Source organism: Vicia villosa, linkage group LG4, assembly GCF_029867415.1.
Source record: "Vicia villosa cultivar HV-30 ecotype Madison, WI linkage group LG4, Vvil1.0, whole genome shotgun sequence".
Taxonomy (NCBI): domain Eukaryota; kingdom Viridiplantae; phylum Streptophyta; class Magnoliopsida; order Fabales; family Fabaceae; genus Vicia; species Vicia villosa.
In genome coordinates this window covers 187,928,767-188,000,855 of record NC_081183.1, presented here as the reverse complement: position 1 = coordinate 188,000,855, position 72,089 = coordinate 187,928,767, and the positions used below count along the sequence as shown (strand labels likewise).

General features: G+C 32.6%; 4 protein-coding genes across 6 annotated transcripts; 1 reads left to right on the top strand and 3 right to left on the bottom strand.

Annotated features, from left to right (window-relative positions):
* The first annotated feature begins 19,070 nt into the window (after positions 1-19,070).
* On the top strand, positions 19,071-23,154 carry LOC131596426 (uncharacterized protein At4g14342). Its single transcript, XM_058869072.1, has 4 exons — positions 19,071-19,230; positions 19,345-19,430; positions 19,533-19,656; positions 22,821-23,154. Exons 1-4 carry the CDS (start codon positions 19,225-19,227, stop codon positions 22,866-22,868), a joined length of 264 nt encoding a protein of 87 aa, XP_058725055.1. The 5' UTR covers positions 19,071-19,224; the 3' UTR covers positions 22,869-23,154.
* A 9,738-nt stretch (positions 23,155-32,892) lies between these two features.
* On the bottom strand, positions 32,893-39,233 carry LOC131596425 (uncharacterized). 2 transcript variants are annotated; one of them, XM_058869070.1, is made up of 8 exons: positions 39,046-39,231; positions 38,889-38,945; positions 38,709-38,803; positions 38,396-38,528; positions 37,713-38,139; positions 35,036-35,381; positions 33,353-33,430; positions 32,893-33,174 (listed from the first exon to the last, which is right to left on the bottom strand). In XM_058869070.1, the coding sequence occupies exons 5-8, from the start codon at positions 38,132-38,134 to the stop codon at positions 33,124-33,126; spliced, it is 897 nt and encodes a 298-aa protein (XP_058725053.1). In that variant the 5' UTR covers positions 38,135-38,139; positions 38,396-38,528; positions 38,709-38,803; positions 38,889-38,945; positions 39,046-39,231; the 3' UTR covers positions 32,893-33,123. The 2 variants fall into 2 exon arrangements, with proteins under 2 accessions (XP_058725053.1, XP_058725054.1); XM_058869071.1 differs by lacking the exon at positions 38,396-38,528 and having other exon boundaries at positions 39,046-39,233.
* A 3,767-nt stretch (positions 39,234-43,000) lies between these two features.
* On the bottom strand, positions 43,001-50,840 carry LOC131596423 (DNA ligase 1-like). 2 transcript variants are annotated; one of them, XM_058869068.1, is made up of 9 exons: positions 50,462-50,840; positions 50,050-50,165; positions 49,844-49,972; positions 49,397-49,627; positions 49,215-49,309; positions 48,738-48,825; positions 48,395-48,526; positions 43,477-45,924; positions 43,001-43,360 (listed from the first exon to the last, which is right to left on the bottom strand). In XM_058869068.1, the coding sequence occupies exons 4-8, from the start codon at positions 49,493-49,495 to the stop codon at positions 45,733-45,735; spliced, it is 606 nt and encodes a 201-aa protein (XP_058725051.1). In that variant the 5' UTR covers positions 49,496-49,627; positions 49,844-49,972; positions 50,050-50,165; positions 50,462-50,840; the 3' UTR covers positions 43,001-43,360; positions 43,477-45,732. The 2 variants fall into 2 exon arrangements, with proteins under 2 accessions (XP_058725051.1, XP_058725052.1); XM_058869069.1 differs by having other exon boundaries at positions 50,050-50,143.
* Positions 50,841-56,362: 5,522 nt separating this feature from the next.
* Positions 56,363-60,163, bottom strand: LOC131596422 (vacuolar-processing enzyme). The gene is made up of 9 exons (XM_058869067.1): positions 59,921-60,163; positions 59,262-59,426; positions 58,889-59,045; positions 58,421-58,506; positions 58,014-58,213; positions 57,755-57,803; positions 57,466-57,678; positions 57,105-57,311; positions 56,363-56,934 (listed from the first exon to the last, which is right to left on the bottom strand). The coding sequence occupies exons 1-9, from the start codon at positions 60,125-60,127 to the stop codon at positions 56,752-56,754; spliced, it is 1,467 nt and encodes a 488-aa protein (XP_058725050.1). The 5' UTR covers positions 60,128-60,163; the 3' UTR covers positions 56,363-56,751.
* Positions 60,164-72,089: the final 11,926 nt, after the last annotated feature.

Sequence of the window (72,089 nt, the reverse complement as noted above, 5' to 3'; positions counted from 1 at the left end):
GAGAGAATGTTAATGCATTAATGTGACTATTAATTTCTCTCTCTTGATGAATTCAATGGTTGATATTTGTTTCTCTCATCTCTCATTTAAAAATGCTCTCACTTGATATGCTCATATATATATATATATATATATATATATATATATATATATATATATATATATATATATATATATATATATATATATATATATATATATATATATATATATATATATATATATATATATATATATATATATATATATATATATATATATATATATATATATATATATATATATATATATATATATATATATATATATATATATATATATATATATATATATATATATATATATATATATATAGGGAGCATATCAAGTGAGAGTATTTTAAAATGAGAGATGAGAGTAATAAATATTAATTAACCATTGGATTCATCAAGAGAGAGAATGTTAATGCATTAATGTGGCAATTAATTTATCTCTCTTGATGAATCCAATGGTTAATATTTATTCCTCTCATCTCTCATTATAAAATGCTCTCACTTGATATCCTCCATATATATATATATATATATATATATATATATATATATATATATATATATATATATATATATATATATATATATATATATATATATATATATATATATATATATATATATATATATATATATATATATATATATATATATATATATAGGGAGCGTATCCGGTGAGAACTGATATTTTTATGAGAAATGAGAACTATTGATATCAGCCATCAGATATAATTAACGTTTAAGATTTATTGATTCCATATTAAGAGCACCTTACTGAATTTTTATCAATTATGATCAATATTTAAAAATTCCATAAATAAATTATCTTTTCAAAAGAATATTTTTATTTCTTTAATTATTAGAGTATTATCAAAATAAGAGAATTTTTCGGAATTATAACACTTAATATTTAAATGTTATCACAATATTTTTTATTTTCACTAAAATTCTAACTCCATTTTAATTTGATCTATAATTTATTTTGAATGAAGTAAATTATTTTATTTATAATATATTATTTTATTCTTCATAATTGATTTTGAATTGTTCATTATTTAACTTTGAATAATACTATGAATATAAAATTTAATTTATACTTAAGAATTCATAAACTTTTATTCTTCACATAATTATAAATATAACTTGTTATTAATTTGTCACTTTTAACTAAAAAACTTAAGAATGTAAATTTATTACTGATATTTTGATTTGGATGATTTAGTTATTTTTAAATTAATTTTTTTTTTGCATGCTATACTATTTTAACCATTTTAAATATTTTTTTAAAAATCTATTATTTATATTTGTATTTGATTAAAAATGTTGAAGAAATATTTTGTTTTTGCAAGTTATTATTGCGGCTATTTTAAATTAAAACACATTATTGATTTACCAGATATATTTTAATTTGATTAAAAGTTTTAAGAATGTAAAATTATTAAATATATATAGATTTGGTTGAATTATTAACTTGCAAGTTTGGTAATTTTTCTTTTAATAAAATTTCAACGATCATCACCATTTAAAATAAATTATACTTGTGTTAAAATTTTAATAATTAAAGCAAGTAAAAACAATTGGAAATAATATATTTTTAAGAAAAATTTAAATACTGAGCATACTAGATAAAAAGACAATAATATACTATTTGTATGGAATTAATAAATCTTAAAAGTGATAAATATGATTAAAATATTATTTATTCAATCATAAGATTAAATTATATTTATCACCGATGTTCTAATCTTATTTGATCAAATATTAGCACATTAGTATAAAAAAATTGTGATAACATTAAAATATTAAGTGTAATAATTCTGAAAAGGACTCTCTTATTTTGATAATATTCTAATAATTAAAGAAGTAGAAATATTCTTTTGAAAAGATAATTTATTTATGGAATTTTTAAATATTGATCATAATTGATAAAAATTCAGTAAGGTGTTCTTAATATGGAATCAATAAATCTTAAACGTTAATTATATCTGATGGCTGATATCAATAGTTCTCATTTCTCATAAAAATATCAGTTCTCACCGGATACGCTCCCTATATATATATATGGGGACGTATCAAATGAGAACTTTGACTATTATGAGAACTGAGAACTTTTAATAATAACCCTACGATTTAAAATCAATGCTTCAGATTTCACTTAAATTTTAAGAGACAATAATTAATAGTTAGATTCTGGTTTAAATACATATCACATAAATGCATATCTGAGGATTGATTTTAAATCGTATGATTATTATTAAAACTTCTCATTCTCATAATAGCCAAAGTTCTCATTTGATACGTCCCATATATATATATATATATATATATATATATATATATATATATATATATATATATATATATATATATATATATATATATATATATATATATATATATATATATATATATATATATATATATATAGGGGACGACTCAAGTGAGAACACTTGGTTATTATGAGAAATGAGAACAATGAATCACGACCATTAAATTTTGATTTTGTTGATTTTAATGAACTGAATTGGTTTCTCTTTCTAGGATCCTTAATATTTATTTTAAATCAAAATCAATCCAGTTCATTAAAATCAACAAAATCAAAATTTAATGGTCGTGATTCATTGTTCTCATTTCTTATAATAACCAAGTGTTCTCACTTGAGTCGTCCCCATATATATATATATATATATATATATATATATATATATATATATATATATATATATATATATATATATATATATATATATATATATATATATATATATATATATATATATATATATCTATATATATATATAGCGAGAATGAGTAAGTTATATGAGAATGTGAGAATGAATCTGAACCATTAGATTTTAAAATAAATGGTGGAGATTATGTGTTATTCTTTTTTTCTCTCATCCTCCATCATTTATTTTAAAATCTAATGGTTTAGATTTATTCTCACATTCTCATAGTATACGTCATCTATAATTATTTATTATGTAAAACATGGTTACATGGTTATATGAACAATCGGATGGGAAAATATTACCTATGAACACTTTACAAAAGTCTCAATATTTATCTATGGGGCTTAAGCTGACTGGTCCAATTCTAGCTAAAAGAATGGGATATCTTAAGTCATTCATATCTTTTCTTAAGGACATTTGGTGTAGTTTCTTTTTTGTTTTCAGAATATGGAGATGCATTTTCGAACGCACCATATTTCGTTTTGTTATAAGTATTTTTGGAAATGCATCTCCGAATTTACTAAATTCACACAAAAAAATTGCGAAAAATGTGTTTTCGAAGATGCATTCCTGAAATACCTCAATATTTGGTGTTGCAATTTTTCGGAGATGCATTTACGAAATAACCCTTAAAAAATTAAAATCAATATGAATCAATTGTATTAACTATATAATTAATTGTATTAATCAAGATATATAATTAAATATATATCATTTTAATCAATATATAATAATAATTTGTAAATAACGATGATCAACATATTAAATATTTAAATCAACACATATAAATTAAAAATTATAATGTTAATAGGAGGATTTTTTAATATATAATTTCATTAATTAACCACATTAATCTAGTATTTTTTATTGATTCAAAGGTTCTTTATTGCACCCTTAATACAAGAGAGTTCAACTTTATTCGAAACACACCAAATATATAATGTTGTAATTATTTAAAAAATAAATACTTTTATAGTTTAAAAAAATTTGTGACAAATAAATTATTATTTTTTTAATCATTTCAAAAATATTATTTTAACTAATATTTAATTAAAATCAAAATTTTATTTAATCTCTTTAATATTCTTTAATGCCAAATTAAAAAACCAAAATTTTATTGATGTATACTTGTTGGATATGTGCCATGGAATAAATTTCTCTTTATTATTATTTATTAATAATAACTCACTTTAATTATATTATAAATTTTATTATAATTAAATATTTTTTTAAAATAAAATTAAAAGAAATTTAAGATATTAATTAATTCGGATATGCGTATCTGAAAATTTCTTAAAATAAAATATTAAAATATTTCGAATATACATATTTAAAACACTTAAAACTAAAAATTGAATACATTCGAATTTGTATATTTAAAAAATATTTTTGAATTTTCATAAAGCATTTTTCACTACTATGTTGGAATGTACTAAGAGATTCCCCAAAAGAATACACTAGAGTTTGTTTGGTCGTCAACATTGAAAAATTTGTCCAGCCAGCTTGCTATCCACGCCAACATGGTTGCGTCAATGTAGAACTGTTTCTAAGGAATGTTAATAATAAATTTGAGACGTTTAAAGTAAATAATATATATCAGAATAAGAAACATATAAATTAAATACTTTTTAACAAAGATAAATTTAATATATTATTATTTAATATATAGAAAATAAAAGTATATATATTTATAAAAAAGTGTATATATATTTAATATATTTATAAAACAATTTTTAATTAAAGGGTCCATTTATTCGAGATAAAAAAGTGATTCAAAATAAAATAATTTGAAGATCATATTTTAAAATTTAAAATTTTCTTTATTTAGATATTTATGTGAAATTAATTTGTATTCTTGCAATAATAGAAATAGTTTTTAATCTTTTATAGGAAGTCGTATTATATATCAAAATCCAGCAAAAGTAAATTTTTATTTAACAAAAAACATTTTTATATTTTGATTATTTTAAGAGTATAAACAAAGATAATCAACTTTTAAAATAAAAATTGGCTTTTGAGCAGTGATTATTTTGTCAAATAAGCTGCAGCAAATTGATTTTAAAAAGGGACTAGAAAACCAGAGGTCTAATTTTATTCACTTTAAAATTTAAATACATCAAAATATAGACAAATTTTCCAAAAGCAAAGTCTCTATTGAGACAGCAAGGCTGCCGGCCCCACATACAACCCATCGAGGTCAGCCACTTTTTTTGAATAAAAAGAAGTTTTGTAACATGCAAACTCAAAAGAGAAAAGGGGTGATCCACTGACAGTGTAAAAATATTTTACACTGTCAACCAATCACCACCCATATATTTAATTAAATCATTTTTTATTAAAAAAAAACTTAATGACATGGCACATTTATGATTTTCTATTGGATGACAGTGTAAAATTATTTTACACTGTCAGTGCACTACCTTTTAACTCAACTCAAAATAATAATAATAATAATAATAATAATAATAATAATAATAATAATAATAATAATAATAATAATAATAATAATAATAATAATAATAATAATAAATAGTCTTTTTGGAAAAAAATCTAAATATTCTACTTTTCCATTTATTTATTCAAATATTATATTTTTCCATTTATTTCTGAGTATTTATTTTTAGAACATTAAAAAACAAAAAAATATCAATTATAAAACTGTCAACTGTTTCGTTGTCTTTTTTCTTCTTTATTTTCATATTATATATATAAAAAAATATTTGTACATAAATATTTGTGTTACCAAATCAAAAAGAGAATAATTATTTAGCGTTATATTTATAAATAGTGTCGCCTATGGCGAGGTCTTTAGACCGTTGTAGAAGAGACGACGATATTTTGAGTATATATTTGTGGCACTTATCGATTCTATTCTTATGATTTTTGTAATAAAATTCTAACTTTTGTGTAAATATGTGCATACTTGTGTTTTTGATTCATTTTTATACCAATTAATAGTTTTTCATTCATTTTATAGGTATTCATGCATCTTTGGAGCATTGAGTAATAAAGACCAAAGACTAAGCTTCAAGAATGCAAATTCTACCAATTCATCAAAGAATAAGGCTCAAAATAAGGATGACCAAAATCATCATTTTGGTTTCCATTCATTCATTATTGGATAGAGCATTGAATAAGCTTTCCAACGCTTCGAACCGGGCGCAATTCGGAGTTACGGTTCTCAACTTATGGCGAAAACAAGATTTCACTTTTGCTGTCATCCGCTAAGCGGATGGGGTCCGCTGAGCGGAGCTCCAGCGGAGCAAATCAGAGGCTGGATGCAATTTTGAGTCCGCTGAGCGAAGGGGGTCTGCTGAGCGGACCTGCGCAGAATTTTCTTTATATTTCTTCATTTGAGACATTTTAGGGTTACGGTTTTGGGAAAGTTTTAGTCCCAACTCCATCATTTTCATTCTTAGATCAAAATTAGCTTAGAAAACAACTCCGGAGGTTGCACACGGATGATCGGGGGTGGATTGAGCGTCGAACGGAGCTGACAAACCGGGAGATTTTCGGTTCATTTCTCTTCTTTTTTGTGTATTTCTCTTTGGTTGAGTTTTGTTTGTATATTTACTTGAATCTTATGTATATTTACCGATTATAATGTTATGTTTAACTTGCTTTACAAATCTGTGTTGATATTATCCTGGATTTTTGCTCTATGCTGGGGATTTGGGGTGCTTTAGAGATAAACTTCTTGAATCCTTATCTAGGATGATAATCTGTTGGTTCTGAACTCTAGAGATAGATTTAGAGCTAGCATTCACTGTGGGTATCTGTACGTAATGCTTTCGTGTTTGAGCGGCGCGCGAGAGATCGCCGACGCGAGAACACAGATGTTCTCGTGACTTCGCGTTAGAGATAACCTTAGTTGTGAGATGATCTCGTTTGTGCTCCAGAGATGGGCGCTTATGTGAGAGATACGTGATAACATAGATGAGTATCGTAGGTTGAGTATAACGGGTTGGTAAGTGTATGTTTGTGAAGAGTGAATATATTTACATTCCTGATAAGTTATTTCTCTTCTAAAAATGTGTTTATTCTTTTCTTGTCTATATCTTTATTTACTTTTTGCTCATTCAAACCCAAGCTCGAAACCGTAGAAACTGTTGAATGGCATCTCTCCATCTCTGTGGACGATAATTCCTGGATCAATATTTCCAAATCTTTTTTTTTGTTGCTTGCCCTATACTGCATTCAACATTGGAGAAAAAGATCATAAAGAAAAAAACTAAAAAGAAAGCTTGGTGGATGACAGTTCATGGTTCATCAGAACAAAGGGGCAGATGATGAAGTCAAATGTGTTGACCGATGAACACTAGAGGAATGGTGAATTATATTGGCCGAAAATGGAACACAATTTATAAAAAATTTGGTTCTTTAAAATAATTATTTTAGTTTTGATAAACACACATAGATAAGGCAGCAGGATTATAGAAAGGAGATGAAGATGAAGAAAGACGTGCAACGTAAATATAACATAAACAAATCAAGAGAGAAAGGACAAAGACAATACATAAAATATTTATACATATTTGACATAACCACTTGACTTACTACTGCCCACAAGAGTTTCATCTTGAATGTTCCATTAAAATCACACTTGAGCTTTTAACAATATTTTTCTATGAATCTTCAACAAAAATAAGATAGAGCTTTTACATTGGTTAAGTTCAAAAACTAACAAATAGAGCTTTTACACAATTTTAGCTCAAAAATCTTTAAACAAAGCTTTTACACCGGTCAAGCTCAAGAGATACTAGCAAGTTTTTGTCAGGTTTAACTTGTAACCTTTAAGTCATTTATAAAATAATTCCATAAGAGAATCACACTCTTGAATGGATAAATTTAATCACAACATTGATTGCAACACAACTCTCACAAGGACTTTTCATTTTTATGGCAATTATTGTGAAAAATAAATTTTTATAACAAATAGAGTAGAATAAACATTAGAGAGATTTTTATACAAAAATTCATGCACAATAAAATGAGGTAAAATCTCTTTATATATATATATATATATATATATATATATATATATATATATATATATATATATATATATATATATATATATATATAAAATCGGCTCAAAAAAGGAAATGATTCATGGGCCAATTAATTGATTTATTATATTAGCCCTAACTGGAAATCGATTAAAAGCTTTCAAAATACGGCAACCTTAACCCAAAAAAGAAAATCCTAAAACGACTACATGGATCAATCTATTAAAAGCTTTCCTATTCGATTAAGGGGGTTTTCATCTTGCTATAATCAATTGGACCAAGTCCTTAATCGATTAGGCAATGTGTAAGCTTTCCTAAATGATTATAGAACACTTCTTAATCAATTACATACAAGCCTTGATATGTTTTTAAGTTTTATGAAGTCTGAGAGGGCTTGAAAATGATTTTGTGTTTGTGTGTGATTACCTCAGTATTTTAAGACTTAACCTTGATCTTTTTCATTTTAAATGGCCACTTTAAAACGTTAAGCGCATGAATATGTGAATTTTCACATTATATCCCTTTCATACTTCAAGACCATCTATTTCATTCAACAACTTGATTAACACTTCAACTACATTATTGATTTGAGTGAGTGATGGAAATTAATTCTTGATCAGGTGTTATCATAAAAAACTTTATCCGACAATTGATATCAACTCCCCTAGTCACTGAGTTCTCACATTTTAAAGTTGTTTGACTTATGGAGTTGCAATCTTTAAAGTTGTTTTTTCAAATGTCATCATCAAAACCAACTGACGGTTATACCTGCAAGCACATAGATCCATAAAGTCAATTCATGTCTTCTTGGTTGAATTGCTTTATCTCACTTGGACAAGAAATAAAAAAAGGTCAAGAAATACAAAGAAAAAAACTATAAAGATGAAGTGGTTGTTGCAGGTTGTTGGTACCACTATTTTCACCTTTGTGCAGGGGCGGCTGCATGGCCCAGCTAACCCGGGTATGCGCTCGGACTCAACCCCTATTTTCTCTGTACCCCCAACCTAATAACTGATTTTTAGACAAAACCATAGACAAAATTAGTAAAAATAAGGTGTGAAAATTAAAACGGATGACTATTTATATATTATGTCACATGTAACTTGCAGTTAAACTTTTTGTCTAGACTGCCTAAAATTTCTAGCTTCGCCACTGCCTTCGTGGTGCGATGAAGGAAAATTAATGATTGAAAGCTAAACGACTTGTTGAGATCTTTGATAAGTATGAAACAATTTTAATTACATTATATTCTAGAAGAAAGTTCGTAATAATTGGACAAGATTTAAAAGGAGAGCCTGAAAGAGATAATAATTATAAGAAGTATATGATAAAGAATTAACACCCTATTAAAAAAAATACGCCATATAATATTAGATATCTCATTTGATAATTACAAAAGTACTATCTAATTGTAAGAGCATATGTTCGAACTTAGATCTGAATCCTTTTTTCAACAATTTCTTCATATTTATGGTCCTCCTACAATCTCCACCGTTCATTTTTATTGAAAACAATATTTTTATTTTTACTATTTAATCAAAATTCATTAACCATTATATTAGAGCCATCGTAGATAGTAGAATGCATTAATAAAGAGAGGATCCATGCTCTTTGAACTCATAACACTTTCTTTATAAAGATAAAATATTAACCACTAAACTATTATATTAAAAAAATTACACTACTCCCTACTCCCTCTTGTTTGTATATATATATATATATATATATATATATATATATATATATATATGACCGGAGGTAGTATTTACCAACCATCCCAAAAGAGAAGGTTCTGGAAATCGTCTACACGTAAAATATCTTAGTACACGCGTTGGCGCAGTATTCGTCCTATTATAACTTCCATTCCTTGGTCCCCACTCCAACGCATAATTTCCATTAGTAACTTGATTAATGCTTAATTAGTCAATCCCTAGCGTGATTACTGCTAACACTAATATTGCATTCTCCTCGAGTAGCTTCTGCCCAATAAAAGAGAACTTTCAAAATTGTTACTAATTCATTTTATTTTTACCTTTCAAAACTGTCGATTAAACTCTTAAAGTAATACATTTTTTAATAATTATTTTTATTTTATATTCCCAAAAAATCATGTCAAATATTCTCAATGGAACCGCAAATATATAAACAGCTCATGTGTGCGCGAGAGAAGTATACGCGCGACTTGGCGCGTGATCCCAATATTGCAAAAACGATACATGTGATATCTGAATCTGTTGAGGAGACACAACAGAACTTCATCCAGCTGGCATCTACCCTATCGCCAGTCTGTAATTCGGGCAGCTACCCGACCTGCCCGTAACTTCCCTCTCTCCTTCTATATAAACCTTCCCTTTCCCATCACACTTCTTCATTTCAGTTTTCAAGTCCTTCAAATCAAAACCCTAGAGAAAGAAAAATCAAAACCTTAACAAAACCACCAATGGCTTCCACCAAAATCACCGTTCTCGCAACATTGGCGACACTCGGCGCCATCATTTCCGCCGCCGCCGCTGCCGAGGCTCCAGCTCCCAGTCCCGCATCACCAGCAACCGCGATTTCACCATCGATCGTTGCAGGTGTTGTTGCCGCTGTTGTTGCTTTTGCTTTTGGATCTGCTCACCGGATCTGAGCGTATTATACTATATTGCGGATGAATTTACTTTTACTGGTGTGGTTTTTTAGTAGAGTATGAGATTTGACTAGACTAGTAGTATATAAAACTCTCTATCTCTCGTTTTTTCTTTCGTGTAGAGATTACAGATGTTGATTTCTGGATCTTGTTGCTTATTTTTTTTCTATATGATTTGAGGAGTATTATGGTTGTTATCATTGTTTCTGGTACATAATAATGGAGTTCTTCTATATTTAAGCTCGTTCTTGTTGATTTAGTTTTATTTAGCTTCGTTTTACCTTTTTATGCATATGATTTTTCTCGATTCATTTCTGAATGTCGCTTAAATGTTTGTAGCGATTGATTTTCACTTATGGAGCGAATTCTGTAGAGAGAATGCTTCGATTTTATTAATCAATTTTCATTCTGTTCATTGTAGAAATGAAATCGAACTATTGGAAGTTCGGTTTTCACCTAAACCGACTTGCGTCTTAGTTTAAAAGTGTCCTCTAATGGAGTAATATTAATAGTAGATACAGCGAGTATGAATTTCGTTAACCTAATGAACGTTGCTGTTTAATGTGAAATTTCTATATTTTCAATAATAGCTTAACTAGTTATAGTTAAGAATAAACTAATACGATAGTACAAGTTTAACTTTGCACCTATGTGAAATATTTAGTTGGTTTTGGTGTGAAAGTAATATTTAATGGTTGTTATTAATTTGCAAATGGATGACGCTATTCACACACAAACCAGGCCTCTTTTTCTATTTGTCCTATTGAAAGTGCTTTGAAATATTGCCTCACCACTTTTTTATTTGGGTAAATTGTGTGCGCACCCCTTTCTCACCGAAAGGTTATCAATTTAGGTAATCTTGAATGAGCTTCTCTGTACTCCTACAATTTGGGTGTATCTCAATTTCACATAATTTACTTGGCATTTCAGAATTTTAGAATAAAGTTTTCAAAAACATAACATTTTTATCTAATTAAATAATCTTATATGTATTTTTTTTTAAAGTCTGAAAAAGTAGTATGATCTAATAATTTCTATGTTCAATAAAAAAAAGGACAAACACTACTTAAGTTTACATGTATTTTTACGTTTTATTTAAAATTAAAATAATATTTCGACGCTTTCATTTTAAAAATGTTTTTTCTTTAGTGCCAAATGTACATTAAGACTGCTATTTATTTAACTTTATCTTTGACAAAAAGAAAAATATTAAATTCCGCAAAAATAATCTACTATTTTCTAATTAAAATACCAAAATACAGGTGGTTTAAAGTGGTTTATAGTTGTTCATAAGAAAATGATTTGATCAGTAATCAGTTGATAATATTCTTATTAATTATATTTAATAAAATATTTAAATAAAATGAAAGTTAATAAATATGAGGATAGTAATGAAAAATAATAATAAATATTATAAAAGAATAATTATTTTGAGACAGAAAAAAGTATAAACGTGACACTTTTATGAGATAGATGAAATATAAATATTTATTTAATTTTTTAATTAATTAATTTATTTGATTTTTTTGAAGTTTAAAATATATGTGTTAATTGGATTGACTTGTTTTATTGAAGTTAATTCAATAGAATAGACTTCTAAAAAATTTAATGAAGACGTCAATTTACTTGACTTTTGAATGTTATGTAGTATTTTTTTTTTTTTGAAATATGAGTATTTTAAAATTTAATGAATAAATATGACTATTTTGATATTTTAGTTAAAAAATATGATTATTTTAAAGAAAAAATTTACATTAAGACTACTATTTATTTAACTTTACCTTTAACAAAAGTAAAATATCAAATTCCTTAACAAACAAGTTCTAAGCCGTAAAGAATTGGGCAACAAGGACAGGCGTGGTGTCATTTCCAATGTAAGCCTAACGCTTGAAACAACACAAAAGATAAAGAATTACCCCACTTCCATAATTTGGCTTTCGTTTTGTCTAGTAAAAACAATTCTCCATAGACAGGTGTTCCACATAGAATCATTGAAAATAAAATAAAATAATGGTATTTTCAAAAGTATTATTCATAGGCATTTGATTCATATAAACAAAAAAATTAGTTTTTTTAAATATATGGGTATCCAACCAGTCAGATCTACTAATTTATATAGAGGATTTTTACTCTGCGTAGCTCTTAAGAATTTGAGATTTTACTATCGAACTCGAGATTTTAAGGAGAACAAACTCTTGGGACCCAAGCTTCCTTCCGTTGGGCTAATCCTCACAGGTTCCAAAAAATCAGTTGAAAAATAAGTTTTAGATTAATTGAAATTTTTTAAAATAAAGTTCTTGTTTTATGATTTAATTGTTTGAACATGAGTATATTTTATTTAAAATTCAAGATTTGAAATCAGATTTTGTCATATTTTCTCCCAATTAATTTAAAAAAAATAATATAATGAAGATTTATGGTGAACCGAAACTTCATTACACCGTGGTGTGTGTGGTAGTAGAAAACAAGAGATGAAGGCCACATTATATACGAATATATTCTTTAATTTTTTTATGCTTCGTTGTATAAATAAGCAATCATGCGTAGCCACTAACCACTCTTTCAAAAGCGAATCACTTTAATGAGTTGTTCAACTACAAAAGAATGTTACTATAAGATTTTAAAAGTAGTTTCTTTTGGTTCCAATCACTTTTGCAAAAGTGGCTTCTTTATAAAATTCATTTCATTTCTTCTCTTTGAAGTTTCATGTGCCTAACAATTTGAAATCTTAGGTATCGCTTCCAATCGGTCAGCTAGCCACTCAAATAGTTCCTACCTGCCCAACGGAACAAATAGTGATCAAGGAACAAATAGTGATCAAATTGGTTGAAAGACAATTACTCCCGATTAACCCTAGACGGGCTTCGAAATACTCGACTCCGAACATATTTTTTATTTAAAAAATTAAAATAAAAACTCAATAATATTTAGTATAAATAAAATTAAAAATTATATTATTTTAAACATAATACATTTTTAAATATTATATTATCTCTTATAAAACCACGAAAATATGGTCTCTAATTTTAAGGCCAAAGTCCTATAATTTTTCGGGCATGGCGGGTCAGCCCATATGATCTAACCCATTTTGACAGCTCTTGTTTAAGACGAGTTATCCTAGAAGTGGGCGAAGTGTTTGAGGAAGGGGCGTCAAGTCTAGTAAATGAGCCATCGACCTAAAATACAAGCAATCAAGAAGGCATTGTGGCCGAGACGCTACATCACTTTCCTCCCACGTCGCTCCTTTACAAATATTAATACACAATTCCTCAAGCACGATGGCTTGAAAAGGACAAAGTGGTTTAATTTTACTTTCCTTTGTCGGTATCGTCTAGATGGATCCTTAAGTGGAGCAACTCAGATGAGATTCAAGTTGAGTGCCTCTGGCAAGAATTTAAGCGAGTCCGTATGAAAAAACTTTAAGTGAGTCGCTATGACGAGACTTTAGTTGAGTCCCTCATGCGAGATTTTAAGTAAGACCTCTGGCAAAACTTTAGTTACATGGTTTGTATAAGAGACGTTTCATATAAGCAATATTTATATTTTCTTTGGGGGCGACAAGAATCATTTTTAATGCAATTCAATATTATTATTGTCTTCTAAGGGCGACAAAGATCTTCCTACGAAATTCCAACATTTATATTTCCTTTTTAAGGCGACAAGTATTTAAGCCGATTGTAGAGCCGAAAAAACCTGCTGCAAATAATAAGTAAAGGGTTTTCAAAAGAGATTCATTCACTGATAGGAAACTAGCCTTTTTAACAAACAATTCTATAATAATATCTTAAGTTTATTAAGTTCCAAGTTCTAGGAATAAGTCGTCCATCTAACTCCTTGAGATTGTAAGCTCTAAGGGGAAGCTTCTACTATTTGTGATATGGCCCTTCCCAATTGGGATGTAGTTTTCCTTGTTGGGTGGGCACAACGACTTATCTCAATACCAGGTCGCCTTCTCGCATTTTCCTTCGTACTATTTTAGAGTTGTACCTCTTAGGCGCCCTTTGCTTGACGAATAACTCATGGATGTGGGCAACATATCTTATTTCACCAAATAGTAACCCTTCCTAAGAAGCTTGTGGTCCCTATAAATATCTCAACTTTCAGTTTTAGTCCCTCTAAAATTTTTCTTCAAAGAATGGTCCTCCTAAAATTTTTCGTCTCTAATTTTGGTCCCTGCCGTCTATTTGCTCTAACGGAAGCTGACGTGGCACGCCATGTGATACGCCACGTCACTTAAATGTAAAAGTAAAAAAATACTTAGATTGAGGGGGTTACAACCCCCCTAAATCCCTACATTCTCTCTTGCATTTCATCAAACACCTTATGAGCATTCTTAGTTCTGAGTGTTATCATTGTTTCTGAACTCAACAAAGTTCAGCCTCGGAGAAAGAAGAACCAAAGGCTCAAATAGAGAAAACCAAGAACGCTTCCAAACCACTAATCCCTTCTTCTCATCCAACCTACTCGGAGGTTTGATTTGATTTCTATTTAATCATTTATAATTCTTACATTTTGTGTTACGACTTGTAGTTTCTATTGAATCTGAACAACTTCTGCAGACTTTCCACAGTGATTAGCAATTGTTAATATGGAGATAAGAATATTAGGATGAAGAATAGAATGTGATAATCCTTTGCTATTTTTCAAATTTTCTTGTGAAGCAGCCATGAATGCTTTGAAGCTGCTGTAAATAGATATCTCCTAGCTAGTATATTAAGAGAACAAAAAACAAAAATAGTTAGCTCATAGTTACTACTATATTGCTGTTTTTTTTATTTATTTTTTACTTTTTTGGATAATGTGTTTGTTGGCCATTATTTGGATAATGTGTTTGCTTGTTCTAAACTTTGATTAGTTTCTGCTAGCCGCTATAAGAAAGATTTGTCATTAGGATAAGCAGTTACTTATTAAGTATAAAAGCCATCCAAAATGGTAATAAAAATCAAAAGTATGAACATTTATAAAATTTCAAAGCTAAACAAACCACACAGTCATTATTGTTTATCATGGCTTTGCTCTAGCAATTTGGATTATCATGGTAAATTAAACTTTATCATGACATGGATGACTTTAACTTGTGAACCCTCCATAATATATTAATATTTAATACATATATTAATATTTAATACTCTTATTCAAGCATCAAATGGAAATTTTAGTGACATTGCAGACACAAAACAGGAGGTTGATTTTGCGTGTTTTAATTGCAGACTCATTAAAGCTCTTTTTCATTGAGCATATTCAATTTTCATAAGTCATGATTCTGATTTTATATGTACTTGAAAGCATGTTTATGTATTGTGTTTTTTCAAAAATATGATGCAAGTGTGTAGATGAATTCAATGGCTTAAATTTTAGAAGACATGTCTACTTAGTGTGCAAATGAAGTGAAATACTAAAAAGAATCATTTGATGAAAATATTGAGATTGGGGAAATTTTCTATTTGGCTGAGAATTGGTGCTTTTAAATTATTGTTTTAAAGTTATTTACAGGGGGTTTAAAACCCCCGCAATCTGTCTTTTTTTTTTTTTGTTTTGACTTTATCTGACGTGGCGTCATACGTGGCGTGCCACGTAAGTCTCCGTTAGTGCAATCTAACGAGAGGGACCAAAAATCGTGACGGAAAATTTTTGGAGGACCAAAGTTCAACGGAAATTTTTGTAAGGACTAAAATTGAAGGGTGCCTTATTTATAAGGACTAGAAACTTATTTAACCCTAAATAATATTAGTGGATCCAAATGATGCATGTAATGATCCTTAACTAGTGCCCCATATCTTTAATAATTTAGAGTTATAAGCATAGATGTACTTTGACTTTTTTTTTATAAGAGTTTAATTTATATGCACTGACAGTGTAAAATAATTTTACACTGTCATCCAATAGAAAACTAACAAAGTGCCTTGTCATTAAAAGAATTTTTAATTTAAAGTGTGATTTATTCGGATACAAGGTTGTGATTGGTTGACAATGTAAAATAATTTTACATTGTCAGTGTATGAACCTTTTTCTCTTTTTATAATACTAAAACATCATATTTATGAAGCAGAGAACTAATTATAATGAATTAAGAGCAATTGGACAAATGATTTAAACATCATATCATCTAACTTTAATTAACACATTAAAAATATAACTAACTCATTTATATTTTGTCAGTCTAACACTACGATTTTTATTCAATGTGAGATTTATCCTTAATATATTAAAACAAAATACAGATTTAGGCGCCAAAGTTTGAATAAAATCCCGCCTAAAGAATTTTTAATCATATTATTTTCTTTTTTTTCCAACAAATGTTATTTAATATATTAATTCACATTTAATATTAATTAATCAAACTCATTACTCCACCACTAATTTCTATGTACCTCAACTATTCAATCAACAAAAATTCTAATTTTTTTTCTTAAATGTACAATATCTATCAATAATTTGTTTCGTGCATCGCACGGGTTGAAAGTACTAGTTAGGATAATAGGACGATACTTAAACTACTCACAAGCTCCATTCAATGTCCCTTCGTTACATCACATTGAAATAACTTTATTTGTTGTTGATAGTAACATTGAAATAACTTTATATGTAAACATTGAAATATTGAGAATATTAGGGGTATTATTTGATGCTACACCTTGTCATTTATTCTCTAGGAATCCGCCGAATATTTTGTTTTGGTGAATAAATCCATCGAATATGTTATTTATTGTGATCACCTATACAAGACAACATTCGAAATGCTACAAGCCCAAATAGCATGACCTTCTTGTTTGCCGGTTTTCCACGTTATTTTGCTTGTTGTTGACATGTGATTCTTCACGTTCTTTGCTTTTATGTTTATCACATTACAATCATTATGATTTGTAACAAGATGATTTTATGATATCATTTTACTACTCCTTCCGTCCTCCGTCCCACAATGAGTAATTTGTTTGGAATAAAATGGTGTCAAAAAATGAATGACTCATTTCAATTTTCAATACATTTTTTTTTTCAATTTTACCCTCTAATTAATAAAAGTTTCATCATTTCCAAAACATAATAAGGGTAGTATAGTAAAAATACGATTATCTCTCTTATTTTTAACCACTTTTCTTAATATGTGTGAAATGGTGAGCTGGGTCACTCATTATGACGGAGGGAGTATATAATTTCTGCCAAGCAGCAAGGTGTTACTTTGGGGATGGATATATTAGACTCGTTTTTCCCCTCTTATTTATAGTCACTTATTTATTAGATTAGAGACAAATGTAAGCTTCTTCATGCCTATATTATGAGATCATTATTAACGAGACAAATTTAAAATTAGGTCTCAAATTGAATATTCATTTGATTAGATCTTTTAGCCTTCATATGATGTAGTAAACTTCGTGAGAATTTGTTCCAGGCGGATATTCGTAGGCCGATGTTGGGATAAAGTTGTCTGGAGGGACTGTTAGTAAACACGAAGGCTTTATCAAGGGGTTGTTCATGAGGAGAACTTCCAGTACTATTGAATTAATGCAGCTTCTACCATAACTAAGAGATCCTCAAAGTGAGCTACTTATACTTCGATCCTACATGGGTAATTCCAATTTTTTTTTTTTTGCGTAAGAACGTGCCAACCTAATCATATGGAGGAAGCAACTATTTGGTTTGATAAAAAGTTACAAAGGGCCTATCAAAACATCGTGGTTTATAGAAGTCCTTTCTTCGAGGACATTCAATGGAGGGTAACTTCTTTATCCGTTAGAGTTGGGAGTTTGAATTTTACTCGGCAGTATGGCTACCTAATATGCTTTTGTGGCTTCTAGGGTCCAGTCTTGGGTGTTACAGGAACATATTTTTAGAGACTGTGGAATATATGGTATGAACTTAGATTTCGACATAGATTTGGATGGTCTTAATGATGCGATTCCAGATTTTGACCTTAACAATTTTACTAGCAAGGACATCTTTCCTCCTAGCTAAAGCACATCATGTTTTGGCGAGTGCCCTTTTTAGTAAAATTAATAAAGAAAATGAAGTAAAGTTTGACATGACCATAAGACAAAAAACAATTTTTGGTTCTTTGCAAGCCGCATGTGCTCAAGACTTTCTCCTTGCTATTCTTATTGATGGGTTAGGCCAACATATGCCACTGGTGGAGTACCGATCCTTATTATTCATTTATTTCCTATTGACGAGGTTTATCCTATTTTCGAAAGGCTTGTTTGTATTCATTTGAGAAACACACGATTCTTTTTAGGGAGCTTCTAGACTTCAAATTCCGACATGAACTTGTTAGAGATGTCCTATTTGATATATGTCGGTGGACCGAAGTATCTGTGAAGAAAGAGACACATGTGAATTTTTTAACTGACCCATATGATGGAAGATCGACACTTAAGTTAACAAATGTTCTGGTGTATAAGTGGTGGATCGGAGGGAAACATGCTTGTGTGAACTTAACTGGAGTTTCTCTACTCGTGGGACTAAGGATGAGTGTTTTAGTGTGGGACAAACATCTCTCAAAGTTGTTTCAAGTAAAGTTGTCAAATATGAAAAAGCGTGTTCCGACAATCAAATAATATAAAAATATTTTAATTAATAATATATTTTTTTTGTTTATTTTATTTAAAAGAAAAAAAAATAGTAAATAAAATTCACGGGTGTGAGATGCTAGTCAATGCGGGTGCAGATTAAATCCTCCAATATTTTCTTTGGCCCAATTGAAAGCCCAATAAAGTTTTTACAAGCTTCTCTCGTTCTCCATCTTCTTCTCACCCACCACTCTTTTTGCCGTCAGTTGATTATAACGTTTTTTTCTTCTCACCGATTTAGGTTTCTGAACAAAACGCAACATGCAGGTATTTCCAATATCCTCAAAACTTTCTTGATTTCAGTTCCCTTTCTTCTTGATTTCAGTTTTTTATATATTTCTTGTGAAATCATCATTCATGCTAACAAATTTGTGATTGCAGGCGAGCGATAGGTTTAACATCAACTCCCAGCTTGAGCATCTTCAAGCTAAATACGTTGGAACTGGCCATGCTGATATGAACAGATTGTAGGGTTTGGGTTTTCTCTCTTTTTTTTTTTTTTTGTTATTCCTTCAAATTTAGTTTTGTTCTTTTTTTTTTTTTTTGTTGATTTGTTTAAACTTGTGCAGTGAATGGGCAGTGAACATTCAGCGTGATAGCTATGCTTCATATATTGGGCATTACCCTTTGCTTTCCTACTTTTCTATTGCTGAAAATGAATCTATTGGTAGACAACGCTACACTTTTATGCAGGTAATTGTTTCTAACTCATCTTATTAACTTTTTCTTCTATTTGCCTTGTTGATTGATTCCGTTGGTAAAATTCATGAATTGAAAGATAACTATTCAAGTCCTTAGAATCAGTAAACATTGAAAGACACTGGGTTTTGGAATAGTTGAGGTTTGTTGACAGTCTGATTAAACCTTTCTGTAGTAGCATATTGATGCAGAGAGGTCAGTGGTGTTGGGGACTTTGTGAGATTGAAATTGAGCACTGCTAGGTTTAGGTATTGGACATTACATGTGAGGTGTCATTATCGTTGCGCATAAATGAAAAATGTATTGAAAGATTCACCTTTCCACCCCGTTGTTTAGTGAAATGTTATCAATCTCGAATGGCGGCGCGGTGTGACAATCCCCAAAAAGAGAATGAAGCGGCTGATATTTTAGTGACGCGGACACTAATACAATTAATACTAATTACTAATGAACATGTAATTGTTGAAAACTAAAATAAGTTAATCAAAGTTCATGAAGTATTCATATTTAAAAATAAAAACCATAAGTCTTAAGCAAAACATACTTCCAAATGCCAATACAATAACTTTGCTACCCTTAAAAATTTAATATCATATACGGCTTATGCGGCCGGAGTGTCCACATCAGAAGGGCATCGTTCCAATCCCATTATCTCTTTCGTTCCAATCAAGTCACCCACCTGACACGTTCTTTTTTTGGTTTTGCTGTTCCATGCCGAGATAACAACCAGAACGTCTGAGTTTAATAACCTAAGTTTAGGGGAAAAGTGACCACTGTAAAGTCGTCATTATTGTGAGTAATTAGGGAAGCAAAGAGATTATTGAGTCAGATTAGGTTAGTATGGAGGGAAACTCAACACAATTGGAAGGGTTTGATCATCGGTGTACAACCCTGGTCACTTTTGAAACATATCTTGTCATCAACCTACTATAGCAAGTCAATTCAGTGGTGTACTGGTATAGCACATGTTATATGATCTATCCTAAAAGTCGACTTTTTGTGCTGTTTAGATATTTCACTCTGAGGAGTGGCTAGATGGTTAGTATTTCATGTCAAAACATTGATGCTGAAGATATCAGACTGTGAATATGCAGGATAATTTTGTAGCTGAAGAATTTTCTTTAGTGAGATAAGTAACCTGGTTAGGTTAAGATCGCTTGTTTGACATAATATTTAGCAACAAAGATATTAAATGGATTCCCATACACATCAACTTGTAGATGGCTGATTTGTTCATACATGCTAAATACCTGTGTTGTGTCAGTAGTGCTGCTATAGCTGGCGATAGCTAAATACAGTGTTTAAAAACTCGAGAGTTTACACGGAAACGATAGAGAATTGAAAAATCGTAACTCGAGAATCGTAACACGGAACGTAAGATTCTACTATTGATTAAAAATATATTTATATATGCATAATTTTATACACGTGTCTAAAAATAATCATATATATATAAAGGAAACACGTTCCAAAAAAATATTAAATTCACCATCATATCCATAAATTCATAACAAAAAAAAAAAAACTTAATTCATATTGAAAACAATCTTTATAAAAAATTATAAATAATTATAGTGAATAATAAATAATTATTATTCATTTTAATAGTAATACAATAGTGAATAATAATAATTATTATAGTGAATTAATGATTCTTTGTAATAAAACTCCTGATTATAAGAAATAATATTTATTTATAGGAAAGAATGGATTAGTCAAAAAACGAACAGAAAAAAAATAATAGCAATAATGACATAGATTTTACGTGGAATAAAAGAGTTTTAATGGGTGGAATTGGAACAGTTTGTTGAGAACAGAAAGAATTAATACATTGTTTAGCGAATCTCTTCATATTCTTAATTAAAATATCTACTAAACCCGACCCGGATCCATATTCATTTAAAAAATTAGGGTTTTTTTAAAAAACCCAAAAAAGGGGCGGCCAAATCTTTTTAGCGCTGAACGATTTTGCTGCACAACTCGTACGAGTTCTCCGAGTTTGGGGATTCCGATTCCAACAGAGTCTCAGCACGACGGCATGGATTTGGAACGTAGAATCGTACGATTTTACGTCTTGACTCTCGTTTTTGCATACACTGGCTAAATAGCAGAGAGAATTTGGAGTCTGGTATGATGCTAAAGTCTGTAGTGGTGCATTCTTCTGTACTGCAATTTGTTGCCGCAAACTGGCGATGAGAAGGATGTTAGTACCCAAACACCGGTCGGTTATTTTGAGATAGTAGGCTTAGATAGTTAGAGAGACAGACCCTAGTTTACAGGTAATGTGAGACAATGAGAGGGGGATCATCAAACATTTTGAGAGAGAATTGGGGCCTTTGGGTTGGAAAGTTTGCCGACCTTCAAAATTCTTCAGCTTTCTACCCTTGTAATTGAGTTATATCCCAATTTCTTACTCGTAGAATACCAGATTGCTACCAGTGGGGAAAGGAAATAGTGGCCTATTTGAGAGTTTAAGATGGGAACGTCGGGCATTTGAGAGTTTCCAGGGGATGAGAGTTGTCATGATAAGATATTCTTGATTTTTTAAACTAATTTTAGTTTTTGTGTTTGTGACTTAATAAGTTGTGAGTTATGAGTTTGTAAGACTTTACTATTGATTTCCTTATGCATATGAATGTAAATTTACATAAGTATGTCAAGTGTGATTTGCGTATGCTATAGTAGATGCATATATGAGTTTTGTATAATCTTACCATCGCACGATTTTACTTCCCCCTTTCCAATTTTGCATAAAATCTTGATTTTAACTACCTTAAAAGCTTTTCATCAAGTAAGTTTCTTAACATTATTAAATCCATGTATGGATTAAAGTGGCGACATCTCAATATTTGAGGAATTAATTTGGTAACAAATATTTGGAGGATTAATGCAATGACACCCTAATCATTGGAGGACCAAAAGTGTATAATAAATTCTGTTTTGAAATGACAAATTTTTGTTGTTATTTTTGGTTAGTAGGAGGAGTTGAATGTTTGACATCCTTACTCCAACCCACTATGTATCTCCCCAAATCATCTTATAACTCTTGTGTTTATTACATTATTCGATGGATTGAAATATGAATAAACGTTCTCGATACATTTTTATCTAACCTAGCACTTTAGATTCATATTTGACAAATTCTACCTTTTGTGCAGAAAATGCTCCTGCCTTGCGGTCTGCCTCCCGAAAGAGAAGAAGACTAGAATTATCATTAGTCTGCCTCCCGAAAGAGAAGAAGACTATAATTATGGTTGGGATTACAAAAGGATCATCATGGCATGGGAGAATTTAAAGGCTTTTGGCTGTTTGTGGTACTATATAATCTAATTGAAGAAACAGAAGTTGTGTTTGTTTAGAGATTGATCAATCATTTTTCTTCAATCTTCACTTTGTAGTTGGTTAAGTTTGGCTGTTATTATGGTATGGAGGCTCTGGTACAATATGTCTATAATTTGAACCTTCTTGTTTATTAAATGATCTTTTGTATTCCACCTGTGGATGAAGGCATTTATCAACTTTAGCATTTGCTCGAAACATTAAACCATGCATTCCTGACCTCTCATTGTATCTTCTAACAGCCAAACCAAACCAAACCAAATCATCAATTAGTAGAGTCATGTGGTTCAAAATTGTCTCAACCAAATTATTAAAGATCAACCTGAGATATAAACCGTGTATAAATCAGGAATATTTGGTCGTTTTTTTCTTCAAAAGGATTAGAAAAATGAGTTATTGTAAAGGATTACCACCACACCAACTTAATCAAAACCATGAGTGAACAAAATATGAAGTATTGAATTCATTCTCAGCCAAACATCAATCATCATCTCAAGCCTTCAATAAATTTTATGCAATCACCAACGAGTTTTTTTTATACCTATAAATGGAACAAGGAATACTATCTCATGGTGGGAATTGGATCCTTTGCTGCCTAGCAAAAGAGAGCAGAGCAGTAGAGAGGGCAGCAGGCGATCCAAATTCAAAAAAAAACTAGACAAAGCTCTATTAATTAAACCTCTTACTCGACTCTTAAAAGAGAGCAGAGCAGTAGAGAGAGGGCAGCAGGCGATCCAGATCCAAAATAAAACTAGACAAAGCTCTATTAATTAAACCTCTTACTCGACTCTTTTTAGATCCTCTGTAGAATGAGTATCTTCTTGTCCACTTACTTTTAGGTCTTATTTTCTGGAAAAAAAAATTGGAACAAAATACTTTAGTTTTTTTTTTCTTTCAATTTTTTCTAGAAAATATTATCTAGAAATACTTTTTAACTAAAAAATTATTGTTTTAAAGATATTTTTACAAAAATCAGAATAAAAAACTTTGAAAGGAAAAAGTTAGGACCTTAAAATCCTACTTTAATTTTGGAGGCCTTAGTTTAAGGAATTTATTTATTTTGGGATTCATTTTATTTTTAAAATTTTAGACCCTTAAAAAATTATATCTTAAATTTTAAAAGCCCTGAAAATTTACACTCTAGCTATAATACTTTACAATTTAGAAAGTTTTAGTTACTTAAATCATCATTATCCACAACACAAGTTATGTGTTTTTCTCCACTCTTGAATAATTCAAAGTTTTTCACCCACCATATGTTGTATTTCTCAACCATTTCTTTGTGACAGAGAAAGGATTTTTGAAGTCCTTAAAAACCGATTCCTCCTCTCCTTTCGCAATGTTTTTTTTTTTTTTAATTGAGTTTTTGCTTGGTTGACATTAAATGATTTATTAATTATTAATTTTAAGTTTTTTTAAGTGTGAATTTTCGGATTAAATATGTTTGTGATTTTTCTGAATATATCGCATTTTACTTTTATTTTTTCATAATTTTTTTTTTAAGAATGTTTCTCTTAAAAATTTGCGTCTATACTTTTGGTCGCTCATGCTAAAACCATTGTTAATTCAATCACGAAGTAGTAAATTGTCGTTAATTTTGTCATTAAATTTTAAAAATCATTGCTAAGTTGCAGGAGAGATAAAAAGTGTTGATGAAAAATTTTAGAACGACTATTCTTTAAAAAAATTTGTTTAAGGGATTAAAAGTAAAATATGAGATATTTAAGAGGACAACAAACATATTTAACTCATTTTCTTTGACGAGAAAATCATATCTAATCACTTTTTAGATAGATATTAATTTTTAAATTCTATTTATTACCTATTAATAAATAACGGTTAATAATAATTCTTTTAGTTTGATAATTTATTGGTTAAAATTTCACACTCTAAATAAATAGAATAATGATGCAAATTTAAATTTTTATCTACGACTTGAACTGACTTAAAAGGACTGAATCATTCCTTGTTTGCTATTAAATCTATACTAAACATTTTTTTTAAAAGTGGCACAATCTTGTTTCTTTTAAAAACCAGAAATATCTTTTGGAAGAATTATTTTTAATATGTTTACAATATAAAATTATCTTTATAGATACTTAAATTCTTTAAAAATGCAATTTATGTTATATCATTGTTTATATTCTTATGCACTAATAGTATATGGTGGTTGAACCATAAACGATAGATGAAGGGGAATCTGTCTAGTTAGGGCCACATTGAGTGCTTCCAATGCACTACTGCAGGTGAATTTACAAAGTTAGTATTCCAACGCTTAAGTTAATGAACAACTAAAGAGACGTGATAATATGCGCAAGAGTGAAATCATATATGTGAACAATACGTGATAGAATTTATATATGAATGACGGTTCGAACCGTTTCGTACTCCCCAAGGTGAGATATAGGAATCATTTGATCAAACATGATGGTGGGTGATCCTTGGGTGGAAAAGATTTAATGTTGGGACTCTCTAGCACTACTATACTTGATCTTAGTTGTGTCGTGGAGGTATCTTTTGGGTTGAATTTTCCCGTGATTGGACTTTTTTGTCTTTTAGGCCTTTGCCCGACCCGAAACAGTTGCCTTTCAAGGCTTCGTTATTGCATATTAATGCGAAGGTTTGAGATTGTCTAGCTGTCTTCGTTCACTGTCTTGGCCTTCTCGTCGGGGTCATGGTTCATGGAAGTAGAAAAGATTAGTGAATGGAAGCAAGTGACTTCGAAAATAAGTGCATTAAATGTCAATCTTGTCATCGAAATGCTTTTTCAATGTCGCTTTTATAGATGACACTAGGTCCCCATGTAAGGGTATGTTACTGGAGTTTTGAGTACTCCACTGTCTTTGCGATATTGAGGTTGATCTCCCCATTAATTTCCTCAATCGAACTCTTTTTTATTCCGAGTCGTAGATCTTCCTTCTTTATTTGCTATATAAAGGGAGTGTCTTCCCACAACTTACGTTTCCGTTCTTTATTTCCTACTCCTCCTCCTTGAACTCCAACAATATTTTTCCATGTTAATTCATCATTCTTTCTCTGAATTCACAATCTACTTTTGGTTTTTTCCTAGATGATCCCCTCAGCATCGTGTTAGCTTCATTTTCACAGTTTCTTAAGGTACCATTTTTATCCTTCTTCGATTATTGTTTTTCCCATTCTTTCTTTTAGACATGGCCAACCTAGGAAATTTTCCGACAAATTTAATGAACATATCTAGTGAGGACGTAATAAGTGATTCCTCGTCGCACATTTGAGTAGTTGACCCAGAGGCAAGGGGTATTGCTCATATGAAAATGGTACTTCCCCTAGTGAATCTCATAATGCTTAATGATAGCTCCGACTATATGGGGTTCTATTAAAAATTGCAGTGAACATATGGGTCCTCAACGTGGTGAGAATGCAGGAGGCGCTATAGAGGAATATGAAGGAGCAATATGGTCATGACTTCTCCTTCCCTGAATCGTAATAGGTGGATCCGAAGATTTTTTAGGAGTATCGGGGTGATTTGAGGGTTCTCCCTTATATCAAATCCATTAGGGCCCTAAATGTTCGAGAACCAAGAAGTTAGGAAACACCTTGAAACTCGAGCACGTTCTAGAACTCAATGACGTAATATTCTTTTTTGTAGATAGTTATGAGGAGATGGTTCTAAAGGATCAAAAAGGCCTCAAGCTTCTTGAAGATACCAATCAGTACCATTAGGTGGATGTATAAGTGGTAGGGATAACATATATATTCACTAAGGCCTGCAAGTTAAAAAACACTCACCGAGATGTAGGATCGTCCTCTAGCTGGTCATTTTCTCACGTAAAGCCTGGGAAGAGGTTGTATAGCTTTTGTAGCGGATGCTTGGTCTTTCTTAACGGGTGTTTTTTCCCAAATAGTGTTTAGGCTTCCCTTTAATGATTTTTAAGTGAGGGTCTTAAATCATTTAAGGATTGCTCATTCCAAACTGTATCAAATGAGTTGGGCGTATGTGAAGGTGTTTCAATTTTCTTAGGAAAATCGAGAAGAAGTACCGACTATGTAGTTATTCTTCGATGTGTTTAGTGTGCAACGTACTTTTTCCCGAGCAAGGCATGTACATGGGTTGCTTTCACTTCATCAATCAAAGAAGATGTTCGGTATCTTCGTCAATAACTTGAATAATTTCATAGATCGTGTTTTATAGTTACACCTCAGAGTCGCGATGCCCACTCAAGTTTATGTGTACTACAAATAACACTTTGTTCTACCCTCTAGGTTTGGAGCCCAGTAGATATAGAGATAGATTTCCAAAGTATTGAATATAAAATCACTTCTCAAGGGTTTCGAACACGCATGTTGTCCCTTCAGATGAAAAGGGGTTAAAGATTGATCTAGTTGATTTATGGGAATGTTTGGGTTGTGAGGACGAGGTTGACCCTTCATACGTGCCAGTGTCTCCATAGAAGAGGCAGAGGCAGTACATTGACACGGAGTCAGTGGTGGAGGTGGCCATGAAAACATGGAGCTCTTTGGGGAAATAAGGGAACTATATTTTCTATGTGTCTTTTTTGTTTCTTAAATATTTTATCTAACCATTGCTTTCGCTTTGTTTTGCAGATAATATAGCCCTTATTCCTGAAGTGATCAAGAGGAAGAAGGCATTAGTGAAGAATACTCCCCCACATCCTCCAATAGATCCTACTCCAAATGTTTTGAGTTTGGCACAAGGGGAAATTCTGGGAAAGAGGTAATGCCCCAAATGTGGAACAAGTACGACAGATGCATCTCAAGCGGGAGGAAAAATAGGGCCATAATAGTTCGTTGTTAGATTTCTCTAGGAAAAATCTAACGATTAGTAGCGGGAGAGTATTGTGGACAATTAAAAGTTTATTGGCATTGAATCTACAAAGAAAGATATAAGTAATGGTAAATCTTATAGGGAACTACTTTCGAAAAGGTCTAATTCAATATTGCCTGCAGTTGAGCATATAATTATGGGCAACAACTAGAGTGTGCCACTTACATATTTCTACGGTAGTTTCATATGGTAAAAGGGCCTCGTACTATGAAGGAAGTACAATGTGGCTTTCCCGATGAATATCATACTTATTTTCAGAGGTTTTTTGATGCCACAAAGAAGGAATCGATGGCTCAAATGGATTATTATTGGTGCCAAGTTTCTGCTATGATGGTGATTGGTGCAGGTTGTCGAGGAGACGCCTTAGCTTCGGGAAACCTGAAAAAGGAGATTGAGCTCTTGAAGAATTAAATGTACGACCTCCTGTTAGAACATAACAATATTTAGAAGGAGTTGCTCGGGGTGAACGAGCAACTTGCCGCATTGAAAAAGGAAGTAGAGCAATATAATGCCCCTTCCACTCTCTTCGCTAAGATCACCCTCTTGGAAGGGCCGTTGAAGGAGAATGAGAGGATTCTTTGGAAGGTTTGGTATTTTCTGTCTAAGGGGGAGAAAGAATTGACTGATGCTCGAGAATCCCTTATTTCCACGATAACTAAGGTAACAGAGGCGAAAATCGCCCTAGCAAATGAGAAGGAGGATTGTTCCAAAGAGGAAAAATCCTACGATGAGTGTTTGGGTGCATTACTGAAGGAGCTCAATAATTTTGTTAACCTTAACATGAACATCTTCAAACCCCTTCCAAAATACTCTAATCTATGTGGAGTTGTTGTGCCCAGGCGTGTAGATCCTCAGATACGAGTTGGATGAAGAAAAAAGGTGATGACGGGGAAACTGGTCGCCTCTGAGGTTAAGTTTTGTATCATATGATTAATTATTTTTATTTTTCCTGATAGTTGCATGGCCCCACGGTGTTTGTAATTGTAAACACTTTACAAATATATGTTTTTTTTGACTTCACTCTATGATTTATGTCGTCTTCCTTTCCTTGCTTGTATGATTTCAATTCATCATTTATGTTTGGGGACAATTTATTTCATCATTCTTTATATTGGATGATTTTATTTCATCATTTAGTCTCTAATGATTTTATTTTATTATTGCTTTGGTGTGGTCAATCCAATCTCGGGCTTGTGTTGACTTGGTTGGAAGTTGTCCTTTAATTTGACATCTATAGAGATTGCGCCCGATCTAGGGTTTGTTTCTATTCCATTCCCCTAGGTGAAAACCCAGTTCAAGGTCGGTGTATTCGGGGCTCTACCACCTACACTTTATAGAGGTGGTTAATCACCATTTTACTATATTTTATCCTCTTATTTTAATAAAATTTGATAATCGTTCAGTGTTTTGAATATTAAATTTAGTTGATTATGCAAGCTTTATCATTTCTACGAGGTTTCCAATGATTAAGGATGTTTTATGAGTAATATGATGTTTTAGTACATCTTTTTAACTCACGCGCACAAGGAAACCATTATGATGTTCTAAATTTACACTCACATATCTGGTTGTTGGTTTTCATATACTCAACTCTTTGGAACTCTTCACTAATGCGTCTCAAAGTAGTTCTTGCTATCGAACCATGCAGTTTCTCATAAAAATAGATGGCTGAGATTGAATAAACACTTTTGTATGATTTCCAATGGTTTGGAACTTATAAAAATATTTTTCTTGTGATCTTATAAAACTGTACACAAAAAAGAGTCAACATTTTTATCTTGCCTTTGTTTACTTTAATAGTACGAACCCTCCATATGAATTTAGGGTTGTTGCGAATACCACTTTAGTAGATTTAAAATCCAAACTCGAGAATATCTTACACCACATAGATACTTAAAGAGTGGTTAAGGTTGTTTTTCATTCTCTCACGATTGATTTTGACAAAAAGATAAAGTTTAGTAAGTTTGAGCTCAAGATAGAGGATGATGTAATAATTATGTGGAGTACATTTTACCATTTCAAAACTAAGGGACCAATCGAGGTAGATGCGACATTTAAACAATAAAAATTGTGTTATGGAAATGCTAAATTGTCCCATCATAGTTGTTGATTATGATATGTTATTTTAGATTTATGTTAAGTTTTATGTTACATCTAGATGTTGTTAAGTTTATGCTATGTGATGTTATATTTAGTTGTTGTTAAGTTTATTTTATGTTATATATAGATGTTGTTAAGTTTATATTAAGTTTGTATCATGTTATTTTATATGAAGTTGTTGTTAAGTTTTTGTTGAGATTATGCAACGATTAGTCATGAACAAGTAAGACGTCTATAACGCTCAAGTAATAATACAAAGATAAATCATTAATAAGTAATAATACAATGTCAAAACGTCATGAAATAACAAAAAAGTCATACATTAACAAAAACATTATCCAACAAGTAGTAGTAGTATTAATAAATCTATAGTGGCCCACCACGTGTAAGTGTGCAATATGTGTTTCTAAATCATAAGCCTCAAAATCTAAGTTTATCAAACCATGGGTTATCAGAAAGAGCCAATATCTCTTGCAACCTATGTCGCTTAGTCATACTAGATGGTCGAGGTGGTGGTGGAATGTCATATGGAAGTCTCATAACAACTGAAGGTCCAACAACATTGGAAGGGTCAATTGGTTGTGGTATGCTCTGCACATAGCTAAACAAGTTGAAACACCTCTTGGAAAGGTAAATAGTCACTAGACACTCCCAACTAATATAACCTGAAAATATTGTAGTGTCATCAAACTCTCGATATTCCCTATGATCAATGTATGGTGTCTAAATGACATCATCAAGGGGTGAGAGCGTCAATCCTGTGTTGGTACTCTTAAAAATCTCTTGGGTAAGCATACTTGGATCTCCATCTTGTTGTCTGTAAGGAACCATCAAGGATAGAACCCCCATCATGGTTATCTCAAAGGGAGTGAAAATGCTCGTAGATTCAACACTACAATAAAACATAATGTAGTAGTCACTGGACTTTCCCAACTAATATAATTTAAAAATACCGCAGTGTAATCAAACTCTTGATATTCTCTTAGAAAGGTAAATAGTCATTGGACTCTCCCAACTAAGACAACCTGAAAATACTACATTGTCATCAAACTCCCGATGTTCTCTATGGTCAGTGTATGGTTTCCAAATGACATCATCAAGGGTGAGAACGTCAAGCCTGTGTCAGTACTCTTAAAGGTCTCCTGGGTAAGCATGCTTGGCTCTCCATCTTGTTGTTTGTAATGAACCATAGGGAATATCACCCTATCATGGTTATCTAAAAGGGAGTGGAAGTGCTCGTAGATCCAACATTATGATAAAACATACAATTAAAAACCACATAATTTACATAATACTAGCAAAAAAAAATACAAAAAACATAGACATGAAAGTGGCCCATATAACTAGCAAATTTCCTCATCACAAATGCACTAGCTTTTTCCCATCCCCATCCATGAAACTCCAATGTCGGTGAATAGTGATATGTACCTCACATCAATGTAGACATGCGAATTATCTTCCAAAATAGTGCATCTAACTAGATGTATTATGTATACTCTAACGACACCTCGATACACCACATGCTCCACCAATAATACATAAATCTCACCGAGCCAAGAGAAACAAAAAAGGACATCCTTGTTAAACTTAAACTTCTTTAGAACGTTATTCCGTGTAACACACAAGAATGTCTCTCCACTAATTGTAGCCAGCTCAACACTTATCAATTGACAGGTAAAAAAGTTACTTGCGATGGGAAGATAAAACGGGCTAGAGACATCTTTCATGGTGATCGTTATTTTCCCAAAAGGAAGATGGAATGAAGATGTCTTCTTATGTCATCGCTCCACAAAAGTAGATAAGAAGTGTCAAACATAGTAAACGAACAACACACTAGAGAGAGTAAGCCAACATCGTCCACTAAACTCATGACCTCGATGGGATGCCGTCTTGTCATAATTAATTCATACAATATTATTTATTTTAAATTAACAACTAATACATATAATCAAATTAAATTAATCGAAAGACAATATTATCACGGTATTTTGTCAGCACTATAAGGTCTATGGACCCTCCTAAAAACTCATATGATGTAGGGCTCCAATATCATCAATTGGATCGTGCTCTATATCGTGCTTATTTCATCGAGTATATAGAGTGCCAAGTGCAATCTTGGGTGAAGGATGTGAATTTCCCGATGATTTAATTTGCCACACCCAAGCTGAATCTGAACCCCCTTATTTTTGCTTAATTCCTAAATTGTCCGTGAACAAATTTGGGGTGGCAAGAACGAAATTTCGAGTAATATACCAAATTTCTGGTTTGAATTTTTTCTTTATAAAAAAGTTATACTACCAGAAATTTTGAAATTTCTAGTAAAACATTTTTTTGGTCGATAATAAACTACCAGATTTTTCGAAAAAATCTAGTAATTTTTTTCAAAAATTTCAAAAAAAAATCCAATATTTTCTAGAAATTTCGGTAAATGCAAAAATAAATTTTAAATTTTTTTATAGCAACCATCATTAGGAGATGCCAAGTTTAATTTTTGAGGTGGCAGGTTAAATGTTCAAATTCCTCATGCCAATAAGGCCTACAATAATGAGGCCCATTGTATTACCAAATTTGGTACTTGGAATTAAGTTAATGAAATACCAACATTTTACTTTCAGTTTAACTAAATTTTACAAAAATGCACTAATTCTAACTCAATTTTTACAAAAATACATTAAACTTAACTCAATTTTACAAAACTTTATATAACTTCACATGAAATATCTCCAAACAATAGAAACTAAATTCATTCATTCAGAGAGACAGCAATAAAAGCAAACCATATTCAACAAGTAGACGGTTAAGGACGGACCAAAATGAATGAAGAATTTCTAACCAGCTCCGGAAAATTTTAAATGGTCAACAAGAATGTTTTATTTTGGGGAATGATGGATTGCTCACTTGAACCATTTTTTAGTTTTTTTTTTTATTGACATGTAAATCCGACATCCCAAGCTTGAAGCCTGTCCTTAAGCTGAAGACAGGTTCCTTATCCTTGACAATTATATGGAGACATTTTTGAGAACAAAGATGAACATGTTGGTGAGTTAAACACCATCAAAATCAAGTACTCATTTATATTCGATTTTGCTTTATACACCAACAACTCCAACATTTCTCACAGCATAAAGCAAGAGTTTTTTTTTGGTCTATTCCTTTGCTATTATAATTTATACCCTTTTCTCATTTCCTTGCTTCTTCTATTCAGAGTCGGAGTCCATGTTACCCATTGCTTTTAAGCCTCTTGGTCTCTGCATAAAATTCCAAATTAGCTTTTCTTTATTCATGTGCAAAAGAATCAAAACACTAACTAGTGGTTATCAGGTCAAGTCAAGATATATATAAAATAATATGATAAGCAAGATTAAAAAGTACTAACAATATTCTTTCTTAAACTCTATTTCAATTTTTTTTATTATTTATTAGTACCTTTTTGGTTATTTTCTTCTCTCTAACTTCATACCGTTCCAAGGTGAGATCGGAGAGCCATGTACCTGGACTTACAAGCTGCAACACAGCAAATAAGACTAATGATTATTTGGAGCCTATAATATATAAGAAAAGGGAAACTATGAATATATAAAAAGAATTAATAATTAAACAAAGATATTTAATAATTAATATTAATGTTAATATTTATATTTATATTTTTGTTTAATAATATTAATGTTAATTAGGTATGAATATGCTTAAATACAGCAATAAAAGAAAGGGAAACTATGGACAACTCATCCCATTTGATGTTGTTGGTAAGTGTATGATATTTTTATTTATTTTTTATAAGTATAGTTTGTGGTGTTTTATTAATATATTAATATGTAAATATAAAAAATTAATGATATCCAGCTTGCAACATTTGCTTTCACACACCCACAACACAATCAAATACTATATAAATATTGAGACCTAATTTAAACCATAATGAAATTGTAATAGAAATATATATGTTTAGTCAATGAAATACTATTTTTGTTTCTAATTGCTGTAAAACTTAGATTTTATTCTTTACGATATATACTACTAATTTGTTTTTTTTTTGTCTTTATTACAATGAATAAAACAAAATATTTAAAGACTAAGAATGAAATACGTGGAAGAATAAAAAATAAAATAAAAATATAACATAATTTATCGTGTGTGTAAAAAAAAAAGCAAATCCATGCGTGTAGATTAATTCAGATATTGATTAGGCAATTGACGTGGATGTGTCACCTAATTAAGTGACTTTTTCTTTCTTTTTCCCCTAACTAAAATATTTTTCTTTCCTTTATAAGGACCAAAATATTTATAAATTTCCAAATTGCAACAAACAAAATTTAGAATAAATTTCAACTTTATGCTTTTTATATTATGCCCCTAGATAGCTCCACCACCCATACTAACAAAACAATTGGATAGCGGTTATCTACCTTCATCACCTTGCAACTTGCATTTCAACATACAAATTTTTTATTTTATTTTATAATATTAAAAAAAGCTAAGTGAGTTGAATTAAATTTTTTTTTAAAAAATACAAAAACTCGTATGATAATAAAAATTTCTGAGACTATAGTACTCGATGTGAATCATGGTCCCGTCCCGTGGACACGTGTATGCCAGTCTATAGCTGCCAACTTCTATTTATGGCTTTTCCAGGCATATACTAGTCGGGTGCAAAGGAAAAAGAAAAGAGGATGCCCACTAAAAATTTGTACTAGTTTTTTTTTTTAATTATTAAACTAAATATTTAAATTATGAGAGACACAAAAAAATAAGATTAAGGATAACTATCAATTTTAAGAAGTACTATAATGAAAAAAATTATAGGCTATGAATCAGAAAAATGAAAGTACTAAAATAAATATGCATAATATTCATTTATTTGAGAGAATATACTTGAAGCTCTAAAACCAGACCAATATTATGTGCCAAATTATACCATGATTGTTGACGACCATTTCACCATTTCTAAACTAAGATCATGCGATGAACTGAACACCTCTAATTTTATTTTATTTTTATCAATAACGATTAAATTTTAAATTGCATCAAATTTTCCAATCCAAGTATTGCTAAATAAAGTAAATTAGATTGGAGAACATAAAGCAAAAATTTAAGGAAAGTAGAGCTTACATTGAGGGTTCTTTGTATCAATTTGGCTCTTTTTTTAGGTCTCTGAGGAAGCTTAGAGCCTTTAATAGCCATGAAATCTTCTTCCTTCTCCTTGTTGGTCAAGGCAATCACAAACTTTGGTGGCCACACCGCTGGAGTCGCATCACCACTCCCTGAAGACGACCCCCCACCTTTCTTGCCATCCAAAGCGTTATCAGAGGAACCTGCAGATTTATTGTTGTCATTAAGGTGGGTGTGGGTCCCTCTTTTATCGTGCGCACCTCTCTCTGGTGAAGCAATTCCTCTAACACTTCCGTTGATTTGGGTTTGTGTTCCTCTCATGGCACCTGAACTCTCTGTGTTGTTCCTAAACATCAAATAGAACAAGGGGAAATTTTTTGATTATTTTATGTTTTGTTAACCTAAGAACATGAAACATGACATGATAAATATGGAAAAAACAAATATTCATTGAGAAATAAAGAATATATGTTTGTTAGTAAATAATTAAATAAATAAATAAACAACTAAATAGTTTTTGAGAAATGGATTTACGATATTGACCTTGAGAAGTTGGAACATGAACAGGCTTTGTTTTGTGTGTGTGTGTGGATAATGGATTATACAACTTATAAGGTGGTTTTTGGTTTTTAGGTTTGTTCGGTGTTGTGTCTTTAACTTTATTTTTACTTAGATGAAAAGGTTTAGGTAGAGAGGGATATTTGAGAGACATAGAGGTATGTGTGTAAAGTGAAGGTGGTTGTTCATAACGGACACAGCTGGTTCCACAAAAGGATTACAACCGTTGGATCTAGATTGCTAGAGAAAGATGAAGTTTACTTTATTTATTACTACTACGTGTTGAAATGGAAAATAGGATGTACCAGATCTAACACCTGGTGTATCATCCAACGGCTGTAAATGAGTTTAGAATAACACGTGGAGGAAGACCCGCTGCCCCATGTCCCGACAAAAGCTTGTGAATATTATTATATCATTATTATTATCAAACCTCATCATGGAATTTTTATAAATAAAATAAAATGAAGGGTTGTTTGTTTGTTTGTTCTGCTAATACGTTTCGGTGTTTTTCAGATCTAGATCCAAAAGGTGCAAGCAAACAAGGTAGTTATGAAAAAGATCTTCAAAATACCCTTGACCCAAGGATTTACAGTTAACCTCTATGATCATATTTAGAAGTGTATCATATCATATGAATATTAAATATTAATCATAATCAATATCAAAGCATTTGCAAAATAAGAAAGGTTCAATTTGCAGACACAAAAGCAGCACTAGAAGAATGCATACATAATGAACATATCAACTACTAGCGTGAAATAATATAAAATTTAAGTTAGTCTTATCTTAGGTTATAGTCATAATAATAGCAATAAATTTTGAAGAAAGAAAAGATGGGGATGTTGTCACGCACTCACCGTGAGCTCCTGGTTTAATTCGGATGAGACGTACGCGAGAACCTAACGATTGGTGAGTGGACAAAAAATAAGGTTTATGGTCATTATAAGTGTGTATATATGTGTTATGTGTATGTGTATTCAGCACAAATACAGCAAAATATCTATCGTCAATGCCACTTAAATAGAGAGAATCATCTAATTGGCTCGCCAGCAGCAATCACATCACCACCACAATTTATTTAAATTATAAGATATGGAAAGTATCGCTTATCAAAAAAAATGGAAAGTATCATTTTAATCCTTAACTTTTAAACAAGGTGGAGTGATAAGGTGGCTTTGTGGAAGAACACGAGTTGAAGTGATAAACAAGTCATGCTCCAAATACTAACAAAATACAGTAACTAACTGTTAACATTTGTCATTTGTAGTCTCTAAAAATAATCAACTTGACTTACGAAAGTTTAAACATGGATAGTTCAATTTTTTATCTAAAGATTTAGATCTCAACAAATAAGTGGTTTCAAAACTAAAATCAATCTGAATTCGAAGAAAATCACCCCCAACTTGAAATCCAACACTTGTTTAATCATGTTTTCTTTTCTTTTTTTGTCAACTTTAATCTATTTAAGTTACAATTGTCTCAAAATCTGGTAAAAAAAACTTAAATTGGGATCCCATTATGATTGCGATTTTGATATGACATAGAATTGCAGTTAAATGTCATCTTATTCACAATTTATTTGCAAAATCATAAAGAAAATTGAGGCAAACTAAGATATAAATATTTTTTTACAATCCTAACTGATGGTGCGTTCAATTAATCACAATCACACCACAACATTAATTGAAAACCTAATGTTTCATTTTAGATCGACTTCAAATCCATATCGATCAAACAATGTCTCACTTTGATGCTCAACTCAAAGTTCAGTCATTGAAAACCTAATATTTCATATTAGATCGATTTCAAATTCATATCATTCCATCAATTTCTTACTTTGATGTCTCAACTCAGAGTACAATCGCCTATAATTCCTTAAAACCTTAACGCATCTCGCGATTCAATCACAATCAATTTTCTTTTCTGAACTCAAATCGATCGCTAAATCACAATCGCATAAATTAGCAAAAGGAATAAACACAAAAAAGTTTCATTTAACAAATCACATTACAAGCACTTTTTATTTTTCATAAAAAAACATTTGCTTAGTCTTAACATACTTTATGTATGGAATCAGACAAGTCAAAAGAGGGAAAAGTATAGAAATGTGAAATACCTGAGAATCCTCGGAGGAGGTTGCTGCGGAGAAGGAGCACGTTGACGGAGACTAGGATACCCGTTACTTTGATTTTGATTATTATGATTACGATGATTATGATTATTGATAATGCTATTATCAGTTGCAAGCCGGTTTGAAGTATCTTTCTCGGTTCTAACTACTCTCCGGTCCACCCGAACTGTTGTCCTATGAACCGGGTTTAAAGAGTCTTGTTTAACCTGTACCTTCATAAACCTTAACCGCTTCTTATTCCCCCATTGCAACCCTAAATCCGACGTCGTTGATTGTCTGAATCCATCCGAGCTAGCTCTCAATAACAAAGAACCATCCCCTCCTAGATTTTTGTCTCTATCACCATCTCTCAAACTAGAACTGTTGTTGGTGCTATTTTCATGGTTGTTATGTGATTCCTTATCCATCACCCCTATCATCATTGTCATAAAAAAAAAAAAGGTAAATTTCAATTATTGTTATTATTACTGGAAACCTAAATTATTAAAGTTCATGTTTCAGTTAACTTGAAATTAGAGTTAGATTTTTATTATCTGCAAAAATACAATTATAAACAAAGACTTATAATTAGTCATGAAACATGCAATAATTAAAAAACGAGAAAAAAAATAAAAAATAAAAAAAGCATTGAGTCGTGAAAATTCATGCAATAATTAACAAAGACTTACAATTAGTGAATAATCAATTTCTTCAAGCACATCACCAACCAAAAGAAAATGAGACAGTTTTCAGATTTCTTGCAAAGATTTTGAAGATAAAGAGAGAAATCCAGAACTGCTTCACAACTATCGATCGTAACCACTGAAAATTGAAAATGAAAAATAAAATAAAAAAATCAATTAATACTTTCAATTTCAAAGAAAAATTTACTCTTCACTTTCAATTTCGTCAAGTATATAAACTTTCTAAATTAAACCGAATTCATCAAAACCGTTTCTTCAAGATATTTTTACTTTAATTCTGTAAAAAACAAATCCATACCTAAAATCCAACTAACATTGACATTTCAAAGCTTCGATCTACGAACTTTTCTTCACAGAATCCATAATTTCGAAATTTTGCAGCGAAGTGTGCATCTGCATATAAAAAAAATTCAGAAAAAAATTAGTATAGATGAAGGAAACAGAAGCCAAAGCTATGAAACTGTGAAAATTTCAGCACCTTCAAAAAAATGCACTCTTCAGAACAGAATTAACTTCATAATTAACAATTGAAAACCTGCAAACACAGAAAAAAAAAGTTGAAATTAGCGATTCTCGTTGAAGAAGAAACAAATTAGAAATTGAAAATTTGTATAATTATAATTAAGATTAGAAACCTTATAATTTATGTTGAATAAATTAGTAGATCCTTAGCTTTAACCGTTCAGTGATGAAAATTAAGATCTTGAATTATAGAGTTAGGTTTTGTAGATGAAATGGTGGAAGAAAATTGAAAATTGAAAATTGAAAAATGGATTGTTGTTGTTCTTCGTTCTCTTTGTTGTGATGATGAAATGAAATGAAATGAAATACTCTGTTTTTTGTGTGAAGAGCGTTGGTTTTATACATCTTCTGCTACGCTCTGAAGAATCCTGGCCGTAGATTTTGTATCTTGTGGTTGTTGTGTACTCTTTAGTTGAACCATCCATGGAAACCCGTTACGTCGTTTGTGAGAGTCTTTTTGCCGTTGGTTTTATCTAAACGGAATATGCAGAACCGTCAGATCTTTTGTGTTAATTAAGTGTATTTTACTTCTTCTTTTTAGTTTTTAGATTTGCAATTTATGCTATACTAATTGGGCTTTGTGTACGATAGACATTGGGTAGATCATGAAAATTTAACTTTGACACCGTATTTTATACCTGCCACCTCCTTAAATAGAACGTTTTTACCAAATTATCTCTGTAAAATATTAGATTTTTTGAAATTTTCGTTATTGTATCAGAAATTTCATATAAATATCGGAAATTTTGTTGATTTTACCAATTTTACCGTGTCTGATGCTACATATCAAAAAATTAAAATTTCCGATACCGGATTTTTCAAATTTATGGTATGTGGAGAAGTTAAAATTGATGCCGGAAATTTGAAATTTCCGGTACATGAAAAATTAAAACCATCATGGAAACAGTGTATAAGAGTGCACATCACCACCACATGTATGCAAATTTTCGGTTGATGTATAAAATTTTCCGGTATAAGAGTGAACATCACCAATATTACCAGAAATTTGAAATTTTCGGTATATGAGAAATACGGGAATTTTGAAATTTCCGGTAATATTGAGACTTAATTTTTTAAATTGCACCGGAAATTTAAAATTTCCGGTAATATTGGGACTTAATTTTTTAAATTGCACTAGAAATTTTGAAAAATCTAGTAAATGGATACCGGAATTTAGTAAAAAACAAAAAATTTCTGGTATAGATCAAAAAGAGGTACTGAAAATTTGTTTTGCGGTATCGAAAATTTACTTTTTGATGATTTTGGCAACAGTATTTTTTTCTAAAAAAGGGTAAAAAATTTGAGTAAGCAATATCAGAGACATTTTGAGAATAAAGTAAAATGGGAGTGGCAAATATAAAAAAGGAGATGACAAGTTAATTTCTCGTATATCATGTAGGCTTTGGCTGTAGGTGAAAAAAGAGAATTTCAACTAGCACCTCTAAGATAATACCTGGCACCCCATATCTTATTTAAAATTCTCATTTTATTTTATTTTTATTAATCACATGTAAATAAAACTCTAATTGAAAATCTGAATATGACTTTCACCTGTGCACATCATCGATTATAGTTTTCTCCATTGAAAATTGGCAGATTAACTAGAAAATGATTGGAGGTAGTGCTTTTATTCGCCATGGCTAGAGATTGAGGATAGAAATGGTGCTACTAATACCAATTTTTTGGATAACCTTTATTATCAGTTATTTGATAAATGATGATAAATTGAGAGAAAATTAGAGAGTGGTTGAAGAAAAAGAATTTATTTGATTATTGTATATATTGTGTATGTTTCAATTACAATAAGGGATGATATTTATAAACACACTAGTCATCAAAGCAAAATTAAAACTAATCATCTAAAATAAAATTGATATACTAGTTTAGGTATATGATTTACCCCGAGTATATTTTTAAAACAGTCTGAAAACTGAATTAATATTTAACTGTATCTCACAACACTCTAATACAAGAATATAAGAGAACAAAGAAAATCAAATACAAACTTAAAGTGCTTTTGACTGGTGCATCTTATAAAGATAAACTTGAATCCTTTATATAGCCTTGGACTTCCTCTTCCTTGACAAAACTAAACGATGTGGGACTTCTTCAAACATGTATATTTTCAACCAGCCCAACAATCTCCACATTAATTGAAAATAATATATAAGCTTCCATTGTCTTCACCGACAATCATACTCCACCATGAAGAATATCAAGAGTATATTTTTAATCAATCTTAACACATAAAAGCATGGATCAAATATCAACATTTCTCCATGGACTTTAACCTTCCTTAAACCTGACAAGATAGGATAAATATTCCATTAGCACATTCTCCATGATTGTGAGAAATGCTAAGGGAAATAACTGGGTAGAAAAGAGGGGCTACCACGAAGGGTTAACCCTCCATATATGTATGCAGAAATACATAAATACATAGCGTGAAACGAATGAAGAGGAGAAATATGAACATAGGAGAAATAAATGCAGCAACGAGAGGAATAATCCAATATGGAAACAAAAGTCAACAACGCCAAAAGTCAAACTTATAAGGGATGATCCAAGAAACATTTGAAATACGCTAAGAGCTAAAAGAGTGTCTAGAAGAAGAAATAAGCGATAATAGTTTCTATTTATAAATAGACCTCTTAGAACCAAGAGAACTTAATGTCAAAGAAAAAGCCTCAAATGTTAAATATGACGAAATTCTAAATTTCTCTTTACTTTCGATCTTCATTAACTTTTATGTTGAAGTATTTGCAAAATAGCATGAAACACAAACAGTACACTAGAGTTCACCATCAAATAAGAACTCAATCCTCTTTCGTGAACGACATCGCTCTTCTCAAAATCAATAAGGAAAATTCCTTATGTGTACAATTAGTATTGAACATAACAATAATAATAATAATCTATATTTCATGAAAATATTTAACCCCGTCTCTTGATCTCTCACCCACCATGCGAGTTGTCAAAATTGCTCCTCTATTTCTGTAGATGTACTTCCGGAAGTATTTTTTTAAATTGAGTTTTTGAAAGAAATATAATTGATTTAAAATATACGGTTTAGTCCCTACCAAATTCAGCGCCAATCACCACTGAACCAACTAACGATTGGTAATTAGTACATTATTTTGATATAAATAGTAATATATTTATTTTAACCAGTACGGAATGAGATGATAAATATTAGAATTTAAGAAATATATTATTATAAATAATAAATACATTAAAAAGATATAATAAGGAACAATGAGAAAAACTGTTGAGAAAAGTATTAATTATGCTCTTTTTATTATTTATCATTGTAATAAATGATTAAAAAGAAAGAGAAATGATACGCTGACATTAAATTTGACATTTACACCTATATTCATATAGTTCAATATACTTTGTTTTTCTTTTATTTATTAGTTTTTCTATTTTAAAATAATTATCATTTAAAATTTTTGCACACAAATTAAAAAATACAATAATATTGTTATAAGACATTGCATTTTCATTAAATTAATCTTATTAATGTGTTAAAAGTAGTGTATAGAGTAAGAATTAAAGGTCACGATTGAAAAAATAACAATTATTTTGATATTGAAAAGTAAGAAATACAATGAAACGAGCAGCCAGGAAAGTCACAAGATGAAATCAGTGAAAACAAATGATATAATAAAAATAGACTTTATCCCAAATTTGATTCCAAGAACAACTCTGAAACCAATTTGGATTAATGAAAGCTCTGTCTAAAAAATTTAAACAATCAACAATATGAATTTGTAAGACACTTTCCCCCCTTCTATTACTATACCATGAAATTCACTTATGAGTTTTAATTATCAGTAGGGGAATCACAACTCTTTCTTCTCTTCTCGTGACTGCCTGCACAACATTGTTAATTAACAAACCCAAATAGTTTCATAACTACACGATAGAATTTAGACAACTTCTCAAGGTTGTCATAACTGCTTTTCTTTTTGTTCAAGTTCTACTAACATGATCCTTAATTATGACAAACTCTATTCCTCTAAAGTCAACCAAACCAAGTTTCAAACATATGACCAAAAAGAGATCTATCCGTGTAAATTTCATAGCACATCAATTGAAAGCTAGAATATCAAAGTTTAACCACTCTGTGTATCCAAAAATACATGGTCTTCGCATTTTTAGCCATATATGACAAGGACGGTAAGAAGAACCTAGCATAAAGTTTGAGAGATGTTCTATAAAATTCGACAACCAAAGATACTCAAAATAAAGATTATTTGTTCATCAGAATCGGTGTCACTTAGCTCCTCCACGCCCATAGAATCTAACCATTCCTCTTCATTTCCCTCACTATCTTCCGGTATGTCTCCAAGATTACCATCATCCTCTATTACAAATAGGATACTTCCATGCAAACAGGATGTGCTTGGAGAAGGGGTTAAAGGCCTACAGTTCAAAAAATATATACATTAGACTAGAAGTAATACAACGAAACACAAATGAAGTCATACCCAAAAGGCAATATCCATATTTAGAGGTATACAAAAAATTATAAAACTTACTTGGAAAACAGGCTATGAATGTAATTCATGGCAGAAAACCAACACAGCCTGTGGGGTTCTCTAATTATAACGTTCTTCTCTACTTTCACATCAGTGGGATTATAGATATAATGGAAGAAGTGGAGTACCAAATATACAGTATTCATGGAGACCCACTTGAAGAGAAATTGATGTGTAGTTAATTCTAAATAGTTGAGTCCAAGAATTTTGGACTCCAAACTCTTTCATTATCCATACAACAAATTTTGTACCGAGAAAATCATGAGAAAGACAAAGAAAGTTGTTCATTGCCAAAATTTTGTGGCAGATGCAAGTGATTGTATTTTTCAGTGAAAAGATTCAGTGATATATTAAGAAATGACTCAAAACGTGGTTAGACATAGTTGTGAACAGTACCGATCAAATAAATCTCACCATTAAATTGAAAAGGATCCGAATTCATTATGCAAACAGGAATCAAAGGACAATTAGGAAGTTTTCTCCAACAAATATCATTAAAGCTGAAAACTCTAATCTGAGCTATGATTGAAAGATGGTTTTCTTTCGGTTGAACACGCGACACATTAACTACCACAACCTTGTAAGTTTTAGTTGTATCGTCAAAACCAAATGCAAACGTGTAGAAACCTTGGTCGACGGTGTTACGGCATAAAAAAAAACCTTAATTCTGCCAACTTTGTTCTAGTGGTAGGGTTCAATAAAGAAAATAAATATTTATAGAAAGCACCATTTCTATAGTAACCAATTTTATTAATGAAGAGCGAGCATAGCAATCCCTTAGCGAAACCAATTATCTTACATATCAGTGGAACCGTGGCATTTTGTCGCCGGAAGCAATTTTATTCTCAAGAAAACTACTCGCGGGAAATTATTGAACATCGAATATTTTGGCGAGGAATAAGTAGGCGTGAGTATGAGAGATGGATTTTGAGAGAATACTAGAAAAGTTTTTCTAAAAATACTGGATCGGAAATGCACCTGTTCCAAGACTCGTTAGTGTTTTGAGCTCCCCAATGTTCTTGATGCTGAGCTTCAGTAAGATCATCTGCATGACAGACTTCGGAAACGGAGCAAAACCACCACTCATCTAGTGTTTTGGATTCATATGGTTTCTTGGGAGGAGGAATTTCATCGCAAAGTGTATAAGTACTTGTTGATTTAGCCTAAACCAACACGTTCTTATCCACTCTGCGATGGAAATCCTCCTCCAAGAAACCATCTGAATCCAAAACACTAGATGAGTGGTGATTTTCCTCCGTTTACGAAGTCTTAGTCATTCAGATGATCTTAGTGAAGCTCAGCATCAACAACATTGAGCAGTTCAAAACACTGAACAAGTCTTGAAAAAGGTACATTTCTGATCCGGTATTTTTAGAAAACCTTTCAAGGTATCCTCTCAAAATCCATCTCTCATACTCACACCCACTTATTCTTCGCCAAAACACCCTATAAGCGATGTCCAATCATTTACGTGAGTAGTTTTCTTGAAAATAGAATTATTTTCGGCGACAAATGTCACGGTTCCACTAACATCTGTCAGGTAATTGATTCCGCTAAAGGATTACTATGCTTGCTATTCACTAAGAAAATTGCTTACTAAATGATTATCTAAATGGTAATTTTCAAAAGTATTGGTTTTCTTTATGGAACCCTACCACTAGAATCAAATCGATAGAATTAGGGGCTTTTTTTATGTCGTAACACTGTCGACCAATGTTTCTACAAGTTTGCATTTGGTTTTGACGATACAGCCAAAACTTATGGTTTAAACTTATGGTTTTGACGATACAGCCAAAACTTACAAAGTTGTGGTAGTTAATGAGTTACGCGCTTAAACTGAAGAGAATCATCTTTCAAGCATAGCGTAGGTTAGAATAATCAACTTTGATGATATTTGTTGGAGAAAATTTCCCAAATGTCTTTTGATTCCTATTTGCATAATGAATTCCGATCATTTTTAAATTAATCATTCATTTGATTGGTACTGTTAACTGGTTGGCACTTCCCAACTATGTCCAACCACGTCTTGAGCCATTTGTTATTATATCACTGAATCTTTCCACTAAGACATACGACCGTTTGCATCGGCCTCAAAATACGCAATTACTTCCAGCCAGTTCTTAGTGTTCTGGACGACTTTCTTTGTCTTTCACATGATTCCCTCGATACAGAATTTGGTGTGTGGATAATGAAGAAGTTTGGAGTCCAAAATTCTTTGACTCAACTATTTAGAATTAATTACACATCAATCTCTCCTCAAGTGGGTCTCCATGAATACTTTATATTTGGTACTCCGCTTCTTCCATTATACCTTAATACCTTTATAAGAATGAAGGTAGCATCCACGACTTCGTCGAGAAACTTTTGTATTTCCTCGGTATCATTTGATGTTAGTGACGTTGCAAACTGAAGCAATCCAGATTTCTCCTCAAATGAGGCATAAAGATGCTGCAGAGAGAAAACTTGACCATAATCAATATATAGTTCTTTAGGATACCATCATTCAATTTTAGAAATTTTTTTGTCTACATAACTTTTAAAGATAATTTTTTTTGTTTACATAACTTTAGGATACCAATTGAGAATTTTATTTGCAGTGAAGACTTTTATATAAATAGTGACAATATCACGATGCCTTTACAATCAAATTTGCAAAGGATGCACCATAAGTAGAATTGGAAATTACTTTCTTAATATTATTTCAAAAGCAACTGAGTTCAAAAGCTACTTAAATAGAATATACCTAACAAGCTTAATTGAGGGATTTGAGGCCAATATAATCGGCACAAATAATAAAAATATATTTACAATACTGCTTTTCAGGCTGGTGAATGAATATCTACCATTCTCAGGTTGCAAGTAAATTGGTATAATCTTTCAATTAACACACATGCCAACTGATTCCTAGAGGGAATGTGGGCTGTAATTATCAATCACCAGTCCAGCTTTTCTCTGATAAAATGTTTGTCTACCTCAATTTCTATTGTCTATATGTGCTTGGTGTGCCAGCAAGTAAAGGCTAAGCACCTTCAACCTATTGAAATATCTGAAAAGAAGTAAGAAGCCATTGCTATAGATTTCGTTAAGGGTTTACCACAAACTTAAAAGGGTTATGACTTTGTGGGTGATTATAGACTGGTTGATCAAGTATGCACATTTCTTACCTGTATAGAGTCATAGACTACCTATACTTCATCACAGAATGCTCAGCAGCATTTATTTGGAGGATATCGTCTCTTTGCATAGCATGCTGATGCTCATTATCTCTGACCGCGGGCGGAGCTTAGTTTTGGAAGTATTTTCAATCTGCACTGCCGAATGTTGGTTTGGAGTTGACCTAGTAGCAGGAGTGGAGACTAGATTGAATCTTTGTCCAACTTTCCATCTTAAATTGATGGTCAGTCTACGAGGACTATACAGATTCTGAAGGATATGTTATGCGCTTGTGTTCTAGATCTCGGAGGGATTGGGATTGATATTAGCCTATGATTCATGAAACTTGCATATAATAATAGCTACCAATCTAGTATTCAAATGGCGCCGTTTGAGGATTTGTATGGTAGGCGGTGTCGGTCTACATTAGGTTGGTTTGAAGTCGGAGAAGCTAAACTAATGGACCCATAATTGATTCAAGTTGCCATTGAAAAGGTTAAATTGATTTGTGATCGCTTGGCTTTGTTTGGATTGATGGAATCGGATGGAGTGGAGTGGAATGGAATAGAATGATATTCCATTGTTTGGATAATTTAAAAACCTGTGGAGCGGAGCGGAATGGAGTGGTATGGATTCCTTTCCATTCCATCACTTACCACTATATTCTTTTCCCTCGGATTTGGGTGGAATGAACAATTTGCCTTGTTCCGTCCTAAAATTTCCAAACAACGGAATGATATCTTCGTTCCTCTCCGTTCATTTTATGATATTCAAACATAGCCTAAGTGGTAGCTCAGAGAAGGGAAAAGTCTAACGCTGATAAGTAGAGTCGTCCTTTAGATTTCGTAGTTGGAGAACATGTATTTTTACACGTTTCACCAATGAAGGGAGTTTTGCAGTTTGGCTTGAAGGCAGAGTATTTCCAAGGTTCATTGGGTCATTTGAGATTTCGGAGAGAGTAGAAACTGTAGCTTATCGCTTGGCACTTTCACATTTCTATAAGATAGCAGTTTATTTGGTCTTTTACATTACTATGCTTCGGAAATACCTTTATGACCCTTCTCATGTGATTAGTCGAGAAGAAGAGCAGTTAGATGAGAATTTGTTATGCATTGAATATCTAGTAGCTATAATAGATAAATGGGAGAGACGTATGTGCTCAAAGAATATTGTCTCAGTTAAGGTTCTTTGGCAAGGACCGTCGGTCCAGTGAAGAAATGAAATAAGGAACCTTAAGAAGTAATGCATGCAAATATCAAACCAAGGTTAGTAGACTACTTTTTCAAGAATGCCATAGAGGAAGGCATTATTTACATCTAGCTAAGTAATGTGCCACTTTCTAGATATAAGCTTAATTGCCGATCTAGATATATCAGTCTGTGAGCTGGTTACAACTACAGATTTCGGGTTGTGGCATTAAGTATTTGCGACATTCCGCTATCCACGATACAGCTATGACAGTTTTGGGATTCAACGTGGAATCCAAGATTGACGACATTATTAACAACACTAAAATGAATACAACTATTATATTAAAGTACCAAGCATTAGAGAATTTGGAGCAGAATAGTGATGGAACAGCTCATAGAAGATGGTGTCCTTATGACATCGTGTTGAAGGTATGTGGTTTTTGATAGAGAGAAGTGAAAGATCAAAGACAGTAAATTATGTAAACACGGTAATTTGATATGATTGATATTGTTATTGGTATACAAAGAAACTAGATTGGTCAATTTGAGTATCTTAAAGGTAAGATAAGAGTTACCTCTCTACGAATTTTCAGATTTTCCAGAAGCAGTGCTTGGCCATTAAGATACAACAAATCAAAAGCAAATATGCATACATCAACATTAATGCCACTCGCAGCTACATTTTTGCGGGAGCGGGTACTAAGCACCTGTCATGATCTTTAGATTATAACATTGTCTAATCTATACTCTTCGAGCAAAATATTAGAAATTGGAACATTGAATCCCCGTGATAAAAAAAAAGACGTTAATTACAAAATGATTCAATTTTAATTGACTGCCAAGGAAAAAATTTTAGACAAACAACTAAATGATGTATATTGAACCATTTAAAAAATACAAAATCGGTATTGGAATTACCTGGAAAGGAAAGAATTTCTGTTTTGCACGATCGTATGCAACCAATTCACAATCAATAACAAATGACGATACAGTTCTTTTCTTCAACCTGTTCACTAACAACAAATATCAAAAACCATGATGACGAAATATTTGTACTGGGAAGCAACAGATGTCTTGTTTCTCATGGAATATCTAAACAACTCGTCGTTATTATGTAGTAAAACATGTAGTATATTAAATTATCCCTAAGGTTGAGTGCTTGTCTTCTTGTAACAAAAGCCAACATATTGTTAACATAATATCAATGTAATTTCTATTTTGAATAGTCATTTACTCCTTATTATCCCTTTAAACCTACATAATTAAACCCTGTAACCTTAACAGTTCTATCCAGTGCAGCTTCATGGTGTTAAGAAAATGTTCATCACTGGCACAAAAAGATGTTGTGGATCACAAGTAAAATTAATACTCTAAATTAAGTGTTTTTTTTTTTACCTTGAAACTGCAGCCACAACATCAGGAAATTTTTCAGTGTTCCGTTGAGCATTCCTACTATAAATCTCAACTGAGCCATTTTCCATGTAATGTATCTGTCTCGACAGAGATAATATTATTAAGACTAAATAAGAATCATAATCAGACTATATTTGAAGGAAATATAGACAGTGAAGCATCACCTGAGCACGTTCTCCGTCGTATTTGTATTCACAAGTAAACCCTATATCCTGGAACTTATTTAGAGCTTCAGATACACTCGTCATTGATTTTGACAGCATAGGCTCAACCGGAACACCAACAGTAAAAACACATGTTGTTGGAAGTCGCCATATACCATCAGTAAGCAGTGCGTGTACTATTTTTCCATAGTCAGGGAGAACCGAATATACTTGTTTAACAATCTTTGCAGCCTGATGCAAAAAGAAACACAAGTAATAATTAGAAAATAAAATCTAATAGAGTAGAAATTGGTAACATCACTACAATGCTAATGTACTGACACCCGTCTCGAACTTTAAAAACCAGAGCAAATATTGTCAATGGCCCCATCCTCAAAAAGAATTAGTAGCTTAAATTGAACAAACTAACTCCGTACCAAATTTCAAAATCTCAACCAAATGAAATACCTCTTCTGAAGGAGACTGAATTTCAGGAGGAAGTTCAAAATGTTCTTTAGAACAAAGGGCTCCTTGGCCCAATGCAGATAATAAAGTTTGGTCACCATATCCAAGGCGCAACTCTTTCTAGAAAACAAACTGAACAAAAAAGATATTAGCAAATAGGCAGTTGACTACGTCGTAGGGATTTATAAAGATAATTATCAAACTCCCACCTGTAGCAAAGGGGTTAGATATACAGGTTCGCAGTCGGTTGCAGCAAGAAGAAGTGACTTTATATCATTCTTTTTCTTCTCTCGGCTGTCTTTTCTGGATTCATAAGTGCATTAATCTATAAATAAGCGGAAATATTAGAAAACTCTAGTTCTTATGTAAAAAAATGTTTGAAATCCCGACTGACCATGTCTATTACCAGCATACATTTGTGCTCACCAGATGGAAAACGAACAAATTTAAAGATTGTAACAAACACACAACATAAAAATCAATGACAACTTAAAGCTTAATTAATAAGCCTTGGCTTTATCCTTTTGCAAAAGACGTGTACTGAAAAATAGAAAATTAAGGAGAAATGAAACTATATACTGCACACAAATCAAATAGAAAAAGTGTAAACATTACATATACCTTTACAATGGAGTGAAAGGTGTTGAAAACTTTTGTTATAGTCAATGCATCCGGCTTCCGCAGCATAGATTGAGAAAAACGGATAGCTTTGGCAACAGAGCCCTCAGTTCTTCTATGGAAGTAGAAGAAGGAGCAGATGGGAGGCGACAAAACTTGGTTAGGGTTTCCGGATTTGGGGAGGGGTGGGGTTTTTCTTTTCTGGTCGGATTTCTTCTTTCGAGCGCCCGACATCAGTACATCAAAGGCGGAAGACGCCATTTCAACCAACCACGGACGGAGCCTAGGGCAGCAGGACAGGAGCGCGGGAAACATTCACAGATATAGAGAATCAGAAATAAATTAAAAAGTATGGAGTGGTGGAGGCTTTTGAGACTATGCTCTTCTGTCCTGAGTTGAATATATCAAGATTTTTTTTTAAAAAAAAGTGATTAATTTATACGTTATATTATCGCTTCTTATGTAAGAAATTTATAAAATAAATAAAAATACGAATATTTTTGTAGAAACATATTATTACTATTATATTATATAATTAAATTGAATTTAGTTTACAATAACAATATTTGTTTAGAAAAAGCTTTTTTTGATGAAATTTAAATAAAACTATTAAATAAAACTATGTAACATATATTTTTTTGGCTATTTTTAATTAATTAATTATTAAAGAATAATTGAAAGTGATAATAATGTAATTAGTGGAATTTAGAGTTTATATGTGTTCTATTTTTAAGACATTATTAATTAATTAATTATTAAAAAATTGAGAGTGATGATAATGGAATTAGTAGAATTATTAACTTTCATAAATAAATAAATAAATGTGTACTAATTAACCATAAACTATCAATAATATATATATATATATATATATATATATATATATATATATATATATATATATATATATATATATATATATATATGTTATAAATATAAAAATAAATGAAACCAATAAAAATAGTGAAGAAAGAGGAACTTTAATAGCTACTTGATGTTATGTTTCATATCCAACGTGAAAAAGTTTGTCAAATAAATAAATATTTTATTTCAATTCTATCTAAAAAATGTATAAAATTAAGAAAAATAATATTATTTTTACTATAGTATCATGTATTCCAAATGACAAAGTAAAGATGGAAGAGTAAAGAAGATGAGAGATAGAGTAAAATATAACAAATGAAAATTGCGGTGTAATTGTTTATATGTGATTTGTGGAGGTAGATATGGTTGTCAGATTATATAAGTATAACTTAGAGTTTAGTAGGGTTATAGGAAGTTTTAACTTTTTAGAATAATTTTGATTGTAATTTTAATTAGGAGTGGGGTTATTTTTTCAATTTTTTATTTAATTAATTGACTAATTGAGAATATGGGATTGAAGTTTTTTTAACATTTATTTAATCAATTAATCAAAAAAGAGTTATATATTTAATTAATTAATTAGTATAATATAAACACCTCCAATACTATGAATTTATTTTAGTAATATGATTTTTATATATTAAATTGATTACACCATATCAATATTTTCATTAGTTTTCATTTAAATTAATAATAAACTTAATTTCATCTTATCAACAAAAACTAATAATAATAGTTTTATTATAAATCCAGTCTAAAGTAACAAAAAAAAGAAAAAAATTACAATAGTTGAAGCATATCTCACTAAATTAACAAATGAAAGAAAGAATAAAATAAATGACAAAAACAAAAGAAAACAAATAAAAAAAAAGATAAATTATAAATAAAAAAAATCTACATTTGGGAGATCATAATAGTTCTTGAGAAATTCTAAGGATTTAAGTTAACTGACTTACAATTTGACCACTAATCCTAAAATTCAAAAAATTTATATAAATGTTTTAGGCACAGTAGTGCCCCATTGAATCGCTTTTGACCGAGATTTTTCTCAAATCTCTTGCATGTGTCTGTTCTAAAGTAAATATAACTGTTATTATTTCTGCTTGCAATATCTTAACTTTGCTAAGCCTGCAAAAACATATAATGTGTTTTACAAGAAAATAGAATAATCAGGTATGTAATTTAATAATAAGATAAACAAATATATAAATAATTATTAGAAGAAAAAACCTCATATTAATTGAAGTTGTTATCAATAGCAAATATTGTAAAAAAATAAAAAATAGAAAAGAATGAAGAGATGAAGGATAGCAAAAGTAATAAGTAAATAATGAATATAGAATTAAGGGTGATTATAAAGGTGGGTAAGGATACAGAAAGACATGACATTTTATAACAATATTTTTAATGTTACTGTTATGACCCATCATTTTCAAAATGTTGATTATTCTACCGATTAATAAAAATTAGTAACTAATAAATAAATTATTATATTAAAATAGTATTTTTATGGCATCTTTAATGAAAAATTAAAGAGAAAGAAAAAACTGAAAAATAAAAAGTGTTAGGTGGTTATAGAATATAAAAGAAATTGCTATATATTTATAATAATTTTCACCAAAATATATTATTAATATTAGAATTAAAATTAAAATTAAAAATAAAATATATGAATATTAATATTTTCCAAAGTTATGTATTTTGTATTTTAATATGTTGTGTTTATTATAAGGATATGTAAATTATTAATATAAAATATATTATTTAATTTGTTATTGTAATCATGATTATAAATAAATAAAAGTGACTATTTAAAAAAACTTAAAATAGAAAAAATTAGTATTTTTCTAGAATTATGTATTATTGTATATTAATATGTTGTCTTTATTTAAGGATGTGTAAATATATATTAATTAAAAATGTATTTTTATAAAACATGTTATTTAAGTAATTTATGTAATATATGTGACATTGATTAAGTAAAAGTTATTAAATATTATTCCATTATTATTAATATAAAATATATTTTAAAATACTTTTATTAATTTAATCGCATAATATTTTTTTATAAAACATATAAATTAAGTAATTTATGTAGTATATGTGATGTTGATTAAGTAAAAGTTATTTATATTTGTCTAGATGATATTATGCAAAAATATTTATGTAAAATAATTAAAAGAGAATTATTTCCACTTTTGTAAGAAGTTTTTTATATGGACACATTTTTTATTAAATAGAATTATAAAAGTTAATTATTTTTTAAATTTAAATTATTATTATGTAGAAAAAATTTAAAAAATATTTGTTATTTTTATATTAAAATATATTACAAATTAATATCACAATGTATGATATGATAAATTTGAGTAAAATAAATATATTATTTAAATAAAAGCATGTACCATTATATTATATTCATAAAAATGTTAAATTTATATAAAAAAAAATAAATGAAAAAATATTCATTTTAATGTATAATTTAATTTCTAATTAAAATTATTTAATTATTTATTTAGTTTAATTAATTAAAGTGACTACTAATTTATAAAATGGAAAGAGTAGTTTAAGAATTTATAATATAATGAGAATGAGATTCTAAGTGCTTTGAATAACATTGATGAAACAAAATCCCCAGTGTTAGATGGGTATGGTGCCTACTTTTACAAGAAAGCTTGGGTTGTTATTAAACATGATGTGCTCAAGTTGTTGATGATTTCTTTGTAAATGGCATATTATTTAAGGCAACCAACTGCACACTTGTTACTTTGATCCCCAAGAATAAAGAAGTAACTAGGATTAAAGACTACACGCCCATATCATGTTGTAGTACCATTTATAAGATCATCTCTAAAACAATCACCAATCGGATGGTGGATGCTAACTAGCATTGTGTATAAAAACATATAACATTCATTCCTGGTCAGATTATTCACAACCATATCCTCATATATAAACTTATCAAGGGCTATAGTAGGCATAGTGGTACTCCAAGATGCATGGTGAAAATTGACATACATAAGGCTTATGACACCATTGAGTGGATGGCCATGGAGAAGGTTATCTATGAAATAGGATTCCCCCGCTAATTTGTTGACTGGATCATGCTTGCAGTGACCTCTGTGTCATACCGGTTCAATATAAATGGTAACCACACTAGAATTATAGAAGCTAAACATGGTCTGCGACAAGGAGACCTCATGTCCCCTATTTTATCTGTCATTATGATGGAGTATCTTAATAGATGTCTAAAGAGATTGAAAGAAAATCCAAACTTTAATTTTCACTCAAAATGTGAAAAGATGGGAATCATAAATTTATGTTTTGCTGATGATTTACTATTGTTTTCTAGGAGTGATGCAGAATTCGTCAAGCTCATGATGGATGCTTTTGATGTGTTATCAAAATCCACAGGGCTTAGAGTAAACTCTGCAAAATGCAGCATTTTCTTTAGGGGAATGGACCAGCATTTGCAAGATGACATCAAGAAGCTAATCGGTTTTGCAGCGGGCATTCTACCTTTCCGCTATCTTGGTGTCCCAATGTCAATCAGAAGACTGACTGCACATAGTTATAACAGTCTTATTGACAAAATTGCTAGCAAGATTAATCATTGAAGCTCGCGACTGCTTACATATGCATGTAGGCTGCTTCTCCTTAAGAGTGTGATGTTTGAAATTATGCACTATTGAATGCAATGCATACCCTTCCCCAAATGTGTAATTCAAAAGGTTAACTCTATTTGTCGAGCTTTTCTATGGACTGGTAAGAATGAGAAGAGTCGTAAAGCACCAATAGCTTGGAATACTGTGTGCAAGCCTAGACGTTATGGTGGTTTACACCTCATTAATCTGGAAACTTGGAAAAAAGCTACTCTGCTAAAACTTTGGTGGAACTTATGTGGTAAAGCGGATAGTTTGTGGGAGTAACGGGACCATACATATTATATAAAAAAAACAAGATATCATGGAAGTAAATGTGATGAAGAGTGCTTCTTCGATTGTGAAAGCATTGTTGAATCAAAGGGATGACATCAAGTTAAACCAGACCTGGATTGACATGTTAAAGGACAATAAATTCCAGATGAACAAGATGTACAAGGCTCTGCAAATGGATGTCCAATCAGTCGCGTCGAAATCCATGTTTTATGGCAATATGGCTCGCCTTAGGGCTAAGGTGAATCTTTGGTTGGCGTTCCATAAGAGACTTGCAACTAAAGTTAAGCTATATCGATTCGGGATGATTGACAATCCTAAATGTTGCTTTTGCGCAAAAGGGGAAACCTAACAACATATGTTGTTTGAGTGTGAGAAAACCAAGGGTGTTTGGCATAAAGTTCTGTATTGGCTATAGATTACCCATATAGTAAAGGGATGAAGACATGAGATTGAATGGATTATGAAGAATTAAGGCAAAAGAGTTCGTGCTAATGTCCTTAAACGTGCGACAACTAAAAGTATCTACGAAATATGGAGATATCAAAATGATATATGTTTTGACAATAACGTACATACTCAGAAAATTGAAGAAAAAATTATAGATAAGGTAGTTTATAGGGGGTGGACTAATACGAAGCTACGGGATTACTTAGCTAGGCTAATGCTATAAGTTTTTGTATGGTGTTTGTCTACTTGTTATTTTAAGCTGGATCCTCGTGATCGCTCTGTATTAACTGCTTTTAGATTCAATCAGATTTTCCATTGATTCAAAGAAAATGGTAATAAGAGTTACAAAAATAGTAAAATACTTTTAAAGAATGTTAATTGAGATGTAATTTATAATAGTTAATGATTATTTAAAATTTACATTATTACTATTGTGTAAAAAAATTTATAAAAAATAAATGTAATTTTGTGATATTAAAATATATTACAAACTAATATCTTAGTATATGAGATGGTAAATTTGAGTAAAATAAATATACTATTTAAATAGAAGCATGTAACTATTTTATTATATTCACAACAATGCTAAATTTATATGAAAAATTAAATAAGAAAATTTTCATTTTAATGTAGCCAAATACATGCATCATCAGCATTAATATTAAACAATAGTTGTATGAATAGCATATCCAACTAAAATAATTATACAAAGAGTTGCCAATTGTGTTGCAAAGTGTCTAGGGTAGCACCTATCTGCCAATTGCCCTTTTACTCTATACACCTTTTCCATGCCATATTGGCATTTTTTTCCCATCTAAAAATTATTTTTCTTGCAATAATACAACCACATAACTGAATGGATTTCAAGCATATGCACACCATTGGAGAGAAATCCTATTCCTCCATGTCCTAGTAGTGTCCCAATTGTATTTTTACAGAATCATGACATGAGATCATGACCAATGTTTCTGTATGTATATACAAGCATAAAACATAAGGTAACAACAATTGTACATGGTTTTTACAAAGTGCACATTTTAGAGACTATGCACTGAAACCTCCTTGCAGAGAACTCCAGGGGTTGGCAGGAATACTGACACAAGCTTGTGCTGAGGCCTCGGCCATTTGCTCATTCGGTATTCCTGCATTGCAGATGTTCGCGAAAGACCTCATATGCTTCATACCATACTGAGACAGGGATCCACAATGTGTCTCAAAAGTCTTTACCTGAAATCAAAAACATATTAAAGGTGAAAAAATTTCCTCACAGACCGAGGCGTACAAAAAATTGTTTTGATGTAATCAACAAAATAATGCCGATTTCGTGTTCAAGTCCAACCGTGTTTGTGTTTGTTAAGAAATGTAGAAAGAAGAAGCTGAATCATGGGAAATAGTACCATGGTTTTGAGGCAGTCCCAGTTATCAACAAGTGGTGATCCAGCAGGTCTAACAGTGTTGAGCACTTCAGTACCCTTTTCAATGCCAAATAAGAGCTTCCCAATCAGTTTCACACTGTTGTCTATATGCTTCCTGTGAGACATTGCTTCCAAAACTTGTTTCTCAGCTTCATTTTTCCGCGAAGAACCCTCTGGTGCTTTGCGGAACTGCCAATGAACACCAAAAAATACTCAATATATCTGGTTACTAGATCTCGCACTCTTGCATCGCACATGTCAATTACAATGTGGATGTATACATATTACGTTTAACTGAAATACGCGAATATGAGAGATATTAAACATTGTACATAAAGTATACCTTTTCCCAGAAATGGATGAGATCGGCATCCCTTTGGTTGACTGAAGGTGTTCTCAATTTCAAGGAGTTTTCAGTTTCATCCACAAAGGAATTATTTTCATTAGCAGGATTTGTACCCAAATATAGATAGAGAAGATTGTTGCTAAGACCTACATCACCGTATTCCATCACATGAGATCCATAGTATGCTCCATTAATAGTCCTATCCTTAACCTGTAACAACATGACCGAATACGGCATCAAATATCAAACTCCTAAAGTTTTTCATGCGTGATTAAGAAGAACTTACCAATTTATATTGCTGTTGCAAACTTTCAGTTCGCAAATTGTGTGCGTCACTGTTCACAAGTGAAAGAAAAATTAGATCAGTCATTAAAAAAATCGTCTGATCTAATAATAAATCAAATGTACAAGTGCAAAACAAAATAGTAAATAAGAATAATCAAAACACAGTAGTCACAAGCACTGAACTACTCTATGGTTATGATAAAGTAATGCATCAAAGTAATCTTATTTATGATCTAGATTTGTCCTTCTTATGCTCATACCTGTCTTCCATCCAAGCAACACTGTATAGGTCACCCAAGCAAGTTGAGTACTCTGGGGGTGGGGGAGGGTTATCCCCGGGGCAATATGTTCCCCAACTACTTTCTTCCGCATTTGAAGCTGTTGTCGCGTAGATATTGAGATCTTTTGGAAGAAGTCCTTCAAAGATACTCCCAGATTCACATGCCTCTAGATAAAATACCTGCATCACCGTTACATAAATCAAAAAATTAGGATTAGCTTAGTTTGTCTTTAACCAATAGGTTTAGGAGAGCTTTTGACAAACCAATTATTTTGAAGTAAATAATCAAATTCAAACAGGCAATTACTAAACAGAACAAAAGAGACTTGAAATTTAAAAAAAAAAAAACACGTACACACACAAAATTGACAGTTACTAGGGACTTACTAGGCTCTCATATGTTCCAGAAGCATGTTTTTTCTTCAACACTTCATTCAGATCAGATGCGTACAAGTAAGGACCAACAGGCATACCTAAAGCAACCACAAAGCATAAATTTCACTTTGAGGAAATCATATGAGAGAGGTTTAATTTGGTACTAACATGATCATGCAAATGAACACAATTCAACCAAACATCGGCAGAAAAACAAACACACCATTGTGATTAATAGCCTCAAACAAGGTTTATACCATGCTAAAAAACACATAAAAACAACCTACGAAACACTGACACAAACGCTACACTGCCACGTCAATATCAGTAATAATCTAAAAATAATAGAATTGAATATTATCGGGGTCAGACACCATACACACCTTCAATTTGAAGTGTCGGGACTACCTAGTAAACAACCTCTCACAATCCATGTCTTTCATGAAAAAGTTTACTTAAAAAGAATTGAGAATTACTCACCAAGAACCCCCGGACCACCATGATCAGTGTAGTATACAAAAATATGATCATTGGGACCGCTATCCACAACTTTCCCACTCCCACCTGTAAGAGCGGATTTATTTCCAAGTAAAGCAGCATAGAAATTGTCAGCATGTACATCATCACCAGTATAATCCTGTCATAAAAAAAATTCTTATTACAAGATTATCAAACATGATATAGCAAACATGCCTAAAAATCTACGAAGTCATAATTGGGCACCACCGCATTAGACATAACACAGACAGACAACAGTAATAATAATTGTCAAGGACAACAACATGTATCCGACAGACACACCTTCAATCTGAAACATCAGTACTAGATTGCTCAAAACTAAGCATAACTTTACCTTCGGAACTCCTGCATAAACATCATCCCCATCAGGTTTGTTAATTATGACACCAGGCCTTGGATTCTCTTCATTCGAAGCAATATCATCATACATGAAAACAATAATATTCTCTTCCTTCAATCCACCTTTCCTCAATAATTGATACGCATGACAAACATCAGCCTGATGAACCAACAACAAAAACTCAACATTAAAACTAAACACCTAAATTCAAACACAAATTAAGGTTACTAATTCTCAATATTATCTCTATATTGAATAATTTCTATTTAGTCCCTCCCTATACATAGAATTGTTCATCAATTTAGTCCTCACACAGTCAACTATTTTCCTTTTGGTCCTCTGTTCATATAAAGACCAAATCAAAATTAAAAATTAAAAAAACCTAACAAAAACATGAAACAAACTCAAGGATTATAACTAACTTGATCAAAGACAAAGAATCTTATGTAAAAAAAAATCAAATCAAAGTCTGAGAATTTTTATGTATATAGATATAGATTCTAATCACGGACATCAGAAACACTACACTGACAACGACACCGGTAATAATTTAAAAATTGAATGAATTAAAAGCGATCACAAGTGCAGGTGTCGGTTTCAGAGAGTGTCTATGGTACATGGTATAGTATAGATTTGAAGAATTGTGTGTATACCTGATGTCTATAATTCCAGTAACCATTAGAACCAGCGAGCAAAATCGCCCACCTAGTTCCCTTTTCGTTGTCATCGTTTTCAGGTTGACGGAAGAATCTGGAGGTTTGAGAAGGCAATCGGAGATAGTCGCCGGGGAGATCACGGGCAGCGGAGACGGCGGCGAGGAAGGTGAAAAGGAGAAGAGTGGAGAGTTGAGAAAAGTCCATGATTGAAGGAGAATGAATGAGTGAAGGGGAAGTGAAAGAGAAGATTTAAATAATAGTAAAAGGTGGGAGGTAGTTGAAGTAGCGTAGCAAGTTGGATGATCATGATCATGACATCCCGTTATTTCGTTACCTTACGTATGCATTTTATTTTATTTTAATAATAATGTCCAAAGATTAAATGTATCATATTTATTTTACTATTATGTTTCTTTATTAAAATTAAGATGATAAATTTTGGATTTGAATCGGGTCTTGAAAGTGAGGAAGATTAAGTTGGGGATACTTATGTTGTGTTGTCTAGTTTACCAAAAATTAGTTGATTTTATTTTGACTAAAATAGGTAGATTGTTGGAACATCCCATCCCAAATCAACTTTTTCATTTTGTATTTTAACTTTAAGTGGCTTATGCTTTTGTATAATACTATGCATAGCGACTTATATACACTTGCAAATTATAAAAGAAAAACATAAAACTTTCTTATTATTAGAACATAAAGATAGAGTAAAGAGAAACACACAAAAAAAAGTTTTCTTCATGCATTTCAGTCAAATTACTTACGTCTCCAACTATAAAGTAACTATAATTTTCTCTATTTATATTTTGTGAATTGCATATTAATTATAGTGTTACAAGTCATATATATATATATATATATATATATATATATATATATATATATATATATATATATATATATATATATATATGGTGTCAAATTTATAGATATGATCAAATGACATAAAGAGGTCAAATTTAGTAACATGACATCTTTGATAACTCTTTATCACATATTCATATAACAAAATTCATCGTTGAATTGAAAGCTTTTATGATATATATCATGTCTATAAAATTTAACATCAATCAGAAATCATTTGATATGTCGACGAAATGTGTAAAAACTAACGTCTTACGAAACTTCGATAAAACCGTTAATTTTACATATCAAATAATTTTTTATTGATGTTAAATTTTATGGACATGATCTATATGATGTTAGCTTTCAATCAAACGGTGGATTTTGTTATACGAATATGCGGTAAATAGTTATCGGAGGTGTCATGTTACTAAGTTTAATACCTTTGTGTCATTTGATTCTGTCACACACACACACACACACAAATACAAGGTTTTAGTTTATCTAAAACCATAATACCTAGTTTCCCTCAACAAATTAAACAATTATCTCTATCCATAATTATCTCAACAATATGAGTCATTCTCTTAACAACCTATAGTTATATCAGCAACTCATAATTATCTCAACAAGACATATTCAACAATCTTCACCTTGGCGAATATCAAACTCTTATGAAGACTTCTTGCATAGTGTTTCGTCCTAGAAACTGGGGAGATACATCTCCAGTTTAACACTAAGAAACATGTAACAAGTCCAAGCAGTGTTTAAACTTGTCACTGGTGACTGGTTTGGTCAACATATCAGGTGCATTCTCTGAAGTGTGAATCTTCTAAAGTATTATCTGTTTGGGTGCCAACAACTCTATGATCTTGTGGAACTTCACATCAATATGCTTGGTCCTAGCATGATACACCTGATTGTTCGCCAAATAGATAGCACTCTGACTATCTTAATGCAACTGAATTCCACCTTACTAAACACCTAACTCTTTCATTAACCCTGTAACACATAATGCTTCGTTTGCAGCTTCAACTGCTGCCATATATTCTGCCTCAATTGTAGAAATTTATTCTATGGATTGAATTGATGATTTCTAACATATAAGCCCCTCACAAGAATAAAGACATGCCTTGTTGTAGATCTCCTGTCATCCAGATCACTTGCATAGTTAGAATCCACATATCCCACAACTGATGGAACATATTGCTCCATGTTGAAGATGATACCACGATCTGTTGTACCTTTCAAGTACCTTAGTATCCACTTGGCTGCTTCCCAATGTTGTTTTCCTGACTTGGACATGAACTTGTACACTTGACTAACTACTTATGCCAAATCCGATCTAGTGCAAACCATAACATACATTAAACAACCAATTGCACTGACATAAGAAATCTTAGACATATCTTCAATCTCTGAGTCTGTCTTCGGACATTATTCCAAAGAGTGCTTAAAATGATTCTCCAATAGAGTACTCAGAAGTTTTGCTTTACTCGTGTAAAATATGCTCAAAACACCTTCAACATAGCTTTTCTGAGACAACCATAATTTATTAACTCATGTGACCTATAAATTTCCATCCCAAGAATCTTCTTTATAGCACACAGATCCTTCGTATCAAACTCCTTACCCAACTCGGTCTTCAACTCATTTACATCATGCAAATGGTTGGCAGCAATCAACATATCACCAACATAAAGTAACGGGAAAAATAAAAGAACCATCATCAAGGCTCCTCACATAAACACAACAATCACAATCACACCTTCTATAGCCAATTTGGAGCATGTATGAATCAAAGTGCTTGTACTAGTGCCTTGGAGACTGCTTTAAACCATACAAAGACCTTTTCAATTTGCAAACAAGTCTGTCATGACCAGTATCATTGAATCCCTCTGGCTGCTCCATGTAGATTTGACCCTTTAGATTACCATGAAGGAAAATTGCTTTCACATTCATTTGCTCTAAATGCATAATTTTGTTGGCTACTAGGGCCAATACTGCTCTGATAGAAGTGTGTCTAACAACCAAACTAAAAATCTCATCATAATCAATCCCCTTCTGATGTGAATAACCCTTTGCAACTAGGCGAGCCTTGAACTTTTCCCCTTCTTTTTTCTATTACTGCTGGTTTTTCTTATACACCCACTTGCAACTAATAACTCTCTTTCCTTGTGGCAACTGAACAAGATCTCATGTCTCATTCTTTTTCGAGGACTTCATCTCCTCTACCATAGCTCCAATCCACTTATATTTCTCCTGGCTAGCCATAGCCTCTTAAAAAATAGAAGGGTCTCCTAAACTGGTAAGAAAAGCATATACAATTAAGTTTTCAAACTCATATCTCACTGGAGGTGTAATACGATAGGGCACCCTATCACGCACAAGTGTATAGTCTTGTACATCCGCTGAATCTTGCATTCCATTTGAATTTGAGTCTGATTCATCCTACTATTGGGCAACAATCTGCCTTGGACTAAATGATGGCTCCTCAATGTCCACCAGAATCTTATCTTGACTGGAATATTCTACCTCAATATATGGCACAACTGTCACGTCTGATTGTTTCAACATTGAATGTTCATCAAATATAAAATCTCTACTGACAACCACCTTCCTCTTAATTGGATCTCATAACTTGTACCCCTTCACACCTTTATTGTAGCCAATAAAGATAAGTGTTTTGATTTGAAGTCAAGTAAAAACTGATCCTCACTAGAAATATACACATATACTGAACACCCAAAAATCTTCAAATTACTCAAATCAATGGGGTAACATATCCACACCTCCTCTGCAACTTTGCCATCTAATGAAACTCGTGGTGATCTGTTGAATAGATATCATGTCATATTGAGTGTTGTTGTCAAGAAAGCTTTTGAAAGACCAACATTCAATTGAAGGCACCTTGCCTTCTCTGTTAGAGTCTTGTTCATCCTCTTTGTAACATCATTCTGTTGTGGTGTCTTTCTCACAGAAAAGTGCCTCTGGATTTTATTCTCCTCACAGAAATACATGAACTTCTTGTTAGTGTATTCAATTCCATTATCATACTGCAAATACTTTATTTTTCTCCCTGTCTGGTTCTCAACCTATGCCTTCCACAGTTTGAACTTGGCAAAGACCTCAAATTTATATTTCATAAAATAAACCCAAACCTTACGAGAAAAATCATCAGTAAATGTCACAAAGCACCTGGAACACTCTTTTGTAGGCCCCCAGACATCATAATAGACATAGTCTAAGATTCCCTTGGTCATGGGAAAATAATCTATTAACACAAGAGGATCAAAGAAATGATATACTTTTAATGAGCGATCTCCTATGAATCTTGGGAACAATGGGTTCCAAGGTGTTCCTTTGGATCATAGACTATGGTAAAGTCTTTTTACTCCTATAAGGTTCTTTATTTGTAGGGTTTGGGGAACTTAAAGTAGGAAGATAGTTAAGGTATAGGGTACTTGGAACGAAGGCACCTTTCTTGATGGTAGGGGTATCCTGATTCCTGACATATAATTTAAATGTTGAACAAAGTTCCATGGGGATCAAGACATGAAGGAATGGATAAAAAAGAATTAATAACAACTCACTTGAGTGGTTCATAACTATTTACAGAAGAAACCTCTCAAGAATCAAGCAAAAAAAATTTATAGGCGGGTGAGAAGTCAAGATTTCCATCAGGTAAATTGGATCGACAAGAATTAAAGAGGAATTATATTTTCATATGTCGATACATGGTTTCTAACGACTAATATATCTATTTTATGGTACATGACCACAATTCGCACGTGGCAATTATTGGTTACACAACATCATCTCACATCTCTAGTTTAGTTAATAATTCAACGAGGCATCTATTTACACCTAAAGATGATTAAAGTTTCAGTCAAAATCAGCAGACATACAAGTTTAAGGTTATGCGATGAAAAGCATGACGGTTAAACACATATGCACATAAGCCAACTTAATCATTCTCAAGTTTATTGGGATCTAATGTGGTCGACAAGATTCAGTCAAAATATGATAGAAAAGGATAATCGGCTTTATGGCCACAACTTGTTTTAATACAATCACTAAATGAAGATAGGGAAGATTATGAAACTACAAGTTGAAAAAGTTGTGACATAAAACAGAGTCAACGGGACACGTCCAGGGTCTATTGGGGTTGAAGGCGGTCAACAAGACTCAATCAAAATATAGTAGGAAAGGATAATTGGACTTTATGACCATGTTTTGTGCTAATACAGTCACTAAACAAAGATGAGGAAGATTGCGAAACTACAAGTTGAAAAAAATGTGATGCAAAATAGAGTCAACGGAACACTTTCAAAAATAGAATACAACAAGTCGAATGTGTGGCACCATGCATGTTAAAGTAGAGGGAATATCATGTATTACTAGCCGACAATTTATTTACACTCTCCGGTCATCATGTATATAGTTTATATATGAAATAGATATATTAATTGTCAAATGTACTCAAAATTTCAAATTTGTTTATAATATTGACCAGAGAGATATGTTACAATTATATGACCAATATAATAATTTCATCTATAAATAACACAATTTATAAATTATTTCATATATTCAATTAATTGATCAAATTATTTTACATATTTTATCTTTTTATTTTATTTGATTTTTATACATTTCTTTGCCTAGTAATTCAACTGTCACACTTTTTTTTTATAAGTAATTAGTTCGGAGAAAAATAAAATAACTTTTAAAAGATACCATTTATTCTCAACTAGTTTTTAGAGTTGGACGACAAATAATATTATGATCTCTTTTGTACAATGACAAGAGTAATATAAAGTTATATTTTCCTATAGTTTATAGTCGCAATTTTGATAGTTTATCAAGATTATTGGAATTTAAATTAAAGAGATATTGAAACAATAGAATCTCATGACATGTTATTGTTATTATTAAAAAATAAAAAGGAATCTCGTTATTTAAGACAAGAGAGTTTTAATTGTCAACAACAACAACAAAAAAGACAAAAGAGTATCAAGTAATTGATTCATATCCATTGAGCGAAGTTTCTTTGTGGGGCCGCCTACCCTTTTATCTTTTCATTTAACTGTCGTTTTTTGTTTTGTTTCTGAAAACAATAATGTGCTTTGATCATGCTAGGATATTAAAATAATAATATATAATACAAAACCTATATATAGTCTATTGAAAATTCAAATTTGAGTTACTTCTATGACATTATCTTTTGAAAAAAGAAAAAAAAAAATCTTTATCAAATATCAAGTTTTCGTCATATTAGCTGTTAAAAAGTGTTTTCATTAGGTTGGATAAATTAATTTCCAATAATTTATCATTTTAGAGATTTCTTGTACTTTAATCAATATTTCCTATTAAAGAAAGAAATTATTCTTCACTTTTTTTTAGGTTGGAAAAGTTAGATAGTTTCAATCATCCCAAGAGTTTTTTCGACACAAGCAAAGATAGCTATCCACTTGTCTATGAAGTATGAATACACTCATTCAGGCAAAGTACCAAAATAATAAAAACAACAGACTTATGGGTTATCAAAATTCTCAACAATCAATTGTCTAACCAAAAAAAAAAAAATCAACACTCCTATTATAGTATAGCTTAAAATTTACATTAATTATTTCCAAGTTCATGATCCACTTATTTGTAAGTTAGAGGACATTGGTTTTATTTTCATTGATTGAATAAAATGTGGGGTTTCACGCTAGGTATTGGCAAACATAAAATACTCATTAAGCATGAATATATGATTTCAATATAATTATTACTAGGTTCCATTCATTTAAGGATGTAGCTTGCTAAACAAGTGAAAGAAAAAAAAAGCTGAATGCACACTATGCGTTCAGAGTGAATTTGTATTCTTCTTAATCTCATTATAGGTTGGGCTAAACAAATGTATAGGCTCGAAGATAAAGAATTTGTTAAGAGTGAATTTCTCTAACAAAATATAATGCTAACTTAAATAAAATCTAACTAATTAAATACAAGATAATATTTAAATTGTAACATTCTCTTGCAAATTGGAATGAATGTCCATCATTTCAAGTTTAGTAACCAAGTTAGTAAAGTTTCAAGGTGAAGAAGTTTTGTGAACAAGTTTGCCATTTGATTTTTAGAGTCAATTGACATTAGGTGAATGAGTTTGACTTGAATTTTGTCTCTAGCAGTCCAACTCGATGTGTTTAGTACACTTGTGAAAAGACGAGGTGGTTTCTATGTGGATAGTACCGATGTTGTCACAAAAAATAGTGACTAGTGTAGGGTGAAGAATGTTGAAGTCCTTCAATAGGTATAATAGCCATTGAGTCTCGCATGAAGTGTTGACTAAAGTTATGTACTCACCTTCTGAAGAGGATCTGAAGATTACTTGTTCTTTTTTGCATTTTTAGTTGATGAGGCTTGATCCTAGGAAAAAGATGAAGCATGCAGCTGATCCTCTCGTAGTTGGGTAGGCACCCGAATCTGAATTTGTGAATCTTGTTATGACGAGATTTGAATCTTGCTTGAAGAAAAGTTTCAAGGTTGGTGCATTCTTTATGTATTTCATAATCAATATAGTTGTCTACATGTGCGTCGTTCTTGGTTCGGATAGTTATTGGATCAACATGCAAATAGAATAGGAAAAATTAGGCCTATAATGTGTCAAATACAACAACTTACCAATTAAACTTATGGATTGGCATGTTGACGTTGATAGATTCTTCGACTTTATAGGTGTCCCTAACACCAACAAGTTAAGATGGTGGCAATCAGACTAAAGAGTACTATTGTTGTTTGGTGGGATAAACCTGTTGTTCATAGGCAGAGGCAAAAGAAGGGGCCAGTCAGAACTTGACGAAGAATGAAACAATTAACGTTGGAACGGTTTTTACCAGAGGATTACTGACAGGTTCTTTATAAGATGTATATTGAGTGTGTTCAAGAAAAGAGAACTGTGACAGAATGCACAACTGAGTTCTTGCATTTTTTTAGCACAATGAACTAGGAGAATTAGAGAGCCAGAAAGTGGCTCGATACATTAGTAGTGATCGTACCTGATCAGAAGGATCGTCAAGGCGTAATGTCTGGCTTGAAGAGCAAGATGGGGGGGGTACCTGCAAGGTTCTCCGATGCTTAAGTCAGTAGCTATCAGAGAATGAGGTTTAGAGTTGAGAATAGAATACCTGACCCTCTAGTGAAAGAGGGTATTTATAGCCCCCAGCGCTGGGCCAAGGTTCCCTAATTGGGCCAAATCCAACTGGAGGCCCACGTGCTAGGGAACTGCCAGAACGTCCCATGCTAGGGCTGAGTCAGCAGGAGACTCACGTTCTGGATGCACATAGCGTAGGGTTCGGAGATGGTTGACCGAATCCTTCGCTGAGACGTGACGCGCGGTCTTCAGGCGTGGATAACTCCTTGACGGTTATCTAGTAAATGGGCCCAAAGGTTTGGGCCTGCTCGGCCATGGTCCTCGCGACGGGCAGCCCCTATCTGTTGTCCAGTAATTGGGCCCAAGGGAAGTGGGCCTGCTCGGCTGGTCATCAAGGGTTGGGCCTGCTCGGCCCAGACCAGAACAGGAGCCCCCCAAGTCATTAGCCTAATAAGGGTGATGACTTTAACGAGGAGGTTTAGCCGAGCACGGGCAGCGGTTCCAAATCATGGGCGCCTCGAGGGCTTAGGTCGGTCGCCAGTTGTCTTTGGTTTTTAACCTCATTGGTTGTCATCCATCAGCGTGATTGACAGGTGTCAGCTGTACAGGCTGTAATCATCATTGCGCCGTTTCTAGGGATGAAAGTAGATGGCGTCTCTTGGGGTTCTCAAGATCTTTGGGACGCGTGGCAACTTTTCGTGGAGGGAGCCGTCTTTGGGGTGTAGGCAATGATGGCGTCTCCTAGGCTGCCTAGGCCATCATGACACCCTTTGGCCTTCTTACTGATCGTACCTGATCAGAAGGATCGTCAAGGCGTAATGTCTGGCTTGAAGAGCAAGATGGGGGGGGTACCTGCAAGGTTCTCCGATGCTTAAGTCAGTAGCTATCAGAGAATGAGGTTTAGAGTTGAGAATAGAATACCTGACCCTCTAGTGAAAGAGGGTATTTATAGCCCCCAGCGCTGGGCCAAGGTTCCCTAATTGGGCCAAATCCAACTGGAGGCCCACGTGCTAGGGAACTGCCAGAACGTCCCATGCTAGGGCTGAGTCAGCAGGAGACTCACGTTCTGGATGCACATAGCGTAGGGTTCGGAGATGGTTGACCGAATCCTTCGCTGAGACGTGACGCGCGGTCTTCAGGCGTGGATAACTCCTTGACGGTTATCTAGTAAATGGGCCCAAAGGTTTGGGCCTGCTCGGCCATGGTCCTCGCGACGGGCAGCCCCTATCTGTTGTCCAGTAATTGGGCCCAAGGGAAGTGGGCCTGCTCGGCTGGTCATCAAGGGTTGGGCCTGCTCGGCCCAGACCAGAACAGGAGCCCCCCAAGTCATTAGCCTAATAAGGGTGATGACTTTAACGAGGAGGTTTAGCCGAGCACGGGCAGCGGTTCCAAATCATGGGCGCCTCGAGGGCTTAGGTCGGTCGCCAGTTGTCTTTGGTTTTTAACCTCATTGGTTGTCATCCATCAGCGTGATTGACAGGTGTCAGCTGTACAGGCTGTAATCATCATTGCGCCGTTTCTAGGGATGAAAGTAGATGGCGTCTCTTGGGGTTCTCAAGATCTTTGGGACGCGTGGCAACTTTTCGTGGAGGGAGCCGTCTTTGGGGTGTAGGCAATGATGGCGTCTCCTAGGCTGCCTAGGCCATCATGACACCCTTTGGCCTTCTTTCCCTATATAAGGAGTGAGGAGGTCACTCATTTAGTACTTAACATTTCCCAAGCCTTCAGGATCCGCTCACTGCTCTTCTCCTCGTTTCGTTCATATCTTCTTCGCCTCCTCCAAGTAAGTTCTTCGTCTCCTTCATGTTTTTATTTAAGTTTTATGCATTAATTTTGAGTGAGGCGAGCATGGTTGACGAGCGTGGCGAGGAAGGTTTATTAATTAGCCGAGTAAGCCTAGAAGATACACCGTTTTTCTCGTGCGTTTGCCGAGTGAGTTTTGAGTGAACGGGGCTAGAACGTTTGAATGAGACGTCCAGCTTTTAGGATTACTAGCGAGTGGTATGAAGGCCACGAGCAGTGGAGGTTGCACGTCTTGGTGAGGGCATGAATTTGCCGACCTCCGTTGCGTGCGGCGTATATATTCGGAGAACCCTTTAGCTCGTCGGCCATTTGATGATTGGGGGAGTTCTCCTCGTCCCTTTTCCTCGCCCTTTCACTTGACTTGCGGTGGAAGGGTGGATTTGACCAGTCGAATTCACGGTTTCCTCTGCTTTTCAGGTAAATGGCCGACGAGAACAAGGATGATGTCGTCTTCGACATTTCAGATGGGGAGGAAGCTGTTGGCGCGCAAGATGACGTTCCCGTCGTAGAGACCTCCCCTAGGGCACTTGAAGAATGGGTGGCAGTAGAGCCGAGGATGATTGCATCGCGCTTCACGAGTCACCCCAAAGAAGCCTTTAACGTCATCGAGGACCTTGACGAAGATGAGGAGCCTTCTTGGGGGGCCTTTGTGCCCAAATCTCACCAGAGGAAGCTGGAGTTGGGTGTCGTTTAAGCAGCCGAAGAAGCTGTTCGCTATTTACCAGGACTCTGTCAAGCACTTCAAGAACCGGTATTTTATAGTTAAGCCGCTCACTCCTGATGCCGAGAGTCATTTGTTCGAGGAGCGCGAGTATATTGAGGATGGGGTGAGGAGAGTGGGCCCAGCTGCTCGGTTCCCGTTAGAGTGGCAACCTGACCATTTCGAGCGTGGGACTGACTATTACACTTTCCGGGACGAGGATCTCAACGAGCGCGATACAGGGGGGTATCAGCGGCTCGCTTCTTTTGTGGACGGGTTTAGACCGGCAATATGTACATATCCAAACGGGGATCCCCTATTCGAGGAGGACGGAGGCCCTATGCTGGAGCCTCGGCACATCAACACCAAAGCTGTCCTCGAGTGCGGAAGTTACGGGGACGCTATGATTTTGTTAGGTGAGATAACTATTATTTGCTCAAACAACACCTTTTTGGTTCTAACTCTTTATTTTGCAGGAAAAATGGCCGACTTGCACGACAAAGTCACGAAGATGCGGGCCAAGAACAAGGGGGCCGCCAAAGTGTCTGGGAAGCGATCGCGGGTCGAGGAGGTCAAGGCGGCTGCCGCGAGTGTCCCCGACAGTGGCTCTCCCTTGTCAGTCGGGACGAGCTCGCGTGGTTCTCCGGCCGGAAAGAAACAAAAGAATGACGGGACCGGGGAGTTTCGCCCTCTTATCATCGACAACCCCTCCGAGGAGGACATTGTGCTGCCTTCTTGTACCCTGCATAGGGGGATCTTCTCAAAGAAACATGTTCTCCTCGAGCGGGAGGAGGTGAGGCACATCGTCAAGCGGGACAGGGTGACTCGAGACAAGGATTTGTCCGAGGACCTCGAAGGGATGATGAGGGTGGCCGCCTTGGCCTTGGCTCTTAACGCTCAGAATGTCTGTCCTCAGAAGGACTACGATGCTCTTCAGATCAAGTACGATGGGCTGGAGCACGAGTTCGAACAGTACAGGGACAAGTATGAGGTCCAGAGCGGGATAGTGGAGGATCTCGTCAAAGAGCGCAACAAGGTTGCGGACTTGGAGGCCGAGGGAAAAAGGCTCCGCGAGAGAATTGCCGAGTTGGAGAGGGCTCATCTCCCTGCTGCCGAGGAAGATGAGGACGAGAAAGCCTTGGTGACGCGTTCCCAGCTTCTGGGCAAGGTGAGGGAGCTGGAGGTCGACTGTGTAGCTACCTTGGGGGTCGGTTTTAAAGCTGCGGTGGATCAGCTGAAGGTCCTCAACCCGCGTTTGGTGACGAAGGGCATTGGTCCATATCATAAGGTCGTGGATGGGCGAATTGAACCGAACCCGGAGTTCGAGGACTGGGAAGATGAGGATGAACCCCAGGGTGAGGACGAGGGTGCCGAGGACGAAGATGGGGATGTTTGACCAGTCTTTCATTGTTATGGCCTGCGTGCCGATGTTTTGTGGCCTGCGTGCCAGTATTTTGTGGCCTGCGTGCCAGTATTTTGTGGCCTGCGTGCCAAGGTAGCTAGTTGGGTGATGCCCGGATAATTTTTTGTAATATTTGGATATCTCCGGCCAATTTGGTCGGTTTTTAATAGTTTTATGCTCCAATGTTTATTTGTGCTTATCTGATGTAGTGTTTATGCTTGATTTACGTTTGTGCTCGACCGAGGTTTATGGCCCGGGCGTGTGGGGAACGGTCCGG

Bases quoted from the DNA above. Each gene is read 5' to 3' on its own strand.
- LOC131596426 (XM_058869072.1), top strand. The intron at 19,431-19,532 runs GTAGGGTTTGGG...AAACTTGTGCAG, and splicing joins CATGCTGATATGAACAGATT to TGAATGGGCAGTGAACATTC. The intron at 19,657-22,820 runs GTAATTGTTTCT...CCTTTTGTGCAG, and splicing joins AACGCTACACTTTTATGCAG to AAAATGCTCCTGCCTTGCGG.
- LOC131596425 (XM_058869071.1), bottom strand. From the start codon at position 38,134: ATGGATAAGGAATCACATAACAACCATGAAAATAGCACCAACAACAGT. The intron at 33,431-35,035 runs GTAAGCTCTACT...GCTGTGTTGCAG, and splicing joins TGATACAAAGAACCCTCAAT to CTTGTAAGTCCAGGTACATG. The intron at 33,175-33,352 runs GTACTAATAAAT...AATTTTATGCAG, and splicing joins AGAAGAAAATAACCAAAAAG to AGACCAAGAGGCTTAAAAGC.
- LOC131596422 (XM_058869067.1), bottom strand. From the start codon at position 60,127: ATGGACTTTTCTCAACTCTCCACTCTTCTCCTTTTCACCTTCCTCGCC. The intron at 59,046-59,261 runs GTAAAGTTATGC...TTTTTATGACAG, and splicing joins TTTATGCAGGAGTTCCGAAG to GATTATACTGGTGATGATGT. The intron at 57,804-58,013 runs GTATGAGCATAA...ACTTGTGAACAG, and splicing joins GTTGCTTGGATGGAAGACAG to TGACGCACACAATTTGCGAA.
- LOC131596423 (XM_058869068.1), bottom strand. From the start codon at position 49,495: ATGCTGTCAAAATCAATGACGAGTGTATCTGAAGCTCTAAATAAGTTC. The intron at 49,310-49,396 runs GTGATGCTTCAC...CTGTCGAGACAG, and splicing joins ACGACGGAGAACGTGCTCAG to ATACATTACATGGAAAATGG. The intron at 48,826-49,214 runs GTAAAAAAAAAA...GTTAGTGAACAG, and splicing joins GTTGTGGCTGCAGTTTCAAG to GTTGAAGAAAAGAACTGTAT.